Source organism: Coturnix japonica, chromosome 2, assembly GCF_001577835.2.
Source record: "Coturnix japonica isolate 7356 chromosome 2, Coturnix japonica 2.1, whole genome shotgun sequence".
Classification (NCBI taxonomy): domain Eukaryota; kingdom Metazoa; phylum Chordata; class Aves; order Galliformes; family Phasianidae; genus Coturnix; species Coturnix japonica.
Window position 1 is genome coordinate 27661311 of NC_029517.1, and position 72089 is coordinate 27733399.

General features: G+C 38.8%; 1 protein-coding gene across 5 annotated transcripts; it reads left to right on the plus strand.

Annotated features, from left to right (window-relative positions):
* Window positions 1-5265: 5265 nt before the first annotated feature.
* ABCB5 (ATP binding cassette subfamily B member 5) lies at window positions 5266-41886 on the plus strand. 5 transcript variants are annotated; one of them, XM_015853839.2, is made up of 29 exons: window positions 5266-5404; window positions 9129-9196; window positions 10237-10324; window positions 10455-10500; window positions 11557-11710; window positions 12102-12168; window positions 12395-12586; window positions 13734-13905; window positions 14889-15013; window positions 16769-16946; window positions 17474-17587; window positions 18368-18478; window positions 20902-21027; window positions 22156-22359; window positions 23395-23565; window positions 25766-25927; window positions 26145-26384; window positions 27460-27606; window positions 29335-29439; window positions 30211-30288; window positions 31323-31406; window positions 33282-33485; window positions 34300-34400; window positions 35635-35775; window positions 36167-36323; window positions 37353-37550; window positions 38455-38661; window positions 39651-39797; window positions 40337-41886. In XM_015853839.2, the coding sequence occupies exons 2-29, from the start codon at window positions 9145-9147 to the stop codon at window positions 40532-40534; spliced, it is 3969 nt and encodes a 1322-aa protein (XP_015709325.1). In that variant the 5' UTR covers window positions 5266-5404; window positions 9129-9144; the 3' UTR covers window positions 40535-41886. The 5 variants fall into 5 exon arrangements, with proteins under 5 accessions (XP_015709325.1, XP_015709329.1, XP_015709327.1 ...); XM_015853841.2 differs by lacking the exon at window positions 5266-5404 and adding an exon at window positions 8221-8337; XM_015853840.2 differs by lacking the exon at window positions 5266-5404 and adding an exon at window positions 8305-8405.
* Window positions 41887-72089: the final 30203 nt, after the last annotated feature.

The window sequence follows — 72089 nt, forward strand, 5'->3', positions numbered from 1 at the left end:
TTCATTTAAATTTTCTTTGTTGATCACATTCTGCTTCTAAGGGTGAAATGCAGACAAGCCCAGATTCTGTTAATTTTCTGATCTCTTGAAAATTTGTTTGCCCCTCATATCCCAAGAATTTAAGAAGCTTTTTATTTTTATTTTTTAATTCTGTACATGCTGCCCAACAGATGACTAGGCATTTAATGCTCTCTTAATTCCTTTCATTTAGCTAGACATCTTCCTCCTAATTCTTCTGATCTGATGGACCAAAATCACAGTTTAATTTTTTTCCTGTTGTAGGGAATGCCTCAGAGGTATATTCCCTTTCTTTGCTCCATTTCTTCTGAAAAGAAGATACAGATCTTAACATTCAGTTCTGTGAACTATACTATAGGTCTTTATCAGCCTAAGTCACCATTTTGATCAAGTGTGAAGTTTTCCTGTTCAAGGTATATAAAGAGCTTGGGAGAATGCAGAATTTCTACCTTCTATGCTTCCTTTGATCTTTACATGTATATCACTCAATTGCTTAAAAGAAAAATAAATGTAGTTTCTTTACACTTTTAGGGGGAAAAAAAAAAGTTTAAAAAAAAAAAAAAAGTATATCGGTGATATAATTCTATTTATCTAAAATAATCACAGAGGTTCCCACTTTCTATTTTCAGAAATACCACAAGTAATCTGCTTCCTTTGTCAAAGTTATGACTTTTGGACCAAAGCTCAGCCTTTCTCTGAAAGTTCAAATGTTGTGTTCTATTTCTTACCTTTACTCTATGTTGTTTTTTTCTTTCTTCAGCACACACCTCTATTTAGACTTTGTGTTCTTTCACCCACTGCATCAAAATCTTGATAGCTTTGCAGATCTGAATACTGTAATAGTATTCATATGTCTTGGTTTAGGTTGTAGAATTGCAGCATTTTAATCAGATGCTCTCTAGTAAAAAAAAATAAATAAACTAAAATATTCCTAACTTACAGTTTTCAAATGTCATGAATATCCCCAGAATTTCTGACTTAATACTTAGGAGCAGACTGATAGCAATGCAGCTGCAACACTACCTCATACATTGAAGCATTACAAAACTTTTCATGGCAATATAAAGAGTCTGAATTAATCAGAGTACTTGACAACAAGTAAAGCTCTCCTTTCCTCCAGTTAACCAGAGTTAACTAGCTTAACTAATGGTATGACTAATATTAGTCAACAAAATTTACCCCACTCTTCACTGCCAAAACTGATCTTCTCGAACTGTGATGTTTCTGCTTTGTGACAAAGAATAGAGGAAGAAGGGTGTTCTCTAAAAGACACAGAAGACCACATCTGCTCCAGGACAGACAACTTTTCATTTTCATGGGTACTTGCAGGGAGCACAGTCTGGATCTATCAGAGTGACAGGAAAAAAATTACCTTCTCCCTGCAGACATTAATTAATATTAGTCAGAATCTTCACATTTAATTTCACATACATATTGACAAAATGATTAACCGTGTAGAATATACTCATAGTTTCCATATTTATGACCCAAACAGCCACATAACCTATTACCCAGTGAATTCAAAGAACTTAGGATGATGAGCCATTTCTTAGATGCACGCCAAATTACTACCTGAATTCAGAGTGAGGCTGAAAGTGAAGTGACTTAACTACAGCTACTTCCCCTAGTTATTAATATTATTACTGTTGAGCTTGAGTACTTAATTAATTAATGTGAATTTGTACTGCTGCAAAGATGTGGGAGTTGACTGTGACTAGTGTGACTAACTCGCAAAGCCTACGATACCTGCAGTACTAAAGTTCCATATTGATGAGATTTCTGAAAAATAAACACAAAAACATTTTTTGTGTGTTTTTGTGAATCATATATATAACAAAGATGCAAAAGTCACAAAACATCTAACATCAAAGCATAATGGGAAAAAATAATGTCTTTTAAAGTTCCATCCTGATAAATACATCCCAGCCATAAAGGAAAGAGATCACCTACAGTTAAGGTAACAGTCCGTTACCACCAATGACCACACATGTGCAGCTCATGGATGCAGGCTGGTTATCACGCTGGTGTCTGAGCTGCTGCAGAGTTGACAGTAAGTGCCTGCTACAATGCAGATCAGGGCCTGAACAGGTGACTAGCTCTTGGGAAAGGGCTTGTGTAGCTTGGGAGCCCAGACAGACTGCTTCAGTCTGCCTGTACCCAGAAGAAACTTGTTTATGAAAAACTGCTCCACAGCTGTAATCATGTATACTTGTTTTATTTGAATGACTTTGCTCAAATTGGCACTCAACACTTTGTTGTCTCCTACTATTATATATATGTCATGGCACTAACAGGGTAGCACAGGCACTCCACCAGCCATCTACCTTTGGTAACATGAGTACCTCTCCATTAAACTGATGAATATTAACATGCCTCCATGTACTTTCTTCAAGATCACTAAATCCTACATAGAAGTGCTGACACTTCTGCACAACAATTGATATAGTCAGCAGGATCCCAACTAAAGAAAGTGCAGTTTGCAAGAGGGAGGGATTAGATTTGCTGGGGGAAATCCCAGGGTGGAAAAAGAGCATCCTGTGGTATGTGGTTGCCCAAGTAATAGAGAAATGAGGACCACTGTGAGACTATGAGAATGCCCTGAAATCGCCAAGGTAATTAGCTGCAATTTTAGAAACAGAGGGAATATAAACTGAATTGAGAAAGGAGAATATGGAATAGGACCACATCCAAATTCACTGGAAGGTGATCATGGTTACCTGAGTTCAGTATGACCTAGACTGTTCTCCTTGTTAGATTTGTTAAGATATGTATAGTATGTCTGACTCAGAAAGGGCAGATTCATGCTGAGGATAACTGGCAATCTCCCACAGTTACTGCGGCTTGGATAAAGGGCTTGGCAAAAGAACATAGATCTTTATGTGATAAAGGCAAGGCCATTGTTTGTAGGGTGTCAGGCTAAAAATGAAAATAACAGTGAAGGAAAAGGGAGTATACCTACTCCTCCACAGTCAGATCCAGCAAGGAAAGGAAACCCCTCCCACCTTCCTCTATTCCTCCCCCCCAGGGAGAAGCTGCAAGGCCTGGAGAACAAAGTGCAGTGCCCAAAAGGCACTGGATCTGCCTAACTTAGAAAAAAAATTATCATGAATAATAATAGCCCATATACACGTATTTTGAAGATAAAAATATTTAATGGCGTTTCCACTTACTATACAATCCTACCAGAGCAGATCTTATAGAAAATTGTAATGGCATTTTGAAAACAACCATTCAGGCTGACACCCACTCTTTGAAGGGGTGGACAACATAGCTGCATGAGGTATCAAGTGACTTAACTGAAAGATCTCAAAATGGTTGACCCAGGGCTTTACACATGCTACAAACTACTTGAGCTTCTCCAATTAGGATATAGATAATGGGAGTTGAAAAACATATAAAGCCAAAAATTGGCATCACGAATGACCTACTGCTCCCTGCCCTATTGACCTTGACCTTGTTAACCACATAGTAGAATGGCCATGGGAGGTTCAAGGAAGGTCATAATCATGCAGCCTCCTTGCTCCTACGTTACTGGAAAAGGGAAGTTACGTAACCCCTCAGGTGCTCTGTACCTGGTGCACCTAAATGCTTGTCAACATACAAATTCTTGTCGTACAAGGAACACTGATTATATCATTATGATAGATTCAGGTATTTCATATGTCACCATTTACATCTCTGCAGCCTCCAGTATCAGAACAAAGAATCTGGTATAACCAATCTGGTCATAAACCTATTCAAGCAGAAGAATTGACACAAGATTGCAGTGTTGACTGTATATTAGCTTGGAAGGTGGATTTTCCGCTACTAATTCTAACTAAACACTTATCTCATTCTTTTTAAGGTCCATGGTTGAAGTATTTACTGACTGGGCAACTCATGTAACCCATGTTGTTCACCAGACTGATTGCTGGGTGTGTACCATTTTACCTGTGGATGCAAGCTAAGGGTTATCCTGGTACATTAGTCTGAAGAAGACAGAGTGGAACCAAGTTCTTCAGTGGAACAGAACTGTAAGCAGAAATGGATGGGTGACCTTTAGTGAAACAGCTTCCAAAGTCATGGATGAAGTCTGAATGCAGAATTGCATGCAACCTTATCGCCCCATGGATCACCACAGTGTACAGAATGGTGTAGGTTGGCTCTCATCTTTAACACTGAGGGTATGACTCCAGGTGCTATGTTGGGTTGAATGAAACTCTTCTAATCAAACTGATGTGTGGATGGGGACTTTACCCAAAAGCTGCTGTAAGAATATTACCTTACCTAAACTGCTGAATAAGGGTCCTCATAAGTCTTTTAAGCATAGGATACCTTGCGGTTCTGTGTGGGTTTGTGGTCCGTATGGCTGGCCATACCTATCATATAACTAGACTGGATGATGAACTTGGGGATGGTTTCATGTGCCTAGTGCAATACATTCCAAATAGCCACAGACATCAACTGACTGCCATACTTTTCTCACCAGACATCGATATAAATGGACTGCTTGGTGGTTCTGTGCTATGGCTGTCTTCTCGCCACAAGCTGCACATCTCTCCACTGAATGGCAAATACCTGCATTAGCTAATCATATTGCAGCAGAACTAAATGTAACCCAACAAGCTATTGGTCTGACCAACCAAGGATTAGAACAAACACAAAAAATTGTACTAGATAATCAGATTAGACATGTTGACTGCTGTCCGAAGGGGTACCTGTACAATTATTAACACTGATTGTAGTGTTACTACACTGACATTTCCAAAAATGTAACTCACATAATGACCCAGATAAAGATCCAAAGAAATGGAACAACTAAAAAATGATCCTACCTCTACCTGGCTAGCCTCCTTTAATTAATATAATTAATTTAATGGTGGAGGTGTGGTTGTACAGTATTATTGGATTTTGTCTTATTTGCCTTATTAGTTGCTGCACAATCTATTGCTTATGTGGCATTTGGAAGCAATGCACATCAGCTATCTTCAAAAACGCTATGTTTCAGTACAATCCATAAAGGGGTAGACCGTGTGGAAAAATACAGATCATGTCTTGAACTAGCATTTGGGAAAGGGCTTGTGTAACTTGGGAACAAACACAGAGTGCCTCGGTCTGAACTTCTGCACGTACCCAGAAGAAACATGTTTATGAAAAACTACTACGAAGCTGTAAAAAATATCTTTGGTTTATTTGAATGACCTTGCTCATTTTGGCACGCAATACTTTATTGTCTCCTGTTGTTATATATATGTCATGGCACCAAGGGGTAGCGCAGACACTTTGCTGGCCAGCCAGATCCAGTATGAGTACCTCTCTATTAAATTGATGAATATTAACTCACCTCCATGTATTTTCTTCAGGATCAGTAAACCACACACAGAAGTGCCGGTGTTTCTGCATATCAGTAAGTAGCAACAAAGCTTGTATGACATAATATTCCCTCTTTGCATTTGATTACTATTTTGATGAGATATTCCATTAAAGTCAGATGTCTACTACTTTAACATACCATGCATTGTGTTTTCTGCATTCTACTGCTTTACTAGAGAAATAAGTTCTTAATTCTAGTGTCTGCTTTTGAGGACTCTTTGGTGAGCATTTGTTGGCTTTTAATTATTCTGTGCTTACAAGTAACAGATCTTCAGTGTAGGTATCTCTTCTAGTTCAGTCAGTTATGGGTGGTGTTAATTAACATTGCATGATAGTATTTAATTTATTCTTTCCTACTGCCAACTGCTCCTGGACAAATAAAAAGAAATGCAGAGAATCATAGTATTTGCATTGATTACAAGGATACTTTTCAGCTGCATTATTTTCTAAAGTTAAAAACATTTTGGATAAAACACAAAATAACATTTCCCTTCTAAATTTTATTATAATGCACCCCAAGATGTTACCAGGTCATTATTTCTAACCTCAATTTATTCACTACTTCTGTTCCTTTCTCTGTGGATGGGAGTCTCTTCTCCTTCATATATACATGTTTTAGTCCAGAACTTCTGCTTTTGCAAAAACACCAGATTATGTTATTTTTCACTGAAGTATGGAGCAGTTAATTGTAGTTACACTTAGAGTCACAGAATCGTTAGAGTTGGAAGGGATCTCTGAAGGCCATATGGTCCAACTCCCCTGCACGGAGCAGGGACACCACAGCTAGATTAGGTTGCCCAGAGTTTTATCCAGCCTCACCTGCAAAGTCTCCAGGGATGGGGCGTCAACCACTTCATTATGGACAGAGTCCACATTACACCTTTTTTGGGCTCAATTTTCTAAGCTGGGCATGTCTTTACTCTGTGCACAGTGCACAGAGGAGTGGATGTGAATGGCAACTGTCACTTTGGTGTTGTTATGTGTATTAATGGCTGCTGACGAGGTTTTGAAAAGTGAACCCTCCAGACTGGTAAGGCTTCTGATCCCATCTAAAGGATAGTGTGCAGTTTGCTGCACCACAGTATAAGAAGGACATAAAACTATGACAGAGGAGGGCCACGAAAATGGCAAAGGATCTAGAGAGCAAGATGTATGAGGGGTGGCTGAGGTGCTCTGGTTTTTCAGCCCAGCATAGAGGAGCTGAGCGGAGGTCTCATGGCAGCTGCAGCTCTCACAGGGAGCAGAGGGACAGTGTTAAGCTCTACTCTCTGCGACAGTGACAGGGCCCAAGGGACTGGTATGGACCTGCGTTAGGGAAGGGGCAGGTTGGGCGTTCTGAAAAGGTTCTTCAGCAGAGGGAAGTGGGCATGGAACAGGATGGCCAGAGCAGTGATCACAGCATCAAGACACAGATGAAGAAGCATGTGGACAGTACTTTCAGAAATACGGTTTCAATTTTGAGTAGTTGTGTGTGGATCCAAAAGTCGGGCTCAATGATCCTTGTGTTTCCTTTCCAACTCTGGATATTCTACACTTCTGTGAAAGTGTGTTTCAAAGGCATCAAAACTTCACCAGCTGCCACTTCTTCTAAGTAAGTTGTGTCCTGGACTAACAAGGAAACAAACCTGTTGCCTCTAAAGAAAATAGTGTATGCAGCAGGGAACCTTGGTGCTGGGGCAGCACGATATTTTAGTTTGCCTCCCTTTCCCTTCAGCTGAATTCTGCAAATGTAGATCCTTCATGGCTGCAGAAGCTTTTCATAAGCAGTTGCTGATAGGTGTTATTCAGGCTTAACTCTGAGTCTGCAACACATGCTCTGGGTATTGCAGATGAAAGAAGAAAGTACTAAAAAGTAGCAACCCTGACTCACAGAAATTTGGAATCCAAGCAAATACAGAGGGTCCAGTGGGTAGGAGGCAATGAAGGCTAAAATTGCCTTCTCTTCTGTGGTTCTTTCAGGACACCATAACCAATATGTAAAATGTAACCTGAATACCATGGGGAAGGCTAAAGCAGGAAGCTAAATTAGGTTTAGCCCCGAACACATCACTCAAGAACTACTTTAGTTATCTGACTGACTACCTTAGCTGAGACTTGGCTTTGGGACAGTGTTATTTGAGTGAATGGGGAAACAAGCAGAGTGCATTTTTCATAGACATTAATTTCATTACTGGAAGTAAATGATGCAGGCTTTGGTATAGGTGGGGAAGGGAGCGGAAGAACCTCTGTTTTAGGGCTGCACAGAAAATCTGTTTGTATATTTGTTCTCTTCTAAGAGGGGGAAAAATTACAAAGCCTGCTGAGTTAACCCAAGGCAAAAAACAACCTTAATTTTGCTAAAATGAAACCCAACACAAATTCTCGGAAGAGAATTACATGAGCAAAACACAATGCTTTTGTCTATTAGTTCCTCTGAGCACAGTAACAAGTTTAGCTTGCTTTGATCTTGATGCAGCTCAGAAATGGGAAGTGAAAATGCTTTCAATGGTCTAGTTAGAGGTCTTCAATATCTTTATTCCCGGTTGAAATTCACTGAATGCAGTGAAGCAGTTCCCCAAATCTGAAGCACTCTCACAAACCTGATTTTACCTCTTTCTTTCCCCCTGGACAAGTTTTCTTCTACACCCAATTACCTCCATGTGCCTGAAAATCTGCAAGGAGAGAGCTCCCCTGCAGAAGTGGTCTCTTGTGATAACTTTTCCAAGCTAAAATTCAGTGTTAGTAACGGTGAGAACCAAACAGAAAGCACTGCTCGGATAGCTGTGCTAAGCAGCTCCCTGCGGGGCGCCCCTGCCAGCCTAAACCCCCGCTAGGGCTCTCTAGGCTCAGGATCCACCTCCACCTGCCAGCCGAGCTGCGGGCGCACGGAAGGGCGGTTCCGCTTCTGGCGGGGTGCGGGAGGTCCCGCCCGGGAAGCAGCAACAGGGCACGGCTGAGCCGGCAGTCACGGTAGCGTGGGAGAGGCAGGTAAGGGTTCTATTGGGGCTGATCCTCGTTAGTGACCCAAAAGAAAGGGTACAGCACGAGATGTAAAGGTAAGCTACAATAATACGAGGAAAGGCATAACCAGGAACCTTAATTGAGGATGCTGAAGCTAGATGTTTTTTAACATTGGGTTGATTATGTGTTTTGTTACTGTTTTAGCCTACATCAAATTCATGTCTGTTTCTGATTGTATGTGTTAAGCTGCATCAAATAAAGCCTGGACACAGCTGGCACTTCAGTTGTTTACTGTCTCTAAACGTTTCTTAGCAGCTGCATGGCAAAATTCAAGAGCACATCTTTGGTTTTTAGCATGATAATCATGATTGTATTACAACTGTCCAGTAAGTTTAGTTCAAGCTAATGAAGTAAACCCTCTATCCTGTAATGGATCATTCGCACTAACCCAAATGTGAATAATCTAGAGACTTAAAACAGGCTGCTGAGAATAGAGCAACAGGTTCTATTTGCACTGTCAGTAAGATTTCCTCAGCCTTTAATCACACTATTTCAGGTTTATTTATCGTTATACTTCAGTTGCATAATTGTTGTACTTAGATAAAGTGACATGTGGAGAAATGCAGATATAATGTGGACACTAAATATCTACTATTTCTAGAGGATTCAGTGTGGATTTTTTTGGTGGTTGGCTTTGTGGGGAGTGGGGAGTTGTTTGGTTTGTGAGGTTTTTTTCTTCTTTGGAGGGGTTTATATATATATATTTTTTCTCTCTTCTGTGTATATTTTGTTTCATGTGACTTTTCTCTTTATCTCAGAATCATACAAGAAAGAATGACAGTGAATCGGAGTTTAAATTTGACAGAAAAGGACCTTTTTGAAACTGGTGAGTTGCAGGCATGAAAATGGCATGTTGTTTTCAGAGTGTATTCTGTAACTATCTGAAGGTGCATCATAATTCTTCCCTCACTGACACAGAGACAGAATATGAGCAGTATCCAAGTCTGTACATTTGCAGGCAATTTGCTGGGCATATCTGACTTTTTCTCCTTAGTGATTTCAGCTCACTTGGTTTCTGTTGAGCTTTCAGTAGCTTAAAGCCACCACCTAGAAGACACTTATGTATGAGTCATTCTACCAACTTTAAAAGAATTAATTTATCTGCGTAAGACTATTTAGGTGAGTCCTAGTCTGGGCTGGAAAACGTTCTTTAGACATGCTTGTTAAGGTTGAAGGCTTTATATGGTTGTCTAACTCAGTCTTTTTCAACTGACTGATGAGAGTATATGAAAAATAGCATGCAGAAAATTCTAGTCACTCTGCAGTCAAGGTTAGTCTACATGGGAAACTGTTAGTGTATTGAGCCCTTTTATCATTAGTTTCTTAATCCGTTTATTATACCTCATCCTGTGCTTTTACAGTTTTAAGCTTTCTGGGGTAGGATAATTCTTAAATCCTTAGCACAAAGGAGGTGAGCGAGTGCCAAATACTGAAGTATGAATAATAGTGATGATTATTACAGGCAAATACATGATTCCTGAATGAAATCACCTGTATTCAATGTTATCTACACCAATTACAACCTTGACGATAAGCAATTACACTTATTTCTTTAGGGCTTATCCTTTTTGCAGCCTGTTTTCTGTGTTGAATTGTTGCTCGGTTTATTTAGTCTTTGATAGCTTGTCTGTGTAAATATGTTTTTAATTGGTTTCATCTCAGAAATCTTGCTGGAAGCTTCTTGAGGAGAAAGCAGGTAAACTGAAGAGAAAGGAAGTTTCAAAAAGAAAAGACTGGTCTGTTCAAGAATATGAGAAAATGTTAGTCTTTAAGCTTGAAATGCAAAAGAATTATCAGGAGAAGCTGCAAGAGACTTGCAGAAAGGGTGGAATGTTATGTTAAGAAAATTTGCTTTTTATTCTGCAGAACATGCAAGCATGGAATATGATAACCCTTCTTTCCAACATGAGGAAAATCTTGAAGAAAGTGACCAGTTGAAGGCCAAGAAAAAAAAGTAGGACTTGAATTCAACAGACTGGCCATGGCTGTCTTGGGTGTGGGAGTGTATTTTTAATATGATTTTGCTAAAAAAAAAAAAGAAAAAGCTTATATTAATTGTATTCTTTGTATTCTGTGTCTTCTAGGAAAAAAGATAAGTCAGAGAAAAAGGTGGTTGGCATCTTTGAACTGGTTAGTATCGAGATTGGTATCTTCTTTTATTTGTCATTGTGGATTCACTATTAATTGTGATTCATAAATTAAAAAAAATAAAAACACCCCAAAACCCAGAGACCTATGAAATATTATCATTGGTGCTCTTACATTAAGTCTTACCTTGGTGTATCGGTAGTGCTTACAGCAGTAACAAGGAGTTGGTTTTGGAGACTGAGGCTTACCTGTACCAAGGCTGATCTAGGCTATACGTAGTGTGCATGCCCTTGCCTGGGTTCTGTTTAAAAAGGATTTGTCCTGTGTTTGACGTCTGAAAAACTTGTTGTTTGAGAAGGGCTAGTGTTATGTTTTTTTGCCCATTTTTTTTCTACCAAAAATCTATTCCCAAGTAACTCTACGTGCAGGCTTGCTTTTTCTAAACTAAGAGAACGCCTATTGTTCTGTGGTTTACTCCATGTCTGTTTACACTTTGGAAGTGTGTTTAGCACAGTCAAGAATAAAATGTTCTCGTTTCAGATGAATCACATCCAGGAACAGCTATTGAAATTCATATTCACTTTTTTTGTAGTTGGTTTTTTTTTTGTTTGTTTTTGTTTTTTCTGAAGTGAGGAAACATTTAAGGATAGGTAAGCGTTAAGGTGTAATTGCAGTTAGAGACCTTGTCTACTGGTAGATCCAATCCAGGTGCTAATCAATACCTCACCCTTGTTTAAATTTCAGAGATGCTAATCTTGGTAAATATGGAGCTTGCATGAGAGCAAAATTCAATAATTGTGCCAAGAATATAAAAACTTAGAAACATAAAGGGCATACATTTCTTTTTTTCCTTGCTTTTTTTTTTTTCCTGATGGGTTGAAATAATCATGTTTTCTACTAACATTACCTCAAGAACCTTACTATATATACACAGGACCTACTACAAAATTCTTCTTGTGTTCTGATTTTGCTTTTTGTTGTAGTCTTGCCGCTTTTTAGAATACATAGATAGAAATGCATTCGGTATGTCTGCTGTACTGTATCAAGTATGTAAACTGCCAAGCATAACTTTACTCTTTTTCTTTAATGTTCATGTAGTTCCGCTATGCTGATTGGGTGGATATACTTTTGATGGTAGTTGGTTTGATCGCAGCTGCTGCTAATGGTACTGGATTGCCACTCATGATCATTATCTTTGGAGACATGACAAACGCCTTTGTTCTGAGTGGTGTGAATTCAAGTATGTCAGAAGGTAAATTAAGAATTAGACTTCCCCGCATACCATTATGTTTTGCTACTGGAGCTAAGACTGGTACGTGTCAGAATGAGTGCAAGATGAGCAAAATGCAACTTTTTGCAAATTACCTGGTCTTATTAAGTTGTCATGGCTTGAATCAAATAATAGGCAGTGTGTTGGGTATGCTTCTTATGAATGAATTTCATCTCAGGTGGGATAGTAAGGAGGATGAGCCACCTTTTGTACCAGCTACTTGCTATTATTAGAAGTTTGGTGAAAAATAAATGTGCGTCTGCCGCGTCTTGCCCTAATTGAAAAATACAAAACACTTTGACTGTGGTAGCCCTGTATTGTCATAATGTATCTTTTATGTATGATACATTCATAAGTACTTTTTTACCCACAGGTGCTTCAGGAAATAATTCCAGTTGTCAGCCAACTCCAGGTGTGGATATAGAAGCTGAAATGACAAAGTAAGAGTCATAGTAATTAATCTGTTAACAGAATATTTGGGGAACTTGTGTGCATGTGATCCCTTTGAGTGAAATCCAAGTTTTTACCTATGCAGAAAGGCTTCACTATAACGCACTGCAGATTTCCGTATTTACTTTGGTGGGGTACATAATTTTTGTTGTTTTTTGTGTAACCTCCTCCACAAGAAGCTGTGAGGTTATGTGGTCTTTTGTTCCCTTATCACAGGTTTGCTTACTACTATGTGGGAATTGGCTTTGCTGTGTTGATCCTGAGCACCATCCAAGTATGGACATTTTTGATCGCTGCTACAAGGCAAACATCAAGGATTCGGCGGAAGTTCTTTTTTGCAGTGCTCCATCAGGAGATGGCTTGGTTTGATAGCACCCAGATAGGAACACTGAACACTAGACTTACAGAGTGAGGACTATATTTGTTTTTGTTGTTGTTTCTGTTTGTTTGCTTTTGACCTCCTGAGCATGAAGATAAATGGCGGTTTTTGTTTAAACACGAGATAGTCTACAGAGATTTTATTTAATCAAATGAGCAAAACCACTAAAGCCTTTTCAGTCACAGTGAAATTAAGACATTTCTGAGGGAGAAATTCATTATTATTTGTCCACTTCATTTGTTTTGTTTCTGTGATACACGCATTTGAAAGGGTTATGATGTGAAATGAAGTATTCTACTTGTCTGATGTGGGCTTTGTAGCATTTATGAGTATGTGGCAGACAGTACTAAACAAACCACTCTGCTGTTTCCAGCTATTTACAAATACTGAAAAGCTCTGACACTTTATTGAATGGAAATGAACTCACACTTTTATCAAGCCAGACCTCAGGCTGGAATCAGTCCAGTGTCTCTTAGTCTTTGGTACTTTTCCATATCCCTCAGTGGATTCAGATATTAGGATTATGATCCAGAATACAATAGGACAGTATGTACATTTTCAGACTTTCCTGGGTCTTAAGGCAGCTTTGGACAGATCTATGTCCTGAAAGGTGCAAGAGAACCCAAAATGAAATTCCTCTCTGTTCTAGCGTCTGTACTTGCTGAAGAGAAAATGGGAAAGGAAGTATGCATGGAAAAACATAGGTTCTTCCAAATAATAGTTTTCAGATAGAATGGAGATAATGCTTTCTCTGAGGCTGTAACCTAAATTAGGAATATAAAATGTATTGGAGAGCACAGAGGAAAGAGTGATTTGAAGAGGGTCACAGGAGGTGAGGAAGCAGTTTGGCTGCTTACTTGTGTTACTCGATTTGGATGCTGGGTCGAGAAACTAGGTCACAAGTGATCTAGTAACTGGGCACAGAAACAGCAGCAAATGGTGGAAAGTACAGAAAACTAGTCCTGAAAAATAGGTTCCTGCTGTGCTTTGGCCACAAAAAGACTAGCACTGCTCAGTAGCTGTGGTTAGAGGTTTTGGTATGCCAGTTAGGAAGTGGCAGTACTTCTGATGTTAGGCCACACAGGATGAAATAGAGGAGAGGTAGAATGAAAATTATTGAAAGCTAAATTTTTTTAATTTTTTTTTTTTTTTTTTTACTATTATTGTTATTTGCAGTGATATCAACACCATCCATGAAGGCATTGGAGATAAGATCTGTATATTTGTACAGTTTTTTTCCACGTTTCTGACTGGGATTATTATAGGATTTGTCCATGGGTGGAAACTTACACTGGTGATTTTGTCGGTCAGTCCACTGCTTGCTGCATCAGCCGCAGTCTGGTCAACTGTAAGTGTTTTGGGGTTAACAAAACCAGTAAAAAGCATTACAGTTCTTTTCATATACAGGGAGGAGGGTCATAATGGGATAAACATAGAGTTGTTTCTAAGTTGGGAGCATTGTTCCACACTTTGTAATTTCTGCTTCTGTAGCTGTTCTGTGGGTTCCCAAGCACGCACTTGCATGCCATTTCTCCCATCCATCTAGTCTGTCTCCATGTCATGTGGCAGGAGGAGGATCTGCATCAGCATCTTCCTTGCTTAGTATTTTCCTTGTGCAGAGCACTGCCTGAAGACACCATGTTTCTTGCTGATGATTTACCAGGCTTTATGCTGCTAACATTTGCAACTATGGCATACATATAGTATGCCATACTAGTTTTTCCTTTTAGACAAGGAAAGGTTTTTCCCCTGTCACATACTGTAGCCACATTTATGAGTACTGCTTGCTTCCAAGTGGTTACTTACTTAGTTTTTTTTACCCCCTCTTCAAGTTTTTCAAAGAAGGTAGGAAGAATATCAGGACCTGTGGTGTGATTAGCATACATAATTTAATGTTCACTGCTGTTTTAGATTCCAAACATCTCAGTTCACAATTTTTTTCAATATGCTCTGAGCACCAGTTTTTTAAAAGTGCTCTTTATCCCCCTTGTCTATTGCTACAGTCCATTAAATTCTTCCTTATGAAATAGAGTTCCTAGACTCCTTCACTGGGGTCCAGCCAGCTTCAGCTCACCTGCCTGATCCCATACACGTAACAATGTCATTTGTAGACTGACCTTAGCCCAGGAGGAACATGTTAAGTCAGCTGATGTGATGTGGTCTTTAACTGCAGTGGGGACACAATGAGAAAAGCTGGAGTTGAGAGTAATTCAGGGCCCAGAGGAGATGACCCTTGCATTCCAATAGTTCTGTTCTTTCCCTTGACTGTTGATCACTCTTATTCACCAATACTTCTGTATGCTGCAGTAACATACAGTTTTCAACTTACAGCTTCTGGCATCCCTTACAGCTAAAGAGCTATCTGCTTATGCCAAAGCAGGAGCTGTGGCTGAAGAGGTTTTGACTGCAATCAGGACTGTTGTGGCTTTCAATGGACAGCAGAAGGCATTAGCAAAGTAAGCTTTTTGAACTAATAGTTGTATTTAAAATATGAAATATATGTGAGACTGTGGGTTTAATTTTTTTTTTTTTTGGTTGAGGTTTTTTGCCTGTTTTTGGAGAAGCAAGGCAGTGAGATTCTCATTGGTGACCATTTATGCTTCTGTTAAGTGTATAGCTCACCTGAAGATAAACATAACGAGTCACAGTCAATAGAGGCTGTTCACTGTTATCACTGTAGCTTAGACCCAAATTTCTCTTCTGGATGAGACCTGGAGTCTAATTTCAAAATGAATATGATGGGAAGGTTGTGTTTATCTAGTAGTCAAATACAGCCAAGCATGTGGTTAATAGATGACTTTCTAGAACATGCACTACTGTTCTGATCTTTGATTAATGGCTTACATTTAAGCCTCGCTGGTTACTGGTCTTAAGTAGAATCGCATCATTGCCTTTTATTATTGTAATGATTTGCAAATAAAACCTGTTGGCCTAATGCATTGTTGGTCCTAGTCATGTGAATATAGCAACTTACCTTTTACAAGCCAAATGTGGCTAATCACAAATGTAACATTTGTTATTAGATATATCTGCAAAATAAATGATAACATTCACTATGTAGATACAGGATGTCACCAGTACCATCCATCTGGGAAAGGCAAAGCAGAAGACCTGGACTTTCTTCTTTTTTGACAGCAATTTTTGCTGGTCTTGTGTAAATTTTCTTAGATGGTAGTCCTGGAAGTAAAGCCTGTTATTTATTCCATGGAAGCCACAACAGATACAAAAGTGCACAATAGCACTATTTGATAGAGCAAATTCTCAGCTGCAGAACACTGTTTTTTAGCCTAGTTGCTACCATTAGCTGATGCATGTGGAAGAGTTGATTGAAACGCTTTACATTTGGTGGTGTAACAGCTATACATGGCTGTCCGGAATGTGGCTTGTCTTTCATGTTGCTGTTGCCACTGCTGAAACATACCAAGTGCTGCCTCACTGTGCTCACATCCACTAGTCGGGCATTTGTTCTGCAAGAGCTGATCAGTGTCAATCAGTGCTGTTTTTTCTTCATGGAGGAATTCAGTTTCGTGCTTTCCTTCATGCACACTTCCATGTCAGACCCCAGTCCAGCAGACTGCCCCTCTGCTGCCATCTGTTGCACAGAAACAACATGTAATAGGATGCTGGTGGGAAAGTCCAACCTCTACTGCATCAACCTGCCTCTGATGTCCTGGGCCAACAGTATGGAATAGGAGGCGTTACTTTTGGAGCAGCCCTCTTGCATTTTCAAGGAGCTTTCTGTCATCTTCTACTTGGGAATCAGAGGGAGTCCTGACTAATATTCATTTACCTGCCTTGACCCATAGTACTTGTTTTAGTGCTTATTTATTTGTAAGTATGGATTTACCTTTGATAGATAATGTTGATAAACACTTTCAAGACCTCCTTTTAAGGTTAATGCAAACAAATTGCTCTAGTGATGCGTTGTTTTTTGTCATGATGATGAAGTCATGCAACTCAAATGTTTTCAAAGTATGCCTTCTGCCGTGCTGACGTCTAATAATGTGAATGACAAGGTAATAGGTGATATCAGCATGAGTCAGAATACAGTTGTTCAAAGGAATTCTGTATCTGCTAGCCCTTTGTCAAAATTACTCTGTACACTATGTGAGTAATTGCTTTTATGATGGAGAAACCTTTTAACCAGAAAAGAGCTTAGGAAACACCAATCTGAATGGCCTGTCGAATTAATGGTTTCCTTTTATTTTCAGATATGATACTAATCTAGAGGCTGCTAGACGTGTTGGAGTGAAAAAATCCATTACCACCAACACATCTCTGGGTGTTTCACAGTTTCTTATTTTTGGATCGTATGCACTTGCATTTTGGTATGGAACAAAGCTCACTGTTGAGGAGCCAGACAATTATAACATTGGTCGTGTGTTAATTGTAAGTATGGCAGTGCAACTTTAAAAAAATAAAATGAAATTCTGCAGATTCAAGAAAGTTCTGTTATGTAAGAAGTGTTTATGATCCCTGTTTTATCCAAAGTGTCTATAAAATTAACACCACCTGTCAAGTTCAAATAGGAAATTCTTGACTGAAGTTTGAAGCGTTGAGGGTCTCTTAGTTTGGATCAGATCTGGAGAGTAAAAGAGAAAGATGAGTTCTGTTTGTAGATTTTGTTTTTGTTTTTTTTTTGTTTTGTTTTTGTTTTTTTTTTTTTTAAAAAAAAAAAAAGAAGAAGAAGAGTAGAAGCCAGAAAAAGAGAATACTTCATGCCAAAAAAGCACTTGGGAAAAAAGTTACCAGTCATTGCAGGAAGAAAATGGGAGTGGACAGGAGGGACTGAAATACACCTTTCACTTGGGCTTTTAATTTCCCTAGAAAGGATGCACAGAGTAGTCCTGGGTATATAGCAGCTTGGTGAGTCTGTAAACATTATTAACTTCAAGGCTTTTCTCTCTCTCTCACAGGTGTTCTTCTCTGTGCTTATTGGAGCCTTTTCCCTAGGCCAGGCAGCTCCCAACTTGGAGAGTGTGGCGAATGCGCGTGGAGCTGCCTATGAAGTATATCAGATTATTAATAAGGTAAGAATCTAAAGAGAAAAGCATTTCAATGAGTCTGAAATATTTCACCTTTTTTTCCCTAATGCGTAAAAAGAAAAAAGCCCCCCCTCCAAAAAATAAACAACCCAAATCATGAGCTCTACGTATGTCCAGCACTTAAATTAATATTGCTGTTTGTATGAGGGAAAAGTACCTCTTTATTTGTTACAGTGGGTGTTAGATAATCTGGTATGTGCATCATTATTTATGGATGAAGTCTTCTCTAATATTAGGTTTATAGCTCCAGAGGGAAAGTAGTTATGGCACTGCATGTTTTTGTTTTTTATCTTAAATTAATATATGCACAGTTCTGGCTGAGGGTAGTGGTGGTGCTTTGGTGGTGGGTTTGTTTGGGATTAAATAGTGCTAGTGAATCTGTATTAATCTCAGTCCTTTTGTTGTGCAGCAGTTGGATATCTGTGTATATAAAATATTTAAAACAAGTGGAACCCTGAAATCTGTACAGAAATAGCTACATCTTTCCTCTCCATATGGTTATAAAATTCCTACCAAGCACTGTGTTTTGGCTGCAGGATAATAAGTTATTCAGTTACAGTTCCTGTTTGGTTGGTTGGTTTTGCATTTGAAAATGTACCACAGCTGGAGAACTAAAATTTGGTTCTCTTGCATTCAGCATCCTGCAAATAACCTGTAGCAGTTTTGACGCACTGTAAACCACCAGCTAAGTACTGAACAATGTAGCCAGCAGAAATAGTTCTAAAGTTTAGTAATGAGCAATCTATTTTCAAAACTTCTTTCCAGAAACGGCTTATAGATAGCAGTTCTAAGGAAGGCTACAAACCAGAGAAGCTTAAAGGAGAAATCGAATTCAGAAACATCCATTTCAGTTACCCATCCAGGCCTGATATTACAGTAAGTGTTAATTTCAGATGTACCTGCTGTACTGAAATCTGGCAGCCCACATCCGAGATTCTTTCTCTAATCCTTTTGTTGTTTTTCTCGTATACTAATGCATTCCTGTCTTGGGAGGTTGTGAGCTAATGGGAATTAAAAAAAACAATGTCAAAAGATAAAACTGTTTATCTGCTACCACTGGCTACCTGCACACTATTCTTCTCTGCAGGACAAAGCTAAGAAAAGGTTTTGTGTTACTCCTACTCCAAATTTCTGTGAACAAGATTGATGATAAGTGAAACAAGGGTTTTGTTTTGTGTTTTCCCCAATGCTTGTCACTAAAACTGCCACACCTTGAAGTTAAGCCTTGGAGTTGCTCTTTGCAGTCTCCTGGTTCTGAGTTGCTGTGATTTGCTTCATGAGGAAGTGACCTGTGAGATAGTTAGGCTTTACAACAATATGCCTTCAAATGAATCCAATCTTGCCATTTCAAACATACGTTAGGAAATCAGATGTTATTCTGGACAAGTGTTAGAATTGCTCCTCAATAAGTAAATGTTCATATCCTCTGCCAGCTGAACTTCCTCAGTAACTGTATTGTGCATTGTTATTATGTTGTCATGGTGATCTAATCCTGTGGCCGATACAGTTGTGTACTGTTGGTTTATCTCTACCGTACTCAACAGTTTGTAATCCTTTGAAGTCATTTATAATGGTGAAAGAATGATTTGCACCAGTTCTTTGATGATTAAAAAACCAGTAGGAAAAAGAAAGTTTGAGTGTCAATAATGGAGGACTGAGTATGCCAGCTGACAGATGAGAATGTGGAAGTTCGTATCACTGTGGCTGTTTCTTCAGATGTGTCTTTTCACTTCAGTTATCTGGAGTCTGTCCCATCACACATCAAATCCTTTTCCAGAACAAAGCGCAGTGAAGGACGGACCCAGAGCTGGGCTCTCTGCCTAACTGAAGGCATTTTATTTTACTCTTGGCTTAGAAACCAGTGGTGACACAGCAGACTTCATCAGACCATTAATTGTTCTTCCTAGAAATACTCTCCAGGCAGATGAGCTGTATATTGAGACTGCAAGTCAAAGGGGAGGAAAATAAGGAAAATTTTGTCATCCTTCCTGTTCTACTGAGTCAACAACTTTCCCTGCTAATAGCATTAGTTATTTAATAGAGTCAAAAGGAAACAGCAAAAATGTCTAGAAGTTATCCACCGTCTCCCAGGCTATTGATGTAACACAATGTAATATTCTCTTTGTAGACTAAACTAGATCAGAGTCTTAAAGAATCCAGCAATTGCTAGTTTGGCAACACCTTACTTGATAAGAGAATTAGAAATAGATTATTGGGTGGTTGTAACTAATTGCACCTAGTATCCAGAATATAGCTCTAGCTTGATAATGTAGGTATCATGATACCAGCTTCTGGAAGACACAGACCTCACTGGTTGTGACACAGGGAAAGGAGAGCAATATTGCAACCATTTTGATCTCATTATAAAAACATGTGTGGGCAAAATTATAAATCAGCATGGTATAAACAAGAAGAGTTCCCATGGCAGCCAAATATTTTGGCAACAACACAGCATTACTCATATACAAAATTGACATCTTTTGAGGTTAAATATTCCTAAATGCGGAAATGGCAACAAAGGTACCATCAATTTGTATTTTGTCCCTAGTTTTCTGGGGCTGTTAGCAATGGAGACTGAGATTTAAGAACTTTCCAACTATTACCTTGTCAAAACATCCATTTACATTTTAAAAGTAGAGGAAAGCAAACTTGTTTCTCAGCAATAATAATTCTAAGGTGCTAAGCTTTTTATTTCAAGATTCATAACTATATATTATATCATTGTCTAAGCATTGGAAAATGGGAAATCAGGAGAAGTCCCTGAATCTGCTGCCAGATCTCACCAATCACAGAAACGGAGCTTTCAAGTTTACAATACGAGGGCTGTCTATATTAGTTGGTATGAGTGTTCTCGGGAATTTTCCCAGGCACTGAAATGCGATTGTCTATTTAGGAGGGAACTCTTAAAATGTTTCTTGGCATGAAGTTGGTCTGTTCCAGTTATCAGTTTTCTTAAATAACTCCCAGGCTTGATTTGGGAGCTAGGAGAGTCCAGAAAGCATTCCCAAAAGACAGGTTGTATGTAGCCATCATATGTCAAAAACTAAAATACTTCATAAGCACAAATGCAGACTGTTCCATGTCAGTGTCTCCAGAATATTCCCAGATATGCTTAATTTACTGATAATGCTCAGTACTTAAACTATACCCCTTTACCACTGCTTTGATTATTGCTACAATTACCTTGATAGAATGTTTTCAAATCAAATTTGTCAAACTGATATAAATATATATATATATATATATATATATATATATATATATATATATATATATATTTATTTATTTATTTATTCTAGATCCTCAAAGGTCTAAACTTGAAAGTTCAAACTGGGAAGACCATTGCCTTAGTTGGTGCTAGTGGCTGTGGGAAAAGCACCACTGTTCAGCTGCTGCAAAGGTTCTATGATCCTGATCAAGGAGAAGTGAGTGCACTGTAATTTAAGGAACTTGGAGGGGGAAGGGTCGGGAAGCAATGCAACACACTAGTAAGATAAGCATGAGTTTTCCATGTTGACTGAGTCTTTGTTGGTCAAATCTGAACATTTCTCTTCTTATGTATTTCCATGATTTAAACTTCAAATGAACTATCTTTTTCTGGTGGCCTGACTTTGTTATTCTCCCCCTCCTTTGTGATACCAAATGTAGTAAATACCACAAGTCTATCAACTTGTTTTCTATTCAAATTCATTCTCATTAATGTGTTTTTAAGATATGGTAATTTTTTTTAATGCAAAGTATTATCCAACAGAACTTTATTGTGTTGTGCTTCTTTTTTTCATTGTTCATAAACTGGAGAGAGTTTTCCTAATTAAATAGTCTTCTTCCTGTCTTATTTTTCCTCTATCTGCTACACCACAACCAATCTTTTCACCATTATGCATCATTCCATCATTGTTCCATACAATCAGGGAATGGTAAATGCTTCTCAGAAACTTCCAAGGGGGAGACAAAATGGAGAAAAAAAATAGCAATAGCTGAGTACTATTAAATCCTGTTATCTCTGCATTCAAGATAGTTGTCAAATATCAGCATAGTAGCTTTTTAAACTTGGTATTTCTGAGGTTATTCATTCCTACCTGTGATTCAATTTACCATTCCTCTCCTGTGCTGATAAAAATATTTGTAGGATCACATTGCAAATGATCTGGGAAAAGAAAAATGACCTCCCATTTATTTAAAGTTGACTTGGATTATTTCTCTGTGGGGTAGAGCACAGCCACAATAGCAATTGCATGGCCATAACTGGGAAGACGATAAGATGATAAACTGTGGCATGGAGGCAAATAATCAGGGTAAAAAGCCTATAGAAAAGCCGGGAAACTCTTCAGCCAGCTTTGTTTTCAGACAGTATAGTTACTGAATATAAACCTAATGTCTTCTCTGGTTGTGCTGCTTCTCACTATTTTTTATGCTGTGCAGCCGATGGAAAAAGTTCTGTTGCTGCTCCACCGTTTTTGTCCTTGTAGCTGATACTTGAGTAATAAGAATTAATTGACTTTTTATAAACAGAATGCTTTTCCTCAGCTTCTGACATACATTTTTAATCTCAGGTCACCTTAGATGGCCGGGATATTCGGACACTTAATGTAAAGTGGCTAAGGGAAAACATTGGCATTGTGAGCCAGGAGCCTGTTTTGTTTGCAACAACAATAGCTGAAAACATTCGCTACGGCAGAGAAGACATTTCTGATGCTGAAATTGAGCAAGCAGCCAAGGAAGCCAATGCTTTTGACTTTATATCTCGACTACCTGATGTAAGTCTATGTTCTTTTTTTGGAGTAGAAGGTCCATTTAGGCCAGTGTCTTGTTTCTGACAGAGAGAGCATGTGAATTTAAGTTGTGGTATAACTGCCCAAAATACTCTTACAAGCCTTCAGCAACCTTCAGCTCAGGAACACTCTGCCTTTGTTTGGTTCCCCTCAAAGGATTTATGCCTAAGTCTGGAAAAAATATCAATGCATTAAATGAGGAGAAAGGAAGCTATGTTGCCATACAAACTGATCTCACATAGCCTGGGAGGAGTTGGGCTTTGAAAGAGAAGATGTAGAAATCCAGTATTTTGTCAGGAGCAGCCTGTGCCTTCAGTAGAAAACAGGAGAGGGAAGTGAACAAGTATGCCCTGAACCAAGACTGGATTTAGCAGCTGAGTGCTTTGGCTTTCCCTAAGTTGATATTCATAGCTTTGAGCTCTCTTAGATGCTTTACACCTATTAGATTTATGCAAATATAAATATATGTGTGTATGTATATGTGTGTGTGTGTATGTGTGTATATGTATTTATGTATATATTGTCCTTGGCAAATGCAGAGATGCTTGTCATGGGAAAAATCCAGGATTTAAATAATTCTTAGGCAAACAGTGAAAACTGGGAGTTAAAAGAAACATAAGTTGAAATGTTGACATGTCAAGTGTGTAATGGGGGTAGAAGGGCTTGGTGAAGGCCCAGGCATATGGATATAGTGTGCCCCGGTGGTGCAGTGGTAGGAATGCCGCCTTGCAACACCGAGGCCCGGGTTCGAATCCCCCCTGTGGCGCAAGTGGTAGAAGTGCCGCTCTGCTACACAGGGCTCGAATCCCGGGGGTTGGACTCGATGATCTCTAAGGTCCCTTCCAACCCGCACCAGACTATGAGACTATGAGACTATGAGTTGTGTGTTTGCTCGGCTTTTCTTTAAGTCAGACAGATAATTATATCTCTTGTCTAGAAACTGGGTGCGAATAGTAGTGCAGAGAAGCGGGGATTTCTTTTGAGAGGTGTACCAATTTCTGTTTTTAACCTCCTTCTCAGAAATTTAACACCATGGTAGGGGAGAGAGGGGCACAGCTGAGTGGAGGGCAGAAGCAGCGAATAGCAATTGCCCGAGCTCTGGCAAGAAATCCAAAGATTCTTCTTCTGGATGAAGCTACATCCGCTCTAGATACTCAAAGTGAATCTGTAGTTCAAGCAGCTCTTGATAAGGTAAGAGTCATGTTACTGAAGCTGTCAATGACCATGAAAATGTGCAGTAGCAATTAAAAACTAACATAGAGTTTCCAGAGCTACTTTCCATTGGAATCATGAAAACAAAATTTAGATGGATGATACAGTCTTGGGGTAAAAATGGAATTTAAAACAGTTCTAATTACGAATCATTTCATTTCTCTTTATTAATTAGCAATAATATCTAAAAAAAAAAACAACATTTATACTCATGCAACTAGAACCTATGCTTCCTTTTCAAGTCAGATGTTCATTTGTTGGTGAAACATGGTTAGCATGTTATGAAGGCAAGGCGTGAGGATTGAGTGGTCTTTTTCAGATAGAATAGCAGGAACATATAGTGTTCTTTATACTGGTCCTTTGTTGTACAGCTGCTTCATAATTTTCAGAAAGTTCTTGGAATTGAGCCATTTTCTTTATTATAGAAACTGAATGCACATCAGACCGCACACAGAGCAAAAAGCAGAGACACTTACTATATCTCTGTCCCTCCCTTTCTTTTTTTTTTTTTTTTTTTTAATCAGCCCACTGCTCTAGGGCAGACAGTACTGCAGAGCAGAGCTGCTGGGTCATACCTGTACCTCTAGACCCCCCAGCTCACAGTCCTTTCCTCACAGTCCTATTATACGAACAGTTTTGACCAGGATACAGTGGAACACAGGCACTTTTTAAAAATTAACAAAAAACAACCCTGCATGGCTGGACTGGAGTGTTGTTCCATGTCTCAGATAATTAATGTTTTAGAAACCTAAGTGAAAAATCCTGCCTTTCATTTCAGTGGTTATGAGCAGAGATATGAGTTACAAGTATGGCTCAAGGGTAATACAGAACTTATCCACCTGCCTTGCCAGTCATTTTAAATCTGAGGTAATATGTAGCTGTTATGTTCACGTCACTGTACTGATGTTATTAAATCTGAGATAGCATGAAGATGCCAAAGTAACATTCATCTAATCTAACCTGTGTAGGTGATACTATTGCTATGAAGAGAAGCAGTATAAGGTCTCTGCTTCAACTATAATCTAGTTTTCTTTTGCATGTTCTTTAATTCTATGAGTACACACTAACTTCTTCCAGAAGCTCATTGTTTGATTTAGTGGATAACAGAGATTGCCAAATTAAGGCAATTGTTCTATATGCTGTCTTCCCAGCACACACCAAAATTAACACTGAATCATAGGTTACTCATCTTTATACAGCTGTTTGATGTCGATCTATGCAGTCTCTGAAGGGGATTTATGAATTTCTTCTCACATTCCCTTAATGGACAAAGTGGTACTAACATTAGTCATTATTTCCACAACTGAAGAGCTATTAACCTCAAACACACCCCACTTTTGTGCAGTTGTATGCAGATGCATATGGTGTGATGCTTTTTGGATAACCTTTCATCTTGCTGAGGTATTTTGCTTGCTCTAATCACGAGTCTCATCTTGAGTGATTGAAGATTTTGCGCTTCTACATATTAGGAAGTAGAGTGGAAACCACCCAGAACTGACCTGCAAAGGCTTGTAGTGACTCACATCACAACACTGAGCCCCTGTACAACAAGAATCCAAATCTCCTTAGAGTTGTTCATCTATTGAAGCTGTCATCTTCTCCAAACCTTTCTTCCTGTCCTGGTGCAATGTACTTGAGTAGCAAGTAACTTCCAGCAGTTTCCATGGCCACACAGCATACTTGTTGCACAAATACCTTTTGATTTCTTCTTCCTCCAAATCTCTGCCTGCTCCAGGCATCAGCAAGGAGGGAAGTCATTTCTCTGGCAGCAGCAGTCTGGCATGTGCACAGTCACTGTGTGAGAGCTGTGCCTACAACGTGGCTGCATGTGGGAGCTGCAGGGGGTTGGAGCACATAACCTGCAGACTGATGCTTTGAACACTCTGGCTGCAAAACTGAGAATGTGTTAGTTGAGCATTTGAGAAGTAACTTATTTCAAAGGAGGGGAAGAGGGTTTTGGGGAGTGACTAAAACACCTTTCTGACTCCAAATGTGTTTTGCCACTCTGCAGTTTTCGGTAAGTCTTTTCAGAAGTCATGCAAATGTTACAACTCCTAAAATATACTTGTACCTTTTGTTGTTTGATTTTTTTCTATTATAAATGCCTAAAATAACTTTGATTTATTTCAGTCGTATTTGTGCACGTTGTAATGTAAACTGCTGTTGTTTTATCTGCAAGGCTCGGACTGGACGTACCACTATTGTGATTGCACACAGATTGTCTACCATCAGGACTGCTGACACTATTGCTGCATTTGAGAAAGGCATTGTGGTTGAACAAGGAACACACAGCGAACTCATGTTGCAGAAGGGAGTCTACTATTCTCTTGTAATGCAGCAAGTAAGGGCAAATCATTTACTGTTTTTATCCATTTCATCAAGCTGTGTCATGTCTTTTGGATGCTAGCCTATTGCTGTGTCATTACACACCAAAACATTTGGCCTATAAAAATCAGTGACCATTTGTTTGAAGCAGCAGCAGTCATGAGAAACAATTTTCACTCTTCTTTCTTCCTGCTCCAAATGTTTTATGACCATGTGTCCTGAATTCTCACCAGAGCAGTAGCAATAATGTTCAAGATGACGGTACTTCAGAAGAAGATGAAGAAACTGAAGTTGAGGAATATGAGGAAAATGACAAAAGTAGTTCTGTGGAGAAACTGAACCTTAAAGATGACTTTGAAGAAACTGTGATAACTGGGAGAGGCAGCATTCGTAGAAGATCCAGCAGATACAAGAGCAAGAGGTCCTCTTCTAAGAAAAAGTCTTCTAAAAAGAAGAAAAAAAAGGAGCTGGAGGTTGGTATTAAAACTTTCACTTACATTTTAGTGATTGTATGTAAGCATAGTCATAAAGCATGTAGTCTTAATTAGTTTTGTATACTGACAGTCATGCAACCCTTTCTCTGATCCTACCACAGGCTGTACTCACCAGGTTGAGTATTTGTCCCAGGAATATGAGGCAATCATGTATGTATTAGCAAAACTTCACTTCAGTGCTACTGATGCAGTGAAATAAAAGTGAAGTTGGGGAAAGTTTTGCTGTTGATTTGTCAAGCTTCTTAAAACTAGGAATGATATTTCAGTGTCAGCTCTGCTTTCTTGCAGGCTTTCAATCTCTGGCTCAGTACACACTCTCAGATTTCAGTTCTGGAGATTTTCATTCAAATAGTACATTTTAATTGACCAATATCAAACAAGAATAAAAGTCATGAAATTTGAAAAGCAAACTTTGATTTGTCAAAATCGAGTAAAGCTTGCTGACTGCAGTTTATAGGAGAAGAGTTACAGTGATCTCTTCCAAAACTCCTCCTGCAGAGGTACAGGCACTTGAATAAATCAATAAAGCAGAGCAGGGATTTTTTTGTACTTTCAAAGGAGATACAGGCTGACTCACTATTATACATGCCTCTTTCTTGCTCTTGGTGATGATGCATAGATTACATCTATACTCAATTGTATTACTGCCAGCCCACTAGTATTCAGCTGACCTGGAGGGATTTTTTCTTGGCTCTGAACAGGAAGGATTTTAGTTCTTTATAATGATGCAGGTGTTTAAGTTGCCATTCATGCTGACCTATCCCATCTGACTTTCAGTGAACTGTACTGGCTGTCATTCTCCCCTCATAACTTAGCTGTTTGTTACGTTTTTGCCTTCACACTTTTGCCTTTTACAGTGCTGTTGAAATTCTGGAATATGGAGAAGCAAAGCTACAGATCTCCAGCAGGCTCACTCACTTGGAGTGCACAGAGAGGGGTTTCAGTAGTTTATGAAGACAGTTCACTGCTCAAAATCTAATGAACTCCTGCTGCCTGGGGATTTTCATGTTCTGCAAATTTCCAAGGAAAACTTGCAGTCATCTCTTTCTTGTAGGAAGAAAATCTCCCTGCTGTGCCTTACTCAAGAATCCTGGCTCTGAATAAACCTGAGTGGCTATATGTACTGCTGGGAGTAATTGCTGCTGCTGTCTCAGGTGGGGTCCATCCTGCATTTGCTGTTATATTTGGAAAAATCATTGGGGTAAGTTTTTGCAAATGGGCTGCAATCTTGAACTTCATTCATGCTCAGCCAGTTCTCTGTACGCAAGGTTGGATGGGACTTGCTTGTGTAAGTTTGCTTCTCCCAAAGTTGTCTCAGATGTCCAATAGCATGTAGGAAGGTGTTGGATTTTTTAAGGTCTGTTTTTTAAGGTCAGCCTGAGTGCTGGAGAAGGGATAGGAAGTCTGAGCATGCACAGGTTGTAGTCTTAAAATGGCAAACATCCACAATGACCATGTGTGCCCCGGTGGTGCAGTGGTAGGAATGCCGCGTTGCACCACTGGGACCTGGGTGTTCGAATCCCCCTGTGGTGCAAGTGGTAGAAGTGCCGCTCTGCAGCACAGAGGCTCAAATCCCAGGGGTTGGACTCGATGATCTCTAAGGGACCTTCCAACCCACACAAGACTATTACCTATTACCTAAGAAGGCACTGATGACATGGAGTGCTTCTCATGCATCCTTTTATGCTTGCTTGGGACAGGTGCACTGTCCCAAGGTGGTAAACAAGCAAGTTTGCAATACCAAGTTTGGCAAAGATAAGTCTGAACTAAAAACTTCCTTGCAGTTTTTCTTGCAAGACTGTCGTGTGAGAGAACACAATCTCATATTCACTGATATCAGCCTTCAGTGGGTTATCATAGTGATGGACTTGAACTACAAGTGTTTGAGACACACCAAGCACAACCCAGAAAGTCAGTGGTTTGTTTTTTTTTTTGTCCTTTGCAAGGCTCTTGTTCATTGCTGGTAAAAAATGTATAGCTAGTTATGGTGACTGTTGACAAATAGTGTTTTGTAGCTGAGAATTTGCTCTATGAGATGCATCTGTTGTAGTTTCCGTGGAAATAAATAGGAGGCATTACTTCCAGTACAACCTACATGCATTCATTACTGTTTTGGGAAATTGTTTACTGGTATTTTCCTGATAGGTTTCGTTTGTCTTCTCCAGTTCTTGCGTGTTTGGATCAGAACTTCTCTCAAATTGAAATGTTTTGTCTATTTTCCAATCCCCTTAGGTTATGTATTAAAGCACATGTCTGTCTTCTAGGACTCAAGCTGGTCCTACAAATTTGTTAGGTTTGCTTCAGTGGTGTACAGACCCTTTGCTTAAGCTTGCCCCTGGAGCTTTTGATATTCTTTCTGTTTTTAACTTAAATTCTTAGAAGATAGCTCAAATAAACCTGGAAGGCACTGATAATGGACTTTGAAAACAAATTGCTGCTTCACATTATGAGGGGAGGGGATTTTCCTGTGTATTTCCTACCTCAAACTTTGAAATTTGCCAACACAGGTACGTTGACCATCTTGGAGTAGATTGGAAAGAGAATCTGAAGGAAAATGATAGGATTTCTAGGCAGCTTGATGGCTGATGGATTCTGTTGTTCCAACAGAAAAATCATCTATTATTTTTCATCAGAAGTGATCCCCTAGAGGCGGGGTGCCATGTGACTGCACTTGGCTGACAGAGGAAAGGAGGAATATCTGGAGCTGGTGGAATGACATAGTGAGATGTAAGCTAAACAGAAAGCTGAAATGTTTTCTGGCCTTCAACAGAAAATTGAGTGCAATCTGATTTCAGGATCCAGAATACATGCTATGAGAAATTAAAGCAGACAAGTTTCTTGAGATGAAGGTTGGTTTATGTAGCTGGCAGTCACTGCATATATACTCATTTGGGGTTTGTTTGTTTGTTTGTTTGTTTTTCCTGCACAGGCTTTTCAAGAAACAGATCCAGAAAGGAGGAATAAAAACACTTTGGTGCTTTCTCTAATGTTTCTTTTACTTGGAGTGATTACCTTAGCAACATACATAATCCAAGTAAGTGTCACTATGCTGAAATGTTAGAAGTTCTTAACTCTCCAGTAGACTGCAGGTATAACTCATTTCAGTGTGCTTTGAGATGCAAAACATCAAGCAGAGCTTATGAAAACATGCACAAGTGCCAGGGATTTTCCTGAGATGCATGATTTGTATTGATGTACTTAAATATATGACTATGTTTTCTGTTGGTTTAAATAAACATAGCTTCACTGAAAGCAATGTGGATTCAGTATGACTGAAAACATTGAGAGCCAGGCCACAAAAGTCAAAGTCTGACATTTCTCATTGACAATTTGCAGACTCTTGCAAAGTAAATATAAAATAGACTCTTATACTTGCAGAAAGCATTTTTCATACCATCAAAGAAACACATAATTTGCTGTCCTCTTTCTACTCTTCCATAGCTTGTAGGAAATACTGCATATTGATGTCCATACCATAAAGTGCATTGGTACGACTGCTGCAAGTGGTTGCCTCTGGCAGTGGTTGGAACAGAGGCCAATAACTAGATAAGCTGATTTATCCTGTAATGCTGCTGAGGCATATGAATAAGGCATTACAACAAAGATCCTGCCTTCTTTGTCATGTTGCTCTCTTTCAGAGGGAAAACAGAGTTTCAGGTTCCAGGAATGCGAATTGCTCGCTTCCCAAGACTTACACAGGCACAGATGGTTTTAGGAGCCTTTTTGGTGTAATTGCTTTTATTGTGTGGCTTTATAAACAGAGATGAAGCATCAGATGAGAAAGTGTGAATGGTTTTTCCTACAGGGATTCATGTTTGGAAAGTCTGGAGAAATACTAACAATGAGACTGCGGTCTTTGTCCTTCAAAGCATTACTTCAGCAGGTATGAATTATGCAGCAAGGGTGTCATGAGAGCTAGATGGCTTTTGCAGGGCTTGCAAGGTACTTTTTTGCCACTAGCTTAGAAAAAATACAACTTTTCTGAGTCTTCTATTACACATGCAGCACAGCTCTGCTGCTACAAATAGTCCAGTTTTGAAGTACTGTCATTGCAAACATGAACATTTCTCACATGCTAATGTACATGTGTTTTTCAGCTGTTTGTGTTTAGCCATATTCCTGCAAGAATGACTGAAAATTTAATCTCCACTTGCTTGAATGATTATGATGCAAGCATATAATGTGTGGACTTAACCATAGGTTTAAATGTAAATACTGCAATCAGTAGCAAATAGGCAATCTGGTTGATTTTTTAATGCAAAAATTCAGTTTATTGCATCAAGAATTAATTGAGAAGAGTGAAGTTACTTGTATTAAGCACTTCCTGTTAATCAGTTCATGCAGCTTCATGTTGCTTGCATGTTTTGAGAATGCACAACTTAATGCACTGTGCACCCACTGGGAGCATCTGGCAAGTGCCTGGTTATTTACAGAGTCAACTGAAAGGGAGTAGGTGAGGGAAAATTCAAGTGATTAAAAATAACACCCATAGCCATTGGGAAAAACAAGAGGAAATAAAAACCAAATCTACAAATATGCAGATTTGCAGCCTGTAAAAAGAGATTAATGCCTTCAGTCAAAGGATAAAAAGGTATATTATAATAAATAATAATAAGGTATATTATAATAAAACTTGTCTGACGTTTGGAAGAACCTTACATTGCTTTTACATTAATAACACTTTTATTGTTATTCTGCTGGGAATATCTAATTTTTCACACTCTTTAAGTTTTTTCCTTTACTTGGAAGGTTATTAGTAGTATTAGTAGTAGTTAGCCGTCTCTGATTTGTACTTCCATTTCCCTTTATGCTACTTGATCTGGAAACATTTAGTCATTTTACCAGTAATTCTGATTATCTGAAACGTTATAAGAACACATAGCTTTGTAAAACAAAAAAATTATAACTGTTTTGCAGGAAATTGGATGGTATGATGATCAGAAAAATGCTGTTGGAGTTCTGCTAACTCGACTTGCTACAGATGCTTCCCAAGTCAAAGGGGTAAGTTGATTTTTCATGTTAGTTTTTTTTTTAGTATTTTTTTCTTTACCAATATTAGTTGCCATTGGCAAGGGATGCTGAGATTATTTCAGAACACAGGGTAGTAAATCTACCCCCATAAGCTGATGGATACATTTAAATGTCATGTTGTTGACACCATAGGAATGAATTCTTACTGGTAATTTGAAATCTATTAAAAATGCAGCAGATATTCATGACTTTTCATTTCCCCCTTTGCATATCTTCAAACTAAACATAGAACTGTAGACCATTTCACCATGCAAGGTGAAGTGTTTGTGTGCTGAGGTCTGGAATCGGTGGACCCCAAGTTTTAGCATCAGATATTGTATATCAATGGGGTGTCTTGAAGGCCACAGCTGCAGATGCTGCAGATCCCTACTGACCTTAATGAAGAAAAATTTTTCCTGTCCCTTACCAAACATGCTTTACACACAAGGAGGCCAAATGGGAAGAAATGACACAGTATTAATAAAGAACACTAGAGAAGGAAATACGCAAGAGAGGAGATGACTCATGGTACTAATTTTAAATAGGAGGACCCTGGACATGGGCAGGAGATCGTGGCAAATCCTGCACAGTTCCAGCACCTCCTGCTCATTTCACCTGCATTCCTTGTCTTGCAGGACTTGCAAGAGAGATGTTTGCTATTTTTAAGATGATTTTCTTTCTTTCAAACTTGTAAATCAAAAACTCTTTAGTTCTTGTCAGTAGATTTTTGTTTGTTTTCTGTCCTTCTTCCTTGTGAGTTAATGTTGTTTGTTAACAGCCTTTGACAAAACTTAGTCGTTTGTGTCATTTAAAGTTCCAATTCAATGGCTTTGAACTACATCACCATGCAGGGCAGAAGTAGAAAAAATAGGTACACAGGGTCATCTGATTATTAAAGCCAACCAAGGGCATGACTTTTTCTTCAAGGCTAGTATGTTCTCTGGAGCACTCAGTGTGTCAGTAAGTGCGTGCTTCGTGCTGTGCTGGCTGAAGTTTCCAAATCCATCTTTATGTGCAGTCCTTGGAACATATGGCAGCAATTCACCTTGGCATTGGTTTAATTATTACTATTTTAAATTGTATTGAACAAGAAAAGTCTTTTTAGGGCAGGAAAGTCTTTGGCAAACGAAAAGAATGTTGTCTACTGCCCAAGGATTTTTGTTTTTTCCATCAAGCCAAATTGTGGAAGATGAGCTGTTTCCACAGGGCTATTTTCAAACCTTTTTTCTTCTGCATGTCAGAACCCATCCTGATGCTGGATGCAAATCATGTCTCTTTTCAAAGTCTCTAGGTGAGAATGTTATGCAGGCTGAGAGAAGATAGGAGTTCTTCAGTATGAATTAGTATTTTTTCCACTAATTTACTGCTGAGATAAGGCATTTCTGCAGTGTGTCCAAATTGAGTTTTGGGTTCCCAGAAGAGTAGATGCAGCAGCACGAGGACCTGAGGATGAGTGGTTTCTACTGCTGCTGATGGAATAGCTTAATGGATGGCTATCAATGGAACAAAACTCTGTTAACCTAAAGATGGGCTTCCAGCCTGTTTCCCTGCAACAGAGCTGCAGTCTCCAGAACCTTGGTTAGTGAAAGAGGTCTTGCTGTGTATGTCTATGACAGTATGTGTATTTCTTTAGACAGCTGGCATGAGCAACTCTTCCTTAACCTCAATTGAAGGCCTGAATGCTGGCAGATAAGAGGAATGTTGAAGAACTCTTACATAAGTAGATGTTCATTGTCAGTGCATGTTACCACTCATGATCTAGTTTTCCAGCTGAATTGCTGGCCTTGCATAAATAGTAATTTCAAGTGGTGATACAACTAACAGAATCTAATGATATGTATTTTGGGGTTTCTGGGATTTTCTTAGGCAACTGGAAGCCGACTTGGACTGATGACTATGACTGTCTTTACCCTTCTGACTGCCATCATTATTGCTTTTGTGTACGGCTGGCAGCTGACTTTGCTTATCCTGGCCTGCATTCCTTTCGTTATTGCTGCAAATGCTGCAAATGTTAGCTCTGTGTCTGGTCATGCAGCAAAAGATCAAAAAGCTTTGGAGGAGGCTGGAAGAGTAAGTTCTCCAATTTTAACTACAGGGTTATGGTGTGAGATCACTTTTAAGGACAACATTGTTGCTATATTACAGCTGACTCAATTATCTAAGATAAATGAAGTGAAGAGGGGAGGGGGCAGGATGGGGGATGAAGGGAATGTTTATATATCCCTGAGGAAAGCAAAACATAGATAACATAAAACATCTGTAAATAAAAATGTGTTTGAATGCCTCCATAGCAGATTTCTGGGCAGGGGCAGCTGTAGCAGCAGCAGCTACAGAACTGCTATGTTTTGGGCCTGTGCTGTAGCTGGAAGTGTCGCAGGGCTCAACTGCCAAACACCAACCCAACTTTTTTTTTTATTATTCCTTCATGAAATGCAAACTATGTACATATAAGGTTGAGGGTACTACTTTCATTTACCTGATAGTACTTTTCCAGGAGGCAGAATTGCTCCATGAAAAAATGCACGTTGTCTAGAAGATTGGGTTTTATTCTTATTTTATTACATAGGGTTTATCTGCTGGGATTGGGACTTATGGGATAGGGGAAGGGCTGCTGGCACTTCCTGTGTCCTGACCAAAAGGTTCAAAACGGAAGTACTTTGTCGTTTTCAGCCTCCCCTTGTCTTGTACTCACCTGGGTGTAACTTCATTGCTGTAGGCTTCAGTTCGTAACAGGTCTCAAGCTCTTTTCCTGAAGTAAATACTTTCTGATCAAAACCAGTGAATGTTGGAAAAGATCAAATATTTGAAAGATATATCATAGACTGAGGTTGTAAAATAAAAAAGGTAATTTCTTATATATTTATTTTTTAATCTCCCAATTTAGGTTTCAACAGAATCAGTTGAAAATATAAGAACAGTTGCTTCACTGACCAGGGAAGAAGCATTCTATGAGAAGTACATAAACAGTTTGAATGGCCCATATAGGTGGGATCTTTTTCTTTAATTCTGCTTATTAAAAGTTTTAAACCTTTCATTTTATTTTAAATATATTTCTTGCAAGCTATCCAATACCCACATGATTGGGAAGGTTATTCTTTTCCGTATGTGTGAAATTTTTTCACTAGTTACAATTTAATATGCTTTCTTAGATGCAGTATGGAGAAAAACATTTGCAAGACTTGTCCTTTCATTATTTGGATGCTTTATAAAATGCACTATTTTATACCATTTGCTTGTGTGTACATACAACATAAGACATCTGTTCACTCAATTTCAGTACTTTCGATTAATTAGTATTAACTAAGGAATGGACAGTCAGTTCACATACCGTACTCATTACAACACAAATCAGTTTTATTCTATTTGTGTGACTTTGAATCCTCGAATGAACTTCATATATTTCCTTTATTTGAGCCCCTGTGTGCCACTGACAACTCTGCTGAAAGGCATTCAAATCACCAGGGATGTCAGATTTTTCTTAACCCATTTTATTTAAACAAAATAAGATCTGGTTTGTTTTTCTCTCCTTTGAGGTAAAAATATAAAAGATGGAATGAAAATTATGTACTGCATGAATTGTCATCATCCAAAGCAGTGTTAAAATTCAATATCTGGTGAACTAGTATTGCCCAAGATGTAAGCAATTAGCTTGCCTGGACTGTTAGATGTCTCTGATTTACTGCTCAGACTGGAAAGAAGATCTCCGTTTCCTTAATGATCATTCTAAAACATGAGGGCAGAGTCCTCCTGACTGATCCAGTGTGCACTGAATTAGCTACACCAAATCAAACCTCTCTAGAAAGACAAATTGAGAGAGGCTTAGTCTGAATCCTTGTGGGAAAACTCAGCAATATGTCCCTGTTCCAAACTGGGATAAGAGGTCTCTGCATGAATAGGAAGGCCTGGCTGCAGTCTGTAGGCCTTAGGCTGGGCTGAAGCCTGCTTTAACTACTATATATGACCCAGCTTAATAAAATGTGGGGTTTTGAGTCTGCTCCTGCTACAGGAAAGTGAAATGATCAATTCAAGATAACATAACTGAGGATCTCATTACTCCAATTTTATGTTCTAAGGACAACTGCATGTCACAGCGTAGGATGCTTTTGGGGTCAGAGTGTGCTGCTTGAAAACTTTAACGCAGAAATCTGATCATCTCCCAGCCACTGTCTGTTGTTTCTGCTTTGCAAATTATTTATGGAAAAATGTCTTCTTTTCACAGAGATTCTCTTAAAAAAGCCCCTTTGTATGGATTTACCTATGGAATAGCTCAGTCTGCAAACTACTTTGTTAACGCAGCAGTCTTCAGATTTGGGGCATGGCTCATTGCTCGTTGTTTGACTAACTTTGAAAATGTGTTTATGTAAGTATCATTTGTGAAGGTAAAGATGGTATATGGGATAATGATTTCAGTGTGTGCTTATTTAATCTGTTTACAGAGGTAATGGAATGTGGAGACTCCTGAATTTGCAGTCCGATTAGGAGAAGGGTTGTTTTAAAGAAAGGTTCCACTGCCCAAATGCACACTTGTGACTACATGCTGTGCATCATCTCTGGAGTCTTTACTGTTTCGTGCTTCTTCCAAGCAGAGGGCTTTGCATAGAGAATGATGCGATTCTACTATTGATCTATAAAATAGTAATTAATGACATGTCTAAAGAGGCTAAGAACTTTATTTTTGAAGGTTTATTTTGTGTGTGAAGAAAACAGCATGTTCCACCAGAAACAATTGATTCTTTATCTTTCGTTTTTAGAGTCTTCTCTTCTGTCATATTTGCAGCTATGAACGTTGGTCAGTCTGCTTCCCTGGCACCAGATTATGGCAAAGCTAAAGTTTCAGCTCAAAGAATCTTTCATCTTTTGGATAGAAAACCTCAAATTGACAGTTACAGTGAAGAAGGTGAAAAATTGGTGAGGTTTTTTCAGAAAAATCTTGCACGACATTATTAGTAATGCTTTATTGTCTACAGCTGTATTCACACTGCCTCGTGTTTTGTAGGGCAATACTAAAGACAGACACTGTATAACATAGTGTTACTGCCTTGCTAGTTTTTTTCTTAATGGCCTTTCTGTGCGTGTAGCCTTAAACGTGGTTTTGCTCTCAATGAGTCTAAAGATGATTTTTCATTCAATTGCCCTTCATTTTAAATGGTTTCAGGAAAGTGTTGACAATGTCAGTTCACAGTTCATTGCCTTTGTGTAAAGGTTTACAGGAGAAATAAAATACAAGTGCAGTTTACTGCTGTTATTGTAGATAAGCAAGAGAGTAGTTTTGTCTGAGAAAGAACAATTTTGCTGAAATCCATCTTCTTACAACTGTGGAAGCTCTTATAAGAGAAAATGTGTTCTTGGGAAGTCAAAACTAACCTAACGAATAGTATGTTTTACTCTAGAGGTTTAAAATGTCTCACCTCTAAACCAACATTGTCATTAAGGAAGCTGATCTCGGCAAATAAACTAGAAGCATTTTGTGCAGAAACTTGACATGATGTGGAAGGATTACATTTGCACATACAAATCAGAATTATCTCACTTGTAGGTGAAGATTACTATTTGCAGTGTGAGATCAGGAAAGTAATTGTGATAGATCGTACCAGGAAAAGTGTCTCAATTAGGTGTGTAGCAAATAAAAAGTACAAACATTATTTGTGTAAAGATACTCCTTTTGAAAGCTGAAGTGAATATAAATACAGGTGAGAAACGCATAGGACTGTTGTTCCAAAAGGATCTTGTCATTTGCAACTAGAGATCATCCCATAAATAGCAATAGTAAACTTGATCCAATATGTAATTGCGAAGAACAAGAAAATCTATTTCAAAATTGCTATTCCAAACTTCTGTGCCAGAATTCTCATTCAATGCTTGTAAGACTTGGCTATTTATCTTGGTTAAAGCTAATAATTGCTAATATAATCATACAAACTTTCTGTTACTTTTCAGAGTAATTTTGAAGGCAACATTGAATTCAGAAACATCCATTTTGTATATCCAACAAGACCAGAAGTTCAAGTTTTGCAAGGACTTAATGTGAAGGTTAACAAAGGACAAACTCTGGCCTTAGTAGGAAGCAGTGGCTGTGGCAAAAGCACATCCATTCAGCTCTTGGAGAGATTTTATGATCCTGTGGAAGGACAAGTGGTAAAATAGGCTTGTGTGGCTATTCATAATTGTCGAATCTACAGAACTCTTCATCTTATGGGGCTTCAGGGTTCTTAAATGATTCTGGCTATGTCTCTGGAGAGATGCTTCATAAATTAGTTGTGGGTTACTGAGGCTGCAGCTGTAGACAACCTCTAGACCACTGTTGCTGCCTGCCCCAGTACTAGCATGTGTGTGTGGCTAATGTGTGGGATTGACACAGTACACTGGTTCAGGGCACTGGTACACCACCAAGAATGGTAGTTTCAGGCTACATTGCCTCCTCAGACTTCTCAGTGCCTGATCACAGTGGGGCAGAGCACTCGCATCACCTGCATGACTGTGCGCAGGCCATCTGAGAATATGAATTCACACATTAGAGACAAAGATGCATTCTTCACACAATACAAACCTAATTCCACAGCATGACAATGTGTCACTGCAGGAAGGATGTAGCAGAATTTTTTATGCATTCACTATTAATGCGTTATGGAAGATGTGATGAAACCTTCCTGGTGGTTTTAAGATTGAGTTAAAGGCCCACATTTGAGAATATGTATTGTTAATTCAGCTTTTTAAGGACGAGCTTTACCACAAGGTTCTCAGTTCTGCTTGGTTTTAGCAGGGCTAGAAGGATTGCAGGAGCAGCCAGTGATTGATACATGCTCCATACTTCTATCTGCTGGAAAACAAAAGAAAAATGTGAAATTAAAAAATAATGAAAATAAATATTTATCCATAGCGTTGGTTTTGCTCCACTTCACATGCAAAAATAACTTGATTTCATCTGGGAATTTAACATTTAACAGGTTTCCTGATACAGTTTGTTTCCTGTTTACATTATGTATCTGTGGATGAGCTCTGTAGTCAATTTTGTGTCATTTTTTTCTGTTTCTCTTTCTAGTTAGCAGATGGATTTGATACCAAGTCTTTGCATTTACAATGGCTGAGGTCCAGGCTGGGTCTAGTGTCACAGGAGCCCATTTTGTTTGACTGCAGCATCGCTGAAAATATTCAGTATGGAGACAATGATAGGCTTGTTAGTCAGGAGGAAATTGAAGAAGCAGCTAAAGCAGCAAATATTCATGCCTTCATTGACAGATTGCCAGAGGTGAGAAACAGCTGTCTGCTCTTCACAGTGTGGTTTAGATGTTTGGAGTGACATGGAGAGATCTAGGCAATACAAAAATCAAAATGAAAACACATAGTTATAATTTCCTTTATATGAGGAATATGTTTTAAGGAAAATGATATTTTAAAATATCAAAACATGTGTTGTTTAACATCCCTGCTGGATTGCTCAAATAAGTCAATGCTCAATGAATGAAGTGGTAGACAAAGCAGAATGAGTGGGGAAAAAAATGAGGATGCTGTACAAGCATTTCCTCATATCCTCATTTTTGTAATATTATTTTTCCTTCTGTAGCTGAAACTTCTCAAATTACTTTAAGATGAATTTTTCTAGAATACTTCAACAAAACTAAATGTTTTCTTTCTAATTGGATGGGCATGAGCAGGGAGTGTTTCTTAAAATACCGCGTGTTAATAAATCAAAAATGAATGGCATGACATTTAACCTTCCTGCCTGCAAAGAATTTAGTTCTAACAAGGAAAAATGCTTTGATGGTTCATTTTCACTGTAGTTCTGCATAACTGAAAATGATGTCACAGTGATGAAAAATACTATAGTTTTGTCACTACTAATAACATTTGAGATTCTTTAGTTGTTCACAAGTAACACAGGATCAAGCCCTTGATGTATCTGTCAGGAAACACTAAGTATATGGTTACTCTTATGGTCATACAGTGATGGCCAAATGTCTGGGCACTTTAACACTGTATCACTGGCAGTACCATTCAAGAGCTGCTCTAGTCTTTGAGGAAGTAAATTTTCAGATCAAGTATAAATATGTGGCTTATTATACAACCATTCATACTGGAGGTGTTTATCACACTTCAGCTGTATTAAAACCATTTGTACTATGCTTTCCTGAATCTATCGTAATTGTTTTTGTAGCTACATGTGAATCTTTACTTTTCTCTATGAGTATTTTCAAACCTTTTTTTTTGTTTTTTTCCTCCTCCCCTTTAAACATGCAGAAATATAATACTCGGGTGGGTGAGAAAGGAACACAACTTTCCGGAGGTCAAAAACAAAGGATAGCAATTGCTCGAGCTCTGGTTCGTAATCCTGCTGTTCTGCTTCTAGACGAAGCTACTTCTGCACTTGACACAGAGAGTGAAAAGGTGAGTGCTGTTCATATGTGGCTATTGTACATGGCTAGTTGCTTTTTTCTACAATAAAATTTTAAGATATTTGGCATAATGTGATGCAGTTGTTCAGCTGTGGGGGGAAAAAAAAAAGCAAATGTATCACAGCAGCATTTCCATTTTAGGCTGTAAGTTTAAAAATGTTAGGAAGCTGTGCATAAGTTAAGTGGTAGATTCTTTTCAATTTAAAAAAAAAAAAATAGCTTTTGGAACAGTAAAAATGTCAAAAAGAAACCAAACAACAAAGCCACCTAAGGTTATATTCTGTGGTTTTTCTATTAGTTGTGTTTTGATAGTAAATACTGAATTTGTGTTTTGACACAACTTGTGTTTTGACACAACCCAACTGGCAATGATTTCTCTCACTGAGAGAAACCCTGTTAAGTAAAGATGTCCCACATATGCACTTACTTTATAGGAGGTATATTCAGGTGATAATAAGAGTAAGAAACCAAATGTGTTTCCTACATCCAAGGCTGTACAAGTGCTAATGGCATTTTCACATCTGCATGCAGATTGTTCAGAAAGCTCTGGATAATGCCCGACAAGGTCGAACCTGCATTGTAATTGCACACCGCCTGACAACCATACAGAATGCAGACATCATCGCGGTGATCCAGAATGGCAGGGTGGTGGAGCAGGGCACCCACAGCCAGCTGCTGGCAAAGGAAGGACACTACTATGCCCTTGTAAATGCACATGTCTCTAATTAGTGCTGTTAGTAGATTTTTGTTGTTATTCTTTGTTTTTCCTGGGAAAGCTGACAGAAATAATATTGTCTGTATCTCTGCTGATGGAACAGTGGCTATGAGGTGTGTAGTCTGGTTGCTCTGCCTGGTGTAGTCCTTGGCCTGTGTACCTAAAGAAGAATATAAACAGTGTATGCCCATGGGTGATAGGTACATGTGGCATTCTAGTGGCTGGGCAGTTGTAGGGACAGTGCTATCTGGAAAGACACAGACCTGGAGCCATTTCAGCCAATCCACCAGTTCAGGTAAGGGAACCCAGATTTTTGTCCCCTGAAACTCTGGCCCATGTGAGTGGGCACAGATCAAGGGTGGTCCACAAGTGTGGCAGTGGCTAACTGTCAAGGATAAGCAGAGGGCTGCTTGTGCTTGCTTCTTTTGTGTGTTTTTTGGTTTTTTTTTCCACCAAGATGCAGCCATGAAGTTTTCTTTATGCTCTAGGAACTGTTGATTCTCACAGATGACATTTGAAATAAAAGCATTTCTATCTCATTTAGAGAGAAGTGGTTATTTTTTACACTTCTTACCGTACTTCTAATGTTACTCAGCTTCACATATTTTTTGACGATTCAGTGTTGTATTTCAGACGATAATTGTAATAGTGGAAAGCCTTCCACAGAGTAGTATATTTTCCATAGTTTATCAGTGTCTGTTGTGCTTTTCAACTGCAGTCATTGGGGTCACTTCAAAAGTCTTGTAGGAGAGAGCTAAGATGGCTGCTTTGGAGTGGACTCACTGTTACATTCCCTTTTTCTTTGTTTTATTTCTGCACTGGAGTTAAGCAGTGGATTCGCAGTTTAGGGGAAAAAATACCTTATTGCTTAATCCACCAAGAAGAAAAGAGTGGTTGTTGCTTTGGGTTGGATGTGTATGTGTTTTTTCATTACAATTGTAATAAATTGCAACACTACAGAAACTTATTCATTTTCTACTACATTAACAAGTAAAATGAAGTAAAAACAGGAAATTATTTTCTCTATATAAATATAAATAGCAACCATTGCGCTGAATCATCTAACATCTGCGACTGGTTAATGGAAGATCTTTGTGGAAAATACTGCATTTGCATCCACACAGATAACAGAAAAATCCAAAATGTGCTTCCTACCTCCAGCTTGGAATTATTTAGTAAAATGGGGGCAAATTGAAGGAAATATTCAGTACTGGACCTGAAAGGTGCTAAAACAGTTTCACCATGATCAGCTTAGAAAAATAAGTTCTGTCAATACTGTGGGGCTTGTGTTTCCCCTTCTTGTCCTCTCTAAGGGTAAATGTTACCTACAACTGAAATAAAAGTGATTTGCCTTGCATTGCTTTCAGCATGTTCCTCACCGCTTTTCATGTAGAGCGTTCTCATGCTCCAGTAGCTGGACAGTCTCAATACCATCTATGTATTTTAGAGATAAACAAAGGAAGGTCTTGAAGTGAGATGCCTGGCAGCACCATGTGGAAAAATGAGCTTGCCTTTTGGCTAGGACCTAAAGGAATAGGTGCTGCTGCCATGACAGAGGGAGCTGCTCTGGGCCATGGGCTCTGAGTGGTGAAAGAGCTGTGCCTATCAGTATTTTACAGACTTGACTCAGTAAAAGGATACTAAAAATTACTAATGTTGTAGCCCTATTTAAAAGGTCATCTGCAGATTTAAGAACACCAGCAGAAAAAAACAAGCCCTACACATCAGGAAGGAGATGGTGGGTAAGAAGCAGGGCAGAATTCCAGCTGTCTCTAAGAATGACAGAGCAGCACACTACTGAATGCCTGCAAAAATACAGAGTGAGCAGGGTGACTTTACTGATTCAAGGGATCTATAAATAGATTAGCATGTTCAGCCTGTAGGCATTACTAACAAACTTTGTACTCAGATGGTTTGTTTCAGATGGTTCATGTCACCTTCCCCAGCTAGTTCCAAACATGCAACTGGCAGACTGGCTGTGTGCTAGTTAAAAGCAGATATGAATTCAGAGACAAATACATGTTAAAAGCACCTTTTCAACACTGGCAAGCTGGTATAAAGATCAGAAGAATAAACTCTGATGGGGAAAATAAAAGGCCTATGAGCATACATTTTGAAATCCCCCTCACTTTCTCCTTTGTTGCCATCTACCCCAGCTGCTAGAGTTATACTTCCCTTATCCCTGTACAAGTAGAAGCTACATGCCCAAAGTAAGGTGCTGGTGATGCCACCATGGGCATCACCCCTAAGAGTGTCATGAGTATAGTGATGAAGGAAGAGCATAACACCAAGGGCTTTGTTTATGAACAGATGAGAAACATTCAGCCTACATACTTGCTTTATGCCAGGTCTGCTAAGCCTGCTAGAGAATTAATGTCTTACCATGCTCCAAAGCTGAGAGTTGAGACTTCAGAGAAGGCATTCACAAGGAATTTTGGAGGCTGAATTGATGGTGTCTTAAATTAGCTGTATAGTTAAAAAAATAATTACTGACAAACAAACTGAAGCCCCTGAGATGGGATATGGAGTTGACAGAAAGGTGTGAACTAAATGGTACAGGAGCTGATTACCCTTTTGGCTTCAAAGAATCATTTGTTCTCATACAGGCATTGGAGCTCAGGGGTCCCAGTGGGTGTGGACATTCCCTAGTTCTGGGCACTCTATTTCAGTTTGAAATACATGTCAGCAATTGAAGAATAGTGTTGTTTGCAAAATAGTAAATGAATATAACATTTACCAGCTCATGGCTGGCTTTTTTTCCCCAAAATGTTTACTTTCTTCTGCAGCCTATAAGATTTCAATTTAAAAGCATCTAAAACCAGTAAAGAAGTGCACAGCCTCAAAACAACATCATTTGATAATCCTGATTGCATAACAAAAAGAACATTTTTCATGAAAATTGCTATTCTCAACCCTTTTCTTTTGGGATCAGTCGAAATACTAAACCAATGTGTCTTTTATCTGTTTCTAACTGGGATTAGGTTTATGAGCTTAATACAAACTCAGAGAGTTTGCAGAATTCCATTAAACTGTAGCAGGTGACAACTAACTTGCCCTTCCTTTGCTATAATCAATAGACATCGTACCTCTGACTTTTTACTTACAAGTTTGCAAGTGTGATGTTATCAGGCACAAGGAGAGCTCATGGGACCCTAGTCACAGTAAGCACTAGGGAAGTTCTTGTCACACCTGGGAGCAGGGTTATTTCAAAGTTAATTGTAGGTGATTTCACTAATTAATAAGGGAAACGTTAAGAAACTATGCAGGATTGTTAAGGTCTGTTCACTTGACATTGCTGGAGGGTTTTAAGTGAAACTGCTTTCCTGGACAGAGTCAGCTCTAGGAAAATTGCTACCCTTGTAGCAAGGGTAATAAAAAATAAAAAGCCAGATCTTGAAGTGCTAAATCCCACCATATAGATATGTGCAGGACAGATGATAACCTTCTTTCATTACCTTCACTGAACTTGTTTTCAGACATCCAACACGAAGAATTTGGCTGTTTGAAGATTAAACAGCTTTTCAGGATGGCTTTTGCAACCCTCCCTACCACGAGGAAGCATTTCACAGCAGCGCTACAGTTCTGTCTCAGTGTAGGGCTCACCCACTCATTTTCATACAGAGATAGATACGGTCAAAAGCAGAAGAGTTCCCACAGGCCTTGGAGCCATGGTTGTGGCTTGCCAAAAAAAAGAAAACAATGTGACTATTTTTCCAAGCTTTTCTGTTTGATTAAATAAGAAAAACGTGGGTTTGTAATCACTAAAGCTGTAGCCATGTTGCATGTGAACTGGTAAGTGAAAGCCAGTATGTTACTTGGCCTCTTTTTGTGCATCCATGCTTCTCCAAGACAAACTTCTCTAAAAACATAGTTTATATAAGACCTAAGATATTGAGGTGTACCTAAGTTCATAGAATCATAGGGATTGGAAGGGACCTTCAGAGATTATTGAGTCCAACCCCCTTTTGCAAGTTCCTCCAAACTATTAGGGGCAAAGATAAATAGCAAGGCAATAAGGCCATCAGCAGCACAGAGGTCCTTCTTTTAAAATGTACTTGAGGGACTTATTTGTTACATCTGGATCCTTAGGTACATGCAAAGGACTGGGTTTTCTATCCAAAGGTAGAAGATTCCCATGCACTGCTATTCTCAACCAAATTCCAGCTGCCCTATATGCCTTATCACAAACTGCCCGTCACTTCAACATTTTCCATAGTTACAGCTCTGACTGGCTCTTCCAGCTACCTGAGCTACTTTCTCTCCACAAGCACCTGCCCTAGCACTCACAACAGATGCTGTTCTGTGATACAGTGTGAAAGGACAGACAGAGATGAAGGGGAAGTGACAAAAGCACTAGAGATGCAAAAGGATTACTTTCTAAATTCAAGGCTGTTTCTCAGCAGAAGACTGTCACTGCTCTCAGTAAGTGAATCATTTACAGTGGATTGTTTCCATCTACCTCTGTGGTGTGCTCTGTCAAATAGCCTGCAAGCAACTCTTAGCTACCTGAGACCCTAGCAATCATTTTGAGTTTTTATTTCCTACCTGGTTCATCAGCAGTTATATCAAGAAACTATTTTATGTAGCATGTCTTTATGGAAATAAATAATAATCTATTTTGCCCTTTGTGAAACTCCCGCACCCTCTCTGGTTATCCCCAGCTTGTCCAACTACATCAGCATCTCATTCTCCAAAGAAACTCACCAAGACTTTTCACAAAATGCCAGTCTTTTATTGATTGCTTTCACAGAAAGATATTTTGGAATGATGTTAGTTCAAAAATGTAGGACTTATGAATACATTTGTATTATTTGTTGTATTTTCAGTTACTCTGCTGTTTCCATTAGAGTAACATGCCACCACCCCACTTCTTTTGAATTTCTCCAAGCATCATCTGTGATTATTGCCTTATCATGCATATTCCAAAGAAGATCATCTCTCATTACTCTCAATAGAATAATTTTGTTGCAGTCTTTTGGATTCTAAAAGATAACCTGAATATGACTATTCTCCTACAAATAACTGTTGGTTCCTGGCTCCTCTGTATTTGATCTAGCATGGGCACACCCCTGGAAAAGGTACTTCATATTCTGCAAGGACAGAAATGAGAGGGAAAGAGACAGTGTAATGGAACACTTATCACTCTGCTTCAGACATGTATAGCTGAAGAAATAAACTAGGTTGCCTTCAAAACATCCATAGGATTTGACTCATCTCTTTCCAGAGGTCTTAGAATACAGTGAACTACATGACACATGCACCTACTTCTTACCATAAAGGCAAATGGGAATAAGGGTTTCCATTTGGGTTATATGTTTACATTAGGTAAAGGGAGTACTGTGCCAAATTATGGTCTTTGATATAGATGTTGTTAGGTTAGCTTATGAGTGCTGCAAATAACATTAGGAGGCCCTGATCACAATGGCTGCTCTTGCAGATGTGAGCTTTGAGGGTGAGAAAGGAAGTTTCTTCACCTGGATATTAGCGGTGCAAAAATGTTGAAGTGAAGGACAAATGCTCAGAAATTAGGAGTTAATTATCCTGAATATATAAGCAGAAAATAAGTTTACAGATTGCAAAGGTCAAATGGCTTGTAATAATGAGTGAATTAGCAGAATTGGGATTTCTTTTCTCTCTTGAGCGGTGTGTGGGAAATTTTAAACATACAGTTAACATTTTCAGGGTTCAAAGTGAATAGTCTCGCTTACAATCCAATCCTCCGTCCATTTTTTTTAAGAAACCACACTTAAAATGATAAGTGGAGTTTTCATTTTCACATCTGCTATCCATATGAACATACACCTGGCAGTGATGTGTGTGTTTTGCTTCAGAGAAAACAACCAAACAGCTATCACTTTATACAGCACTAACAGCCTCAGTTATAAACCTGTTACATATGTTTTCTTTACCGTAAATGAAGTGTATAGAAGTAATGCAGAATATGAAGATGAAATTTTAATGGGTCACTTCTATGATGCTAGAGAAATGTGAAGAGGCATCTGTAACGTAATTTACTTTTTAATACACAATAAAGTAGGTTTTGTTGGGATAAACAGGGTTGCTAACAAGTACTCTCATGATTGTTTCTTCAGTTTCTTATTTCACACATACTTTGGGACTTGGAGCAATTTTTTCCATGAATATATGCCAATCTTTCTGGGACTTCTCCAAAGTTAGGTGGTTTTTTTTGTTTGTTTGTTTCTTCTCCTTTTTCTGTTAGGTCTTAATACTTTGCCATAGTTCTTTTACAATCATATATTCTGTGGCAGTGTGCTAATGTACACTGATCCTGATAAATTTCTTTGCATCCACCACCGTTATCTTTGTAACTATCAGTTCTTATTGTTTCCTGCAGATAAAAAGAGTTATGGACTTGCTTCTTTTGAGAGAAAATGCCACATTTACTTCCTTTGTGAAGTAAACTGTAACAGTTGGAATATATGAGCATACTTAGATGGTTATATAATTTTATATTTATAAAAATACACATTTGTATTTGTTTCAGTGCATTAGAGATTGTTCCACTGCAAGGAACGTAGGTATAATCAAAATTATGTGGTCAAATAAATAATGAGAAAATTCCATTTATTTCAGCATTTCAGTTCAACCTTGCAGAATCAAAACTAGCTTTTTTGGGGGACAGTCATCAATGCATTATGCAATTTCTTTATTCCTCTTAGTCAGACACGTAAGTGTCTGCTCAACTCACATACTGTTTTTGTGCACACAGTGTTAGTTGCACATGCAGATTTATTCCATTTTTCAGTAGATAAACCTCTGTTGGCTTTTATGTCTGAGCCTTTTAGCCATACCTCCTGGGAAAGCAATTAAACTCCACGTGTTAGAAAAGCCCAGACTGCTCACTTTATGAAAGCACTAGCAAATCTCTCAGGATCCCCAAAGCTGTCCCCTGGCTTTCAAGAGGGATGGCATTATAAAAAGCTACAGAACTCAGCTTGTCTGACAAAAAAGACTTCTTACTGCAAAATTAAACCTCTTCTCATCTCACTGCTTTCCCAGATGGTTGCTTGTTTTCCAGAAAAGTAGCATAGCTTTCGTGTGAAGGCTTCATATTTTCATTTCTCAGAAAACTACAGGACCAGCAGTGAATGATACTGATCTGGACCGGCACCTTCAGTCAAGAAGCACAGAAACACCATAGAAGAGCCATGCCATGGGCCCAAACCCCCCATACTGAGCATCCTTAAAAAGTGTCTCAAGCAAACATGAGCATGGCTCATACCACCTTAGTCACAATTACATTATTATTGCCAAGAATCAGCAAAGAGCTATACTATATGGGTGATATTTAAAATGCATTTTGTTTGAGTTCAGCTTTTGCCATGACTTCTTCAGCTTATTTTCATCTTCATGGGGAGTACAGTATATCTAAAAACATATTTTATCCTCTTTCCTCCAAGGACTCTCAATCATAATGCCACCAGGTCTGCCACTTTCACATAAGCATTCACATGTGTTTATAATAATCTTGTATTAACACAAGTCATATTCAAACAGAGTTTCAGATTTAAACAAACAAATAAAACTGTGCAAGCAAAAAAAAGGGGGGAAAAAGGCATTGATAAATAATTATTAATCTTGCATATACAGGCTTGTGTTACTTGGTTACATGTAAATTTACATTTGTAAATAACTGTTAAAAATTACATTTCTACTAAATAACTTTTTTCACACTCCACATCTACAGTTCTACTTTTTTTCCCCCCAACAAAATCTACTGGAATTTCCTTTGCCCACTCATTTCCTCCCAGATTGCCCCACATATTACTCAATGTCTCAACTGCAACCACTGCCCTGGAAGAAGAGCCTAACGGACACTGGTAGCTCAGTATTTCACTAAGACTAGCAAGGATCCACTTTGTGGGACCGTACCATTCAGAATAATGCTTCCCTTCAAGCAGAGGTACACTGATGATTTGAATATAGTCTTGCTGCATTTCATTTACTTGAAGGAAAAAGAAAGATGGCCATATCGAATGGACGTCTGGAAATTTCAAGTGCTGAGGCAGATGCTCCGGGTAGCCCCAGTTTGATGTTATGTCAAAGTCAGAGGGGGCTTTGCTATAATTGTTACCATATTTATTATTTAGACTGTTGCTTCTAAAACATGCCAGCTATTTTTGAAGCTATTCTTAAATGAGAACAATTCAGGAAAAAAAAAAATAATAATAATAACACCAAGCACAAACTTCTTTCAGTTCATAGTTAGATGAACACACACAAGCAGAACTATTTCCAAATCTTCCTTCAGGACTCTGCACTATTTTAACCTACCAAAAATCTTGGCAACTATTAAAGGCTGAATTAAATCACAGTCAGATGCATGTGCTTTCTGGAAGTAATTCATGCTCAAGGGGTAAATGATGTGCTGCAAGAACATTAGCCATACATCTTTCAAGTGGCCTTCATTCTTTCAGCTCATAACATTCACTTGTCCTATCTTGCTTCAGATTAAATGGCAAACCTGTCAACAGAGGAGGAGGTATTTCCCCAGAGCTGTTTATAAAATGACCAGTATGGCTCTGCTTCAGTCCTGCCTGAATACTTTGGAACACAATAACAAAGTGTCTCAAACAAAGAGTTCCACAGAAAGAGTAAGCAAACTCCAGAAGCGATGAGTAATGATGCTACAGGAAACTAACAAAGAAAGAGGATTTCTGTTGTGTATTGTAGCTCTCTGGGTGATTAGCAGGAGGCATTTCAAAAGGTCATATTTTTTTAAGAAGCCTCATTACGTTCAGATCAAAGGCAGTGCATTTGCTTTTCTCAGCCATTGTTGGATGGAGAAATCTGTTCACCAAAGTACAAGTTTCAAAGCACAGGGGTCTTAGCTGATTGCTAATTCTGCAATGGCACTTTCTGCCCTAGCAAATTACAATTGCAAAACTACTGCAAAGATGTTCTCCCCCAGATTGTTTTGGGGGAAGCCAGAATGAAAACCTATCTTTTTGTCTTAGAAATGCTAAGATGAAGAGCTTCAACTTTTCCAGCAGTTTTCCCATGGTCAGAACTATTTTCCACATTAATCTGCAAATAGTTTTAACTAACCTGTGCTGGCCTTTTTTACTGAATACACTGTGCATCCAGAGCCAATCAGCTGGAGGTGCAACCACAGCAGGTGACTCCTGCAACAAGGAGAAACTGCTGGGGGAAGGGGAACTGAGGAGCAGCAGATGAATAGGGTGGCAGTAGGAAGAACTCTTGCACCTTGCAAAGTTCTTTTCATTCAAATGGGACACAGGCAATCTGCACCTATTCACTAGCTTGCTGACCAGAAAGATTTACAGAAAATGAAGCCTGGGGTGAGACAGATGTGTGAAGAGAAAATGCAGGACAATGACAGGAAGCCACAGCTGCCACCCATCCCCACAAGGCATCTCTGAGCATTCACGGCACAAACACTTGTTTGGAGAATCACAGAATCACTAAAGTTGGAAAAGACCTCTAAGATCGTCTAGTCCAACCTCCCACCCACCACCAATAACTGCCAGCTAAACCATGTTCCTTAGCACCACATCTACNAACACCTCTAGGGATGGTGACTCTGCCACCTTCACCTTCTCTGCAACCCATTCTAATACAACATCATGCTTTCAGAGAAGAATCTTTTTCCTCATATCCAACTTCAACCTCCCCAGCACAATTTAAGGCCATTACCTCTCATCACTGTTACCTTAGAGAAGAAGCCATTACCTACCTCACTACAACCTCTTCTCAGGATGTTGTAGAGTTGGCACAGTGAGCACAACAAGGACAGTTGCTCCACGCATGCCTATCATGGCCCCTATCTGCACCAGTCCAGCAGGGATATGCCAGATGGGGCACCCTGCCACCCCTCTTCCCAAACAGGAGATAACTAGGGCATGGGGATTCTAGCAGCCCAGTTTGGATCTAGCAGGCAGGCTTTGTCTTATTGAGACTGGAGAAAGGAAAGATGCCACCCGTTAGTTTGTTTACCTGATTTAAATATTTTTACTAATAGAAAACATTAAACAAAAAGCTCCTTTCCCTTCTTCAAGCTCATACAAACCTGTGTATTTTTTACCACATCAACATGCAACTGAAAATATTTTTAAGGTGCCATAAATCAAGATGGTTTTAGCCATAATAGTTCTTGAGTAATGTTTTTGTGAGAAATTCTCTGGATTCCCTGTCCAGGAAATGTCTGAGATTCCTGAGGAAGAGCAGCATTAGCAGGGCAAGGTGACAATGCTCACTTTGTACCACCAGGTTTTGTTGCTGGGATAACAAAGGTTTTGTGGAAGCTTAAGCTTGAGGTATTTTGGGTCTTGATATTTCCGTATTAGTTCATAGTTCAAGAAATAAATTCTGATGATTAACTAGAAATATATTTTTTTTATTTAAAATAGAGAGATAATAGAAAAAAAAATACCCTCGATTTAGCTCCTTTTTTCTTCCTTTTTTTTTTTTTTTTTTTTTTTTTGAGTTACAAAGGGACTCACAAGAGGCAAAAACCTTTTCAACCAACTGGACTCTTCTGTGTAGTTGGCAAGGCAAGTCCCTCAGGTCAGAGCCCAATCCATGGGGATTTTCCACTTCATCACGCTCAGGGAGCATGATGGCCATTGCACATCAGCATGCACTAACGCCCACAGATAAGTGTGATGCTCACAGACTGCTTCAATCTCCGTCAGGCTCCCACTAAGGTATTGGAGTACAGAGCAGCACTTGTGCTAGGACGGGAAGGGAAGGACTTAGGCCAAAAGAAGCTGGCAACTGCAGTTCTTTAATGAGCCATGTGCTGACAGGCCTGCTTGTGAGCTGTTACAGATGTGCACCAGGCAGCCTAATGAGATGCAGGAAACTCAGGAGGCCAAAAAGCCTCTTCAGATTTTCCGGTTATGTTGGTAGGATCAAAACTGCCTGCTCTACCTGGCATCACTGAGCAAAGGGCTGTGGTAGTGAAAACATTGCCATTTGAGGCAAAGGCACAGATGCACGTGGATTGCCATAAGGGGGAAGAACAGAGGGGATGAGTCAAGAGCCAGGAATGAGATCCTGAAGTGGCATGCTAATTATAGTAACAATTTCTGTGATTCCCCTGTTATGCAGTCAGTGATGCAGGAGCATGAGAGGAGGCCAGGGCATAAAACAACAGCAGGACAAAGGAGCCAGCGAGGAAGGGAAAGCAAACTCCTGGTGAGAGAAAACCTCCCTGAAAAGTTCCTCCTGGCAACATCTCTGCTGAGACACGGGTGAGACAAAGTGCACTGCCCAACATAGCAGCAGAGCCTTCTAGTGGATCTCCTGGGTGTGAGTCAGCCTCATGGGCTGCCAGGAACCCTGACAGCCCACCTGTATCACGTGTGCCTGAAGAAGCACATAATCCAAAGAGGTGTTGTCCCAGGGCTAGAATGGCTGGGCACTGCTTTGTGCAACTCCATGCTTCTTCTGCTTCACCTCTCCTGTCTCTGGGATGCCTATTTATCAGCATATTGCAGATGGTATTGCTAATTGCCGGGCCTGCATATTGAAACAGATCAAAGGTGCAGGTCTGCTTTTGTCATTGAACTACAAATTAAACATTTTTAGCAGTCTGATTGATGAAACACTAGACAGCAGAAGTCCCACTTCACTTACTTCCTGTCGTATGGGCAGGCGTGGGTTAAAAAGAGCACAGGACACATATCCAGTCCTTTCCTTGTGCAGCTACACCCAGCAGCGCTTGCCAGAGTATGAAGCTACATATCATATGCAACAGTGACATCTGTCGGCACAGGCCTTGCCCATCACTGCCTGTGTATTCTACCACAATATATTTAGTGATAGGAGCACACGTCACATGCTCCTGTGATAGCAGTGCCATGCTTAGGCACAGTAGCTGGCAGGGCTGCAAGGCAAATTCCTTCTTGAATAACTTACCCTTGAGCAGAGATACTCAGTCTTGACTCAACACACTATTCTCTTTACACAGCAAAAACTTGCTGTTTGTGAAATCTTCACTCATAGTGAACTCACACAAACTTTCTTTTATTTTTTCCTCCCTAAAATGTGCCTTTGTCCAAAAATGTGCAGCTGTAGAACCTTGATGCTACATTGGGAGGAGAACAGAATCCACTGCAAAAATTTCTTCCCTCATAACCAGTGATTCTCTCAGGGAAATACCATTAGAATCAAGAGAAACTAGTGTAATTTCTCCTTTTGGACTGCAGAGTCCTTGGAGCTCATTGTTAAGTGAAGCTCCAGGTAACTATAGGCACCTTCTGGGACAGGCTTATTGACAGGAAGGCTGGCTTGTCACACAAGGTTAGGAGGAGGAAAGATAAGTAGTGAGGGCAGACAAAGCTAAGACAAGAAATCATCTGAGAAGCTTCCAGTATATAGATGAGGCACATACATGGGGTTACAGATGCTGTAGACATCAGCAGTACATGGAGGTTCCTTGGATGCTCTTTGACTTTTTATCAGGGGTGACAAATGGGAAATGTCAGAAAAAAAAAATCACAGCCTTCCCAACTTGAGAACCCTTGCAAAAAAAACCCTCTAAAAAAGAGTCCACATTGCTCTAAGTTTGCCAATGAGGTAACTGTACTGGACAGAACCAAACATAAAAAAGCATCACAAGCAAACCCACAACAACCAGTATAGTACTCACCACTTCCTTCTATCTTCTCAGAGGTATGGCTGTAAGGGCAGATACATTCCTTTCAGATACTATCTCACAACACAGAGGCTATGGCCAGCACACTCCCTTAGAGGTCTAACAGAATCTCTCACAGAAACCCAGCTGCTGTCAGACACTCCTGAACCACTTTAACCCTCCTCTCTTTCACCTGCAGGTCCTTACCTTGCACCTGCAGGCTCTTTCCTTGGGCTGGAATCATTTGGGGCCTGCCATAAATGTCAGTGCCTATGACTGAATGTAGCTATATATTTTCTATTAATCTCTGTTTTTTCATACAGATAACCCCTAAATGCAGACAAAATGTAGAGCAACTGCATCAAATCTGCTTTTAGTTTTCTATTTAAACAATTTTTCTCCCTATAGGATATCAGCATTGTTGTGCAAGCCTCCCTCTCTGCTTTCCATCTCACAAGAGGGCAGGATCAGCTTTTTAACACAGGTCACAGGCATCAAGATTGCCTGTAATTTTATTTATTTCTATTAATGAGCAAGGTAATGGGTAATATTACATGGATGCCTCATGTATGAAAAAAAAAAACTTGTTATCTCCATCTCTCCTTTGTAGAACCACTCCCAAAACAGGTGTTTTAGTAGTCAAATACATTTTCTTTCATGACCTTTTCTTAGCAGAAAATGCAAAGAAAACCTAGACAAAAGTTCCCGATTTCCTAGCCCATGAAGCTGTTTCAGAGTAGTGAGTTTTGAGAGATCTAAGGCCACTCCATGGTAACTTTAGACCACTCAATTTGCCAGACCCATCTCTTTCAATGTGACAAAGTTTAAACCGCAGGACAAACTTTACTGAGGCTGATAACTGATTTTCATCTAAGTCCTTGAGATAACAGTTCCACTGCTGCATTTCATTTTCAGTAATCCCGTTCACTTTGACAGAAGTGAGATGCTCTCAAGGAAACAGTTAACGCCTGTGCTCTGTGGAAGGGCAGGAGTCCGCAAGTTGTTCTGTCTCTATTGCCCTAGAGAATCATGCTGTGTTGGAGGCACTTTCAGGAAGGGTCTTGGGGGTAATTTCTTATAAGTGGTCAAGATGAATCCGAATTTCTTAGCTCTTGGCTTCCCTCTAGAAGAGCAGTAGTGTTGGCATGCAGTGGGCTGAGTGGATTGTCTGCTGAAAGGGCACAGTATGCATTTTGCTGTGATTATTCTCCCAGTAAGAGCTCACTTACAAGTGAAAGTGCAGATGAATGTCATCTAGCTCCTTCTAATGTGGGCATTAGAGACCTTATCTGTTTCTTGTTGCCTGGATGCAAACAATAAATAGGTGATTTTACTCCCTCTTTTATTTCCCTTTACATTGCTCTCTTTTCTGATTTGGGGTGGCATGTTCTAAGTGTTTTGTGGTTTGCTTCTAACTAAAGCTGCCTGCTTACAGCAGGTCCAAAATAATTATTCTAGCTGAGTATTTGGTTCAATAGCTATTATTAACTTCCTGTGATCTTTTCCTATTTCCATAATTGTACCTGAAACTGTGCAGTTCAATGCAAGAGGATAAACTGAGTCCCTGGAATACTGTGTGCTCAAGTATTTCAGGGGCATTGTTAAGTCAAGTTAATCTCCAATTTTGTTAGTCCTAGAGGGTCCATTTAAGCTGCTTTTCAGTGAAGCTATTCTTGATTATTTTAGTTGCAAGTAATTTACAAAGCACCATGTGGCTCTAAAAAGTTGTAGGGAAAAGCTTAAAAGACTACCTCCTTCAACTGAAAGATATTGGTTTGCTTTTCTGGTCACATCAGAGAGATCTGGGGGAAGAAAAAATCATGCTTGATTTTAAAATAGATTTTGATTTCTGCTATTTACCAATGCTTTTGTAATAAGGTGCTATCTAGTCAAGTTTCATTAACAGTTTTTTACTTTATAGTGTCTAAATCAGTCATGTGTAAAGAAACATAAGCTAAATAATATAACCCATCAGAATTAATATGAAGTCTTGTGTAACAAAAGCAGAGGAGGAAGAAACTGTAAGGAGCCTGGATTTCCGCTGTGGTCACAGTCATTGTTATTGCCTAGTGAGAAGTGGTAGCTGATGCATTCACTGCTAGTGTCTAATAGAACTCAAGCAGAGACAAATTCTGTCTCTAGAAGAAGAGAATAGCTTTTCTATATAGCAGTGCAAGAAAATTCCCAGTGAGCAGTCAGGTCTCCTCCTGAGATAATGTTTGATTAAAAACAGAAGTAAATCACTCAACCATGATTTGTTTTCACATACAGGAGAAAAGTTCAGCCAATTAATGACTTCCACCATTTAAATTCCCTATCAAGAAACTTGTGGCTTTGCTGCTATCCCAGATGAACAGTGTTATGCATGCACTACATGATAATGCCTCCTGGATTACACAGCTTTTCCTGTGCAATCATCCTGCTGGGCATCATTCTTATTAAGGAGTCCCTGAAGCCAGGACTGAAGGTAAGGGGAAGTAAATCCACAGATATTTTCACTGTGCTTCGTTTCCTTCTTCCTTTTATATTCTCAGAACTTCACTGTTACCTGTGCGTTTTCTTCAGCTCATTATATTGGTTGTATTTGTGAATCCAGGAATACAAGTTTGAAAGATATATCCAAAGTGAAGGCTCTTGATCTTGATTATAAGATCAGTCATTGTTTTACAAGCTAAAATGATACTTAGTTTTTAGATGGACAAAAACCATGAAGCAAAAGGAAGAAGCACAAGTGTCAGAAGGGTACTTTATGTATGATATACGTTTAAAATGTCATTCAAATTGAGACGATAAGAAACCTCATTAAGACCCTCTAGTCCTTAAAAGAAGCTTATAGTCAGTCAGAAAAAAAGACTTTTTGCACAATGTGATAGTGTTAGGGCAAAGGGGAATGGTTCTAAAGTAAAAGAAGGAAGATTTAGGTTAGATGTTAGAAAGAACATTTTTATTCATAGGGTGGTGAGGCACTGGCATGGGCTGCCCAAAGAAACTGAGGATGCTCCCTCCCTGGATGTGCTCAAGGCCAAGTTGGATGGGACCTTGAGCATCCTGATCTGGTGGGTGGCAGACGATTGGAACTCAATGATTTTTAAGGTCCCTTCCAACTGAATCCATTCTGTGTTTCTATGAAACTGCAATATTGCTTTAATCAGTTCTGCAGGTAATCTTGGATTTTTAAAGTTTCTGTAAGTATTTGACCATAGAGACAGTTTACTGTGGTCCATAAAAATACTGTGCTTCCATGTCTTGGATATGTCGTGTCATGAGGAAGCTGGCCAGCACAGTGTTTTGCATGTAGAGACTTCAACCAAAACCTCCACTCAGAGAATCACAGAATCATCGAGGTTGGGAAAGCCCTCTAAAATCATGCAGTCCAGCCATCCATCCATCCTCACCACGCTCATTGGCCACATCCCTCAGTGCCACATCCACCTTCCTCTTGAACACCTACAGGAATGGTGACTCCACCACCTTACTGGGCAGTCTGCTCCAACACATCACCACCCTTTCAGAGCAGACATTTTTCCTAATATCCAACCTGAACCTCCGTTGTCACAGCTTAGGGCCATTGCATGTCATCCTGTCACTGTTGCTTGGGAAAAGAGGCCAACTTCCTCCTTGCTAAAGCCTCCTTTTGTCAGCCTACAGTTTAAGGGGATTGGACACTGAAAGAACTGTTAAAACAAGTGTAAGAAAAGATGTAAAGAAAGGGGAGACCAACAGCTTTTCTACTTTGCTTCAAATTCAGACTGGTGTCTATTCCTGCACAATTAAAATCTAGTTTGAGCTTGGACTTGGGAAGGCACCCTATCTGTGGCTTTGTTCCTAAAATGAAGCCCTGATGGATGCTGATACTTGGATGACTTTGGAGAGTTGGTGTTGATGACAATGGCTTAAAGGTGGGCAGCAGTATTGCCTTTGGAGGTAGATGTGCTTCTTTTTTTTTTCTAAATTCCTTAGCCTTTGCCAGTATGTTCCACATATATGTGCAAAGAAAATGTTTGGAAAGATTGAAACACAAGGTCTCTCTCCTAATGCTCATCTGTGAGTTCTCTGAAGTTAAAGAAAATTGAAAAGTAAATGTTCTAAATAAAAAGCTCATTCCAAAATTCAGCTTGTATTTCCATAATCCCAACACAGCAAATTTCATAGAGAAATAACTTGCCATTTAAAAATAAATGGTTTTATTGTTTCAGAAAAACATTTTCCTAATCCAAGCTCCATATTGTCTTCAAGCACATTTTCCCATCATCTAGAAGCTTCTCATCAAGGAAGAAGCTGATTTTTGTGGTCTGTAGCTGTAAATTTTGTATTCGCTTTTGACAGTAGGGAATGTTTATTTCCATCAGAACAGTGTTCTTAATTCACTAGGCAATAGAAATTCAAAAATAAATAAATAAATAAGAAAGCAAACTGTGAATCCAGAGAAGCCTCAGTGGAAAACAGAGAAGCTATCCCACAGAACTTATGTTTTAGCAAGCTATTGGTTGTGTGCTGAGGGCCAGACATGTCACCAACAAACACAAAACTGATGCTACTAAAAACTTTCTTTAAAAACATCATTTGGAGAATGACCAGAATTTTCAAATACTGTCTGAGTCAAGAGCATTGCACTTGGGGAGAGGAAAGGTCAGATTTCAGCCTGTATAGAAAAGAAAACGAAGCTCGTTATGATTCTAATAGAAAAACACCAAAAGACAATAACATTCATAAGCTTGAAGTGTGTCAGTGCTTATAAGCGTGCAATTACTCAACATGGTAAAACTGATCACAGCTCTTTCTAAAATATAAATTATGTCATAAAATCAATCATTTAATTAATGCAGGAACCAAATACCATATACTAATCCAAATTTCTGTACTCAGTCTTTCAGAAGGACAACATATATATATGTACTTATATATATATGTCCAGCAGAAAGGAAACAGGAATGCTGTAAGATATGCACAGTGAGTAAATAAACATATGTTGTGAACAACAACACATTTAATGTGTGTATTTTATTACATGCGATACAAACATATCATATATATAAATTTATCTCATATATAAATCTATTATTTGCAATAATATTAATTTTATTATAAATATTTTAAATTGTGTAAATAGGTCCCTCAATTAAAATTAAAAAGTAATAATGATTATCAAATTTTGCTGTGAATGCCAGAGTTCTCCCTGAAGCAACACTAGTCACTATAAAACTAGTATACATGAGTTTTGAGTTGAATATAGTTAGCACATTTAGGGAATCTTTCATTTGAAATGAAGTTTTACATGGTTGGGTTTTTATGCAACAGAATCTTCATCCTTTGTAGAGCAAACAGCTGACATAAAAATGCATTTCTTGTCTTTTACTGCTGTGAATGGGTCAGAGTTTGTGGGTTGCACAGCCATTCCCTCCCTCTTTTGTTTGCTATTGGGACATTTATATCCTTCCTCTGTGAAGACAGAGAGCAGCTCAAAGCCAACTTGCTTCGCTGCTGGTTGAACTAAGAGGAGACAGCAATAGTCTTGAAAGGAAGAGCCCAAAGCTATACCGTTTAGAGAGGAACTTATAAATCCTATATATTTTGCCAAATGCACTGAGCGTATTTTTATGTGTGTAATTTATAAATCAGCAGTCTCATATGAGCTTAATACAATATAAAAGGAACAGTGAAATAACCGTTTCTTGTCTGAGCTTCTACTTTACATACAGTACATGGCACAAATCACCAGTCTTAAATGAGAATTTCATACACTATGATGCACTAACTGAATCTAAAGGAGTGGAAGATTGCTTTCTGACATGTCTTGTAAAAGGAATATGCTGATGGAGGTCACAATGTTGCCTTGTATCATACCAATTATTATATTTCTTTACTGAATTTTGAGGTAAAATTCATCCCTTGAATAACAGATCAAATTTGATCCAGGAACTTTAAATAAATCCTCAGTTTTGTATTGAAAAGTACTCACTATTTAACCTGGCAATTTAAAATTCAGATTTCTCTGATGTGGAAAGAGCTTGTTAAATTAGACTACTGATGATCAGCTTGAATACAAATTAAACTTTTCCCTTCTTCCTCTTCTAGATTTCCTTTCTCTAAAATTCCAAGCCATATATAGTAAAAGCTTGAAAAAGAAAAAAACCAAAAAAAAAAAAAAAAAACAAAACCCCACAAAATTAAGTTCACATAAAGTGTTTACATAAGCACAGAAGGTGATGGAATCATTTATGTTTTCTAATCTTTTTTTTTTTTTTTCACATCCAGAAATACTTTTAACACCTACTGGTGTTAACCCCCATGGTCTGTGTCTAGAGATTTCCTCCATCAAAGGAGGCTGCCTGCTTCCTTTGTCATTCTGCCTCCATGCCTGATATTACCACCTTCCTGGAAAACTGAGGCAAGGTTTTGACTTGGCAGTTAAGGTCATACTTACATTATGCAGTTATGATGGAGGCAGTTTCACAGTATGGTCTTAATGCTTCTTTCATTTCTATCCATATATATTAAGGACCAACTGGATTAGTCTTACATTTTGTGGCATCTGCATCTTCTTGCTTTGAGGTTATTACTACATCCTTATGCTTTCCGACATCGAAGTACAACTAAACATAATGATTAATATATTTTCCCCTTCTGACAAATTCTTTGTTTACTTGTAGTATTCTTTATTGGAAGAATATGTGTCCTTCAACTGTTCAGGTCCTAGTAGCTTCTTCTAAATAGAACCTTTCAAAGATCCTCTGAGTGGAGTTGGAATGCATCCAAAGGAGAGCCACAAATATGACCCAAGGGGTGAAACAACTCTCCTACAAGGGCAGGCAGAGAGAGCTGGGGCTGTTCATCCTGGAGAAGAGAAATCAACAGGGAGACCATGCAGTGGCCTTTTTGTATCTAAATGGGGGCTATAAGAAGGAAGGGGACAGGTCAGTATCTGTTGTGACAGGATGAGGCAAAACAATTTCAAACTAAAAGAGGGGAGATTTAGAATAGATGTAATAAAAAAGTTTTTTATGATAAGAGTAGTGAAGCACTGAAGGTTGTTCAGAGAGGTGGTGGGTGCCCCGTTCCTGGAGAAATTCAAGGTCAGGCAGGATGGGGCTCTGAACCACCTGATCTCACTTTAGATATCCCTGTTCATTGCAGGAGAGATGGACTAGACTATTTTAAGCATCCCCTTCAGCACAAATGATCTTATGATTCTGTGACTCGATGATATTTGGACTCTGAGCTCTTCAACACAGTTGACTTCACTGGATATTCAATTCAGCAGAACAAAATTCATACTAAAGTTCTGCAGTTAACATACTGATGGTGTTGATGAGTAGTGAAGTTAATGAGAGAAAGGATGGTGATAGCTGTTAAAGGATTCCACTGGTCTTTCAATTAATAAAAATCCCATGTATTGCTAATTATGTGTTGTCAATCATAATGAAATTAATTCAATCAAAATTCTCAAAACTAAAATATTTGCTGTTACAATTCTGCAGTATTTAGAGACAGTGACATCCATGATCATGCATTCTTAAAATTATCTTCAATTATAACTTAATCACTGTCTTAGAAACTTCATTCAATTCCTTTTTTCCTCCATTATAACTGAAAACAAAAAGGGATGCCTTGCTGTCTTTTACACTGCCACCTTTTTGTTCTCCCACACTTATTATTGTTCTCACCAGCACCTGGAAAGCTCTTTGTGAAATATGTGGTTTATGCTTACATTCATACACATGTATCAGCAGGTGTTAAATAGGGAGACCTTAAATTCCAGCATGGTTTAAATAAATCTATTTGCATAGCTGTGTTATGTTCTCATTTGCTTCTAAAGTAAAGAACAAAGGTAAAAAAAAAACATTAATTCCATTGTGAGACCCCCAGAGGCTGCTCTCAGAGAAGTCTTCAACCCTCCAGTTTAAAATGTCACAGGACACACTCAGACACCATCAGCAGCAAAGGCTCAGGACCGTGGAAGCAATCCATGTTCAAGCCCTTTTATTCACCAAGGCAAAGTCAGTGGGTTGGCTGAGAGGTTCTGATTTAAGGTACTAGTTTCTGAGGTGGTTAATGCAACAAGCTATATCTTTCTTGGAAGATGGTCCTTCCCATGTTTTTCTTACTAAACCCTGAGGCCTTCATTTCATAATGTTTTGGATCAGTGCTTTCAGTATATATTTTATCATGATTTTTTGCTTCCAAAATAAAGGAGTTGAGTGGTTTAGGGTTGTTCTCTTTTGTTTTTGTTTTTTTGTTGTTGTTGGCTTTTTGCATTTTACATACTATCTGAAGAAGTTCTTTTCATTCCCAGTAAACATTTACTTTGATAAACGGAAAACGATACTCCTGTGGCTATCACAACAAAGTAAGGAATAATAATCCAAGTTAAAAATAAGCTTATGAAAAACAGTCTCCCATGGGAAAGGGCAGAAAATTGGTTGCAGTTGAACTAACATTTATCTTGAAATGACCTGAATCTGCTATTTGTTACACAGCTTCTGCACACCCTCAGGCAAGTCTGAATGCCTTGATGCTGCCCCCTGAAGCCGTGTTCTGTGTATAAAGAGGCAGCGTGTTTTCTCATATTCGCAGCTCTTTTGTATCCAAGTAATATTTGTCTTTATAACAGTGCTGTAGAAAGCATACATTGTATCAGATTACTCATTTATAATATTTATCCTTCCTTAATGAAGAATAATGGAAGTACATCCCTAAATAATGAACTTGCAACCAAGTTTGTAGGCAAAATCACACAAAAATGGCACATAATGTCCAGTATAGTCTAGGCTATTATCATAGAATCATAGAATGTTGAAAAGAATCCTAATGATCACCTAGTTTCAAGCCCCTTGCTGGCTCACCAACCAATAGACCAGGCTGTCCAGAGCCACATCCAGTCTCTTTTTCTGTGTACCATATATACCAATTATACCCTGTCCATTCTCTTCTCAGTGAAATAGTCCCAATCCTTTTTCACCTTTCTTTATACGGTGGATTTTCCCATCAATCATATATGTTATGTTTCCATTAATTTGGACAATAAATACTGTACCATAAAGCAGAGAGAAATTTTGAAATAGTTCTGAGTAAACAGAAAATAATATTTGATTTTATTTTTCTTTTGTAATAGATACGGAAACATCCAAAATAAAGAGATATTGACTGGATGAATGGACTAACCTGGTTGTATTGTGCTCCAGAGTAGTCCCCAGTTCAAAGCACAGCCAGTAACCAGTTGCAAGTGGTGTTTCTCCAGGGTTGCTATTATTTGATGCCTTCACTGATGACCTGGATGGTGAAGAAGACTGTGTCCTCAACAAGTTCATAGATGATACCTAACCTGGGCAAATGAATGAGAGCAAGGCTGCCACCCATAGGGACATCAACAAGCTGGATGAAAGGGGCTGCCAGGAACCTCAGGGCATTCAGTAAAAGACTACCTTAATGCACCAGAGCAAACTGGTAGTAAAGGACCACGAGGCTGGAGAACGTAAATCAGGTGTTTCTGCCACTATGACAAACAGATGACACAGGACATCTATACAGGTGGAAGACAGAGAAACAATTCCTTAATCATTTTCTATCTGCAACAATCTAACAAAATGCATGTGATAGCATCGTGGATTTTGCAGTTACAATATACAAATATCTTTCTTTCTTGGAAAAGATTGACAGAAAAATTGGTATTGAAAAGAAATAGTTTTATTACTTCATTTATATGGTAGACTTTTGTGGTCTTCTCTATAAAACATAACTAATATCTCTGAAATAATAACTAAGGGATGCTGAAATGACTAAGAATAGAGAAATTGATTAGAAAGTAAAGGGTTCGGTGAATGTATCTGAAAGTTACAAGGCAGCTAAGTGAACCATTAAAATGCCTTTTAAAAGTCAGAATGACATCTGTAACACATTGATCTGGGGAATACTTATATGCTGGTCCCAAGAAGGGGAAAGCTGCACCTCTGATGGGGGAGCAGGTTGGGGAATGCAGCAAAAGACAGCATAAGCCAACACTGATTTTCGGCAGCCACCTTGTGTAAAAAATGGAAATTGCAGCTCTCACAATATCTTAGTAAATGCTGCCTTGTCTCAGTAAGATAGAAGAGTCACTTTAGGCTCACATATGTCGCTACTATTCCCAGTGGATTCATTCACATATGTTATGTCAAGGGGAAAGTGCTCTGAATTAGGGTGAGTTTGCACTGATATTCAGTTTCTAGGAGGAGGAAATATTGTGTGGAAGGAAAACATTACTTTTAGCTCCCATTTTTTTGCAACTTGAACTAAACACAGAAATCAAGGGGAACCTTTCCATTTATCTGCACTCAGGTCACATCCTATTAAAAAGTAATTGTTCACAGTGTGAAAATGATATATCTTCTATTCTTCTTTTAGAAAAAATGTTACCATTTTTGTTGAAAGAGGAAATCAGCAGAAATCAGTGGGGTCAGAAATGAGGAATGGCTATCGATTGAGCTATGGTGTGCAGTCCTAAAATGCTCCTATTTGATGACACTGCATCTGCTCCAGGCACAGAAAAGAAGACAGGCTCTCACTGGACTGGGAAAAGTGCCTTGTCATTGGTATAACCCTCATTTCTCTTTTCTCAAATCATACATTTAGCTTAAACTTGGGGAAAGGACACAAGTGACAGTTATCATTGTCTGTGACAGATCTGTAGAGATTTCATGGGTTGTTTCCCTATTCGCTGCAACAAAAAAAAAAAAAAAAAAAAAAAGGCAGCCTGCTGTTCTGTGCTAGTATTATCATATCTTCCACCTCACCACCTCTGAAACAATGACTTCCACTTGGCTTATACAACTGAGGGCTGGCATCACACAGCAGCCATCTGAGGGGATACACCTTCACTGTAGCACTTCAGACAGTTTACCTGTTTGAATATTTAAATAGAAACAGTTAACTCAGATGTGCTTCAGGTGCCAACCTGCAAGCTTGCTCCTGAAAATTAAGGCCTCTGCCCTTGAGTGAGATCAATATTCCCAGCTTTTCTCCATAAGAATCCACCAGATTATAAAACCCATATTTTGAGGGGCAACAGAGGCCCAAATCTACTTATGAAGATCAAAGACTTTGGCCAGGAAATGTTGGGCAATGTTTTCCAGTGGTAAACAGCAAGTGTTCCACTGTTGGAATCAGTGGGACCCAGGGAGTAAAACGCAGTTGTGCACTCTGCCAACAAGCCAGCGTCCATGGAAATATTCCCAGCTTTTTGTCCCACAGAATTTTAAACATCAAAAGATACTCCAGTGAAAGCAGAAGCAACAAAATAAACCAAATCAGAAGTCAGGTTTTGACTCCAGCCTGTCGGGAAAGGAAGCAGGTTGTAGTTTAAGTCAGTTGTGAAAGAATCATGGATTGTACTGGTGTTCAGCAAATGAGATCAATGGGATGTAACAGCAGTATCGATATGATAAATTAGAGGAATTACTCTAAACCATCAAGCAACAGGGGACATGAATTACAGTTGGGTATTTTGTTTACAGGCCAGGAGAGGTCAAACTACTATTATTACTGCTCATCGGCTTTCTCCCACTCAGATTGCAGCGTAATCGTGGGCATTGTGGATGGCACAGTGGTGGAAATGGGAACACACACAGAGCTGATGGGGAAAAAGGAGCCAGATTATTCACTTCCAACCTCACAGGTGCATTTGTTATTATTACCAGTATTATTTGTATAATCATAGCATGCAGGATGATATACCACAGACTACTGAGTCACCACTGAGCACAGTTTTAGTTGTGGGAGGTGGAAATATAACCACGCATAGATGCATCTGTTGCTCAGCAGCTGTACAATACTGGATTACTTTCTGTTGCATTGTGACCTTGCTTAGTTGTGAATGTTTCAGATGACCTTTAAGAGACAACCCAGTTCAAGACTCATTTCCAGTGGGAAATCTCTTCTGTGCTGTACCATCAGTGATACCAGACTGCCACTTCCAAATTAGGCTTCACTTTTCTTAAAGTTCAGCTCCTCTTCAATCTGCCTGACACAGTGGTGCCTATAATAATCTCAGGCTGATGTGTGGGTGAGGTTTCATTGTTCAAAATGAGCTCTAAAGACAAGTGCAGAAGCTTAGACTGTAACTGGGAACTTTCTGTGTTGTTGGAGCCAAATTAAAACCAAATCGATGGGAGGACAGAAAAATCCCCTACACTGCCTGCAATAGGGATACAAAAATGGTGCAGTCTGCTAGGTATCTACATTTTTTGTACAGATATATAAACAGCTTGGGCCACTTTTCTTGAGCTAGTCTATATCCATCAGCAAAATGAGTACAAATGAAAGCACTGGAAAGACAGAGTGAGGCTGGGTATAAAGAGGTTCTCCACCATTCCACCTAATGAGGGCTAAGATATTTTCAGCAAATAGTTCTGGCAAACAGAAATGTGCTGGCAGCATGACAGAAGACACAAAATCTTGGCCAAGTACATTGTCAGTTCACATACCATTTGTCACAGCATAACATTAGACATTTCTGTTTACTACAACCAAGTTAAAATTTTTAGTAAAAGTAGTGGGACTATGTTTTCAGAGGTTACTGAAGCACAGTTTGAAATCTATGTTCTGTAAAATGTCTTTAAAACTTATACTTATCTGGCCTATTCAGGAATGTCATATGAACCAATAAGTAGATGTGGTTCTACCATGGCTGGAAGTGCGCTAAGGCAGGAAGTCCTTCTCGCGCATTACCTAGAAGTGCATGACGTTTTCCCACTAAAGTACGTGTTTATAGTTTTACCCAGAAATAGCTTTGAGAAATCTTGCTCATTAGATCTTAGATCTAATTAATTTATTTAATAATTATAAATTCTCATTAGATGAATAAATTCAAAACAGAAGACTAGAGTAACAAAAGCTGAAATAAAATATTTATTTGAATTTCTTATTTCTGCTTTATAGAAATCTCTGTCCCAAATGTATTTCCTAAAGACACTGAAATAAACAAGTATTTATAGTCATTTATTGGGCCAGAAGGACTGGCTTTGAAGCTAGGTGAGGGTCTCATTTTGGCAAGCCCTGGTTGTCTCCAGGGATGGAAATCCCACATCCTCTCTGAGCAACCTGTTTGACCACCCCACTGTAAACAGTATGTTCCTAATTGCTCAGTCAGAATTTTCTTTATGCAGTTTAGGTCTGTTGCACCTTATTCTTTTGCTGTGTACCTCAGGGAAGAATCTGTCTCCATTTTCTCCTTATCTTACCATTAGGTATCTAAAGATGGCTGTTGCTACATTTCTTTTCTACAAACTGAACAATCCCACTTATCTCAGTAACACAATAGCTTCTTATATGAGTTGTGTTTATCTCTGTAGCCTTCTGTTGCACTCACATCAATATGCCAGTCTGTTTTTATAGTAGAGAAATTGGATTTAGGCACTGTCTTCCTGGAACCTTCTCAGTTTCCAAACAGAGAATTACCACTTTCTTCCACCTTCTACCCACATTCTTACGACAACAACCTCATGTGCTTCTTTCATTATTTGCTGCATGGGCAGACTGATCATCATATTCACCATGTTGTCCACCAGGGTCTTCAAATATGTGTGGAATGAACTTATGCAATAAGGAAGACTGATGAGCCAGCAGCCAGAAGTCAAAAACTGGCAGTGAGACTGTCCTTCTGGATAGTCTGTTGGATAGTCAACACCATGGTCAAGAAATCATACAAGCATGTTCTGAAACCATATGTATATACACAGTTTTTCAGTGTGAGGCTGAAATATGTGTGTATATATGTATCTTGATGTATATTAAATAGATGTAGATCAGCATAGGTCAGACTTCAACCTGTCAGATCTAAGCAAATTTATAATGACTGTGTACTGTAAGCAAGGTTGCATAAAATTCCTTTTTTCTGGTATTTTTGTCTATGGAAATATCCTACATAAACATCATTCTTCTAACTTCACCATAACATTCTATTTTAATATTACTATCATCAAGAGTGAATTTATTTTACATTATTTTACATTAGTCTGTTAGAATAATAAAAGAACCAAATTAATTCTAGAACGATCTTAAAATTCATAATCCTCCCCAATCTGCATTGCATATGGTCTGCAAAAATCCTTTGCATTTTTGCTCTTATTTTTTGTTTCTTATTTCAGATATCATCTTAATGTTTATCTGCAGGAAACAATTTTATTAAAAGCACTATATGTAAATGTTTAATTCAAATTGCAAGTTTCTCCATTTTTCTTATGCAGTGGCCAAACCCTATTACAATGAACAATCTGATGTCATGAATATTTATCCTAGCACACTGATGATTTGTTACAGCAAGGTTAGATTGTGTCTTCAACATAAATTTATTTCCTCAGTTGCAGTTACAACTAACAGAATCCATATTGACACGCTAATGGTGTTCTTCCAGAATGCGCATTAAATCTCAAGGACTTCTATAGTTTATAACATTACTGTTTCTGGAAATTCTACATGTAGCCTTCATTTTCAGTCTAGAAGTACTCATCCAGATACTGTCTTCCACCTTTCTATACTCCACTAACAAGACCATGACTAAGAACTGTAGAAAACAGGAACCCAGTGTCTTTTCCATTACATTAATTATATTTTTCTAATCACTTAAATCTTTCTGGTACCTCTTGTGTTCAGCAGAATAACTTGTTGAAGAATTAGTCTCCACTGATTGCTTAAATTGTGATGGATTTAGTGTCTGTAGCCAAGGAATCATGGTATGGAAGGTGAGGAAGTGTTTGCTGTGGAACAGTTTTGATTTGGTTGTTCTTATTCTTACAAGCTACTGCAATAAACCATGTGTACCATGTAAAAATAGCATTGAGTACCTAATAGCGTAAAAGAGAAATGTAGGCTGTGGACAGATATTCTCTTTCAAGAATTGCATTGCAAAAATTGGGAGAAATTCAAAGGAGAATGTTAAGACATATCACTTTTAAAATTTGGCTTATCAGGGTTGAAATCAGGCACACAAATATACACCAAGCTTCTTTATTACAAACCTTTAAAGGAAATAGTTTGATTCATGTTCTCCTTTTAATGCATCAGCTTCTACCGGAACAAGATGAGAATGAATATTTGAAATAGTTGCTAATTACCTGCTTCTGGAGTACCTGTCTGTTTCAGAGGAGTGCTTGGTTGAGCACACCCACAATTAATCATTATCTTCTCACAAAACTTCCATAACCAGTCATGGCACTGAAATGCAGTGGGAATACAGCTTCCTTTCAGTAATCATCTCTACTACCCCAGCATGCTGTGGTCAGTGTTTGTTTGTTTATCTCCAGTACACATTATACACATAAGTGCACAGAAAGTTTGCAAGAATTGCTCCCGTTTGTCCATCATCCCCATTTCTCTGATTAAGACACAAGACATTGTTTCATATTTTTAGCAGACATAACTCAGCCTGCCAAGAGCAAATGATTAATCAGATCCTTAAAATGACTTAACAGCTGTAAATCAAGTAGCAATTTTAAGAAGCAGAGCTCATGGACGAAATAGCTGTTCCATTTGCCAGGGAGAAGAAAGATATATTTAGTCACCTCTGGATGTTAAAATTGCTTCCCCATCAGATCTTTTAGAAGGTCAAGCTGATTATTTCCCAGACCTTGTCTGCATGATGCTCCTGAAAAAAAACCCACTGCATCTTGCATAGATTTCCACTTCTCAGGATTCCTCAGTGTCACTGCCACACATCTAGTTGAAGCAGGACCTTGTGTGAGCAACACTGTGGTGTTTCCACACCCATGTCCTGGGCTTTGTCCCCCTCATCCCTCTGGGGCTCCTCCCACTGCCTGCTTTTCATGCTGCTCCTTGCATCCTCACATCTGCTGCTTCCAGGTCCATAACCTAAAAGAAAGGAAGCAGTTCTAGCTGAAAGCAACGATTTTGTTCCACAATCACCTATGTATCTCTTTGTCTTCTATCTCAGAACTCATGATTATTCTGGGAGTTCCGTTTTATCCATCCCCTGCACCAGATCTATCAGGCTGTTTCAGGGTGTTCACAGTATACAAGTGGTATGCATTTCCCAGAGTGATATGCATTTCCCAAAGAGAATGGCTGTTCTCGAGATGGTCAAGGTACCAACATAGGCTGTAGACTTAGAACAATTAAAGACTGAAGTTGCAGAAGAATTATTCCTGTGTAACTATTACCCAGCAGTGTTTGCCATAGCCAGATGAGATTCTACAGCTGATCTGGAAGTAGAGCTGAATTCATCTTCTTGTTACTTAACAACTAACTTCTGTTTAAGAGGCCTGTTGCTGTGTCTGATGAAGGTAATGGAGCATCTGTGTTCTTTAGGGTCAGATCAATCTTTCCAGAGTAGAGAAAATCTGTATTTCATGATCTTCACAACACATGTGCATAAATATTTTTAACTATTGCCTTGAAATGCTTTTTTAAGCCACTAAAAGGTATTTTAGATTTGTCTGAAGCCTTTTAAAGACCATTTTAAAGTCATTCCCTGAAAAAGTATATTATTGCTGTCGTGACAACAAGAAAGCACTCAGTTGAAATCAATGCCTGCATTAAAGCAGCCTGTTTACTGTTGGCTGGAGAAATACTTGAATAATGAAACTTTTTCCACACCTTCATTTTGCAGTTACCTTCCCTCCACTCCAGCCCTGGAACAATAGGCTATCTAGTTTCTCATTCTATCCTGCAAATGATCTTCAATTGATCAGTAACTATAAGTCAATCTGATATATAGGACCACCCAAAAACTCTACAACTAACATGTCATCATTTTGAAAGGGCTAATTGCTGACCTTCTTTCCTTTCAGGCTGCAGGTTGTAGGGCATGATAAGATTTATAGAGCAAGCAGAGCTCATAGAGAGAAAGAGGTGGTTCAGCATATAGGACATGAAGAAAATGTAAAATCCAGGCTACAATTAGAGTCAAATACTGCCTTTGCTAGGAAAGCAAAAAGTCAGCTTTTTAAAGCAAGCCTGAAACTGCACTTGTAATACTGCTAAAAATGTAAAATTGTCAGCAAAAAAATAGCACGGAATAATTCTGTAGCAAATATAAATCAGCATTGCTTGACTGGAGTCAGTGGAGCTATGCCAGCTTACAATAGGTTAAGCTCTGGCCTCAGATGGACATTTGCATGCATAAATCAAGTAATTGCATGCACAAACTGATAGTTAATGTGATTTGCATGTGTAAGTGTTCACATTAATTAGCAAGAGCACTATTGAACTATTGCATGTGGTGGTTTTTCATGTGCAAACAGATGCACTTGCATACACTGAAGATTTTGTTAATAATAGTGTGGGAAGGAGAGAAGAGGCCTCTTACACACTCAATAACCCCTTTTCTTCTCCCACTGCCCTCACATGCTCCCATAGGAGAACCTCTGCTTTGATAAAGAAGAAATAATACTGTAATTTTGATGACAAAGTTAACCAGAGAAAGGGGGGGGGGGGGGGGTTGTGGCAATCTAATTTTGCCCATCTTGTTGTCTGTCATCTCTGTGTCAGTTTAGTGTTGGCATTAAGTGTGGGTCAGCCTTAAGTGATATCAGTAACACAATAATAAACTTAGAAGAGTGCATGTTGCTGTAAAAAAAGGCAGCAAACAAAAGAGTAAGTCATGCCTGGGAGAAAACATGTTTCAGACAGGTGAGAAAGCAGTCAATGAAACCCAAACTTTGCTTCTGGGAGCTTGACACAGAGTACATACATTTGAGCACCCAAAAAAATCATATTAAAGCACAAAGAGTGAAGAGAAAAAGGCTTGAGCTGTGGAGATTGTAGTTTGTCCTGTAGCCTTCCAAAGACTGAAGATTCTCAGCTCTTGCATGACAAGGTCAACCAACTACATAGACAAGTGCCAAAACCGTGTCCCCCAATATGTATATGTATGGGGAGAATAGACTTTTAATTAGCCCAGTTCCAGGAAGAGCAAAGAATCAGTGAGAAGGAGGTAGACAAGATGCATCAATTTTTATATTTCAACTGAAATGTTACAGAAACCTCAGACAAATGACAGAGATTGAACAAAAAATTGCAAGCAGCAGATCTGCCCATGCAGTCTCATTTCTCAAGAACTGAAACAACTTAAATGATTTGAAAAAGTCAGAACATCTTGTTTTGATATTTTCAAGCTGAAATTTCCTCTTTCGAAGCACTATCTTCAGTTCAAAATGAACTTGAACTTTACAAACAGCAATCAAAGAATGTTGAATAACGCAGAAAAGAGAGAATTTCTCTGATTTGGACCAACTTTGAACTGTATTTTGTTTGCATAGTTTGTGGTTCAGCTGTCAGACAAAAAATTGCTGTGATTTCAATGGCATTAATTCTGTATTCCAGTCTGAACTGAAGCCAGTAGACATAAAATCCTAGGATGGGCTGACTTTCTGAGACTGCTGTTAAAATACAAACCAGAATGAGGGATTACAAAATGTCAGTTTCCTAACAAGGGTAGCGTGATTCTGCCCTCCAAACATATCCCTTCCAGCTCTGTGTGACTATAGCAATTCTGTGCACAGACTGATGATGCACTTAGCCCAGGAGAATGTTCATAAAAAAATAGAAAAGAATATTGAGTTTTCGACAGATCGCTTTACACACTTCTGTCAGGAGGGATGAGGCCATGCAGAATAACTTCTCTGACATGTTCATGGCCTCTTATTTTCCTCCTCTTCATTTCTCCACTCTCTTATAGTGCTTGCTGTGAGCCAGGGGATGCGATTTAAAATAAATTAATACTTAATACCCAATAGCAAACAGTATTATTTTTTTAATTACCTGATTATATGTTACTGGAACAAGGCATAGAGACATAACATAAGACATCTCTATCTTTGGTTCTTCTTTTCAGTATGGAAAGCTGCTGATATCTCCTATGGCATCTGTGCTCCCTGTTACAGGAATGCTGGAGATCATAGCACTGTCATGGCCAATAAGGATGAAAAGGGACTGCATGTCAGTGACACTTTGTGTCA

Bases quoted from the DNA above. Each gene is read 5' to 3' on its own strand.
- ABCB5 (XM_015853839.2), top strand. From the start codon at position 9,145: ATGACAGTGAATCGGAGTTTAAATTTGACAGAAAAGGACCTTTTTGAA. The intron at 13,906-14,888 runs GTAAGTGTTTTG...TTCAACTTACAG, and splicing joins CAGCCGCAGTCTGGTCAACT to CTTCTGGCATCCCTTACAGC. The intron at 21,028-22,155 runs GTGAGTGCACTG...TTTTAATCTCAG, and splicing joins ATGATCCTGATCAAGGAGAA to GTCACCTTAGATGGCCGGGA.